The 60,948-nt window shown below is 41.7% G+C and overlaps 1 protein-coding gene across 2 annotated transcripts; it reads right to left on the reverse strand.

The window, feature by feature from the left end:
* Positions 1–19,088: 19,088 nt before the first annotated feature.
* ELMOD1 (ELMO domain containing 1) lies at positions 19,089–42,993 on the reverse strand. 2 transcript variants are annotated; one of them, XM_074149067.1, is made up of 11 exons: positions 42,977–42,993; positions 35,600–35,745; positions 35,415–35,443; positions 34,098–34,195; positions 29,666–29,795; positions 26,405–26,538; positions 25,152–25,220; positions 24,861–24,884; positions 22,317–22,367; positions 20,651–20,784; positions 19,089–19,261 (listed from the first exon to the last, which is right to left on the reverse strand). In XM_074149067.1, the coding sequence occupies exons 1-11, from the start codon at positions 42,991–42,993 to the stop codon at positions 19,089–19,091; spliced, it is 1,005 nt and encodes a 334-aa protein (XP_074005168.1). The 2 variants fall into 2 exon arrangements, with proteins under 2 accessions (XP_074005168.1, XP_074005176.1); XM_074149075.1 differs by lacking the exon at positions 24,861–24,884.
* Between the last annotated feature and the right edge of the window lie 17,955 nt (positions 42,994–60,948).

Raw genomic sequence — 60,948 nt, forward strand, 5'->3', positions numbered from 1 at the left:
TGTGCTATCACTTGTTAAGTGTGCGTGTTGCTTAAAGATTGCTAATAAATGACCCCTTGCCCTGTGTCACTTGTGCTGTCCGTCCCGGTTTGCAGCCACCCCCGCTGCAGCTGGTGCCACTCATCCTCCCAGTCAAGCCATCACCACTCCAGTGCAATGATAAAAATCACCTCCTGTTTACTTTTGGCTGCGGCTGAGCAAACCACCTTCCAGCATTTCCAGGGATGGCAAATTTTCTGTGAGAAAACCAAGACGTTGAAATGAACTTTTGCCAGCGATGGACACAGCCTTTCTCTGCAGCCCACCTTGCACCAGATGCTGCTATATTTTCACTAATTTACACGGTCAGTTTGTGTTCGTAAGCTTGGCTGAGACATGCAGCAGTGGCTGGAGAAGGACACGGAAAAATCTATTTTTAAATACGGTGAATACTTGATAATTCAGTATGAAAGATTCTCGTCTTTCACCGGCTGTGACTCCCTACCCCAGCTGAACATGGTGTCTTCATCCAGCATTATCACGCCTTCCCTGTGGCTTAAAAATAGATTTTCAGAGTCTCTTGTGCATCACGGCTTTCACAGGGGACATCACCACCCTGCACCGGTCCCACCTGGCAGGGCTGAGGCTTTTCTGCCAGTCCCAGAGCACTCGGCCATTGCCCAGGGAGAGCAACGTCATGAGCAAATCGACACATTTGGGCCCATCTCAGGCTGGCAAGGGAAAAAGCAGAGGTGTGGGCTTCACTGTCTGCTCAGAAGTGGTTCAGCAACAGCTCAAGGTGAGCCTAGCAATTTTCAGATGGGAAGAGAAACTGTCCTGGAGAGTCAGGCCGTCCACAACTTTTAGCCATCAGTCTTTTTGAGAGCAGAAATGCATCTAACTTTGACAATATGATTAAGGTAAAAGACAACCCAAACAAGTTGCTAGAAGTGAGAATGCCAGTCTAAGCAGTTCTCTTTTCAGACTTTTATAATTTTTAAGCAGATTTTGAATGAGATAAGTTATTTGCTTAAGTCACTTGCCTAAAACTGAAGAAAAAAGCAATTCAACTGTTAGCGCCAGACGCCATGAAGAGCCAGCACCTAGCAGATGCACAGGCACATTAGTGTCAAATACATACATACAGACAAAATTTCCCAGTTTGAGGGACATCAATGTAGATGTCTGGTGTGTCCCTTGAGTCTCAAACTCTCTCCATTATCTTCCTGCTTGCCAAAGAGGCCCTGGAGGAGAGGTGGCACTTCAGTGTTATTTGTTACCAGTGGTTTCCAGCCCTTGGCAATGTTAGGGAGATCAAGAACATCAGAGGACTTCTGGGTTAACAGTGGTTTGTCTTTAGTTTATCAGTAAAATTATTTTAGGCAAGAATTTTATTAAAACTATACTTTAGAGTAAGTAGTTGCTCTAACTCCTCCAGCTTCCCTGGGCAAACTGTTCCAGTGCTTGACCATCCTCACAGTAAAAAAGCTTTTTCTTATGTTTAAATGTAATTCCTGCATTTCAGTTTGTGTCCATTCCTCTTGTCTTGTCGTTGGGCACCACTGAGGAGAGCCTGGCTCTGCCTTCTTCATTCCCTCCCATCAGGTAAGATCACCCTGAGCCTTCTACAGGCTGACCAGTCCCACCTCTTGCAGCCTTTTCACTTATGTCAGATGCTCCAGTCCCTTCATCATGGCCCTTTGCTGGACTCTCTCCAGTATGTCCATGTCTCTCTTGTACTGAGCAGCCCAGCACTGGACACAGCATTCAAGTTGTGTTTCACCAGTGCTGGGCAGAGGGGAAGGATCATCTCCCTCAACCCGCTGGCTCTGCCTGATAAAGTCCAGGAGGCTGTTTGCCTTCTGCCGCAGGGGCCCATTGCTGGCTCATGGTCAGCTTAGTGTCCGTGGTGAGCCCCAGGTCCTCTGCAGAGCTGCTTTCCAGCTGTTTGACCCCAGCCTGTCCGGGTGCCTGGGGTTAGAACCTGACTTTTCTCTCTGTCGAGCTTCATGAGGTTCCTCTTGGCCCATTTGTCCAGCTTGTTGAGCAGGACAACACTCTGGTATATCAGCCACTCCTTTCAGCTCTGGATCTTTACATCTTTCCATACATGCATTTACATACTTTACATCATTTTAGTTAACTCACACCTGTTTTAAGCTGTGCCTTGTGCCCCTTCTTTGTGGTCCTTAACACATTATGAATGATGTACCATGAGAAGTATTTATTTATTATGCAAGCTCTCTTTTATATCTGCAAGCTTTTTTTTTTTAATATAAATGTATATATTTTTACCTATATATGTATGTATATCAACATTTGACCTGTTATAAGTTTTACATGTAGTGTGCACAGGACATGAACGCAGCAGAACACCTGCTCGTGGAGAGGATTGCCAAGGTGACACTAAGTGTTTCCTCTCCCATCCCACCTACCTTGTTACAGGCACTCTGTGTAGGACCTCAGGAACTGGCAACAACAACTAAAGCCATGGTTGCTCATGACTTTGACCTGACCTGAACAAGGCAATTTTCATTCTGGCATCTAAGTATAGATCAATTAGCCTCACTCGGAACCAGAAGTTCAGCAGTGGCCTTTCCGTTCACTTTACTGGGCTTTGGATCAGACCGTAGCTACCTAATTTTAGATGTTCAGATTTCAAAAGTTTGGCTCTAGGCCTGGTAATTCAGAATTGCTAAGCACTCAGCACTTCACTCAACAGAAACTAGAGACACAGGATGTTCAACGTGCTTTGGGGAAAAATCAGACCACTAGTTTGTGTGCCTGGATACCAACCTAGAAACCAGATTTAGGTACCAAGATTTGCAACTTTGGCCAAATATTAGAAAATTGTTCAGAAGGGTTTATCAAAATGCTTCTATCAACCAGAAGAATTTTCAGTTTAAACAGGCTTCTATATTTTTTGCAAAAAGAGTGTTTTTCCTCAAGGAAAACTAAAATTTGTGAAAGGCAAACACCATGCTTGAAAACGAACTGTGTCCATTTTGCTCTTGAATAATGTCATTGCTGCTGTAGGCTGTGTGGCTTGTGCCCTCTTTCTCCTTTATTGCCCAGGTCAGGCAGGTTCTCTGTCCTGTGTGCCATAACCAACCATTCTCGTGACGCATCACCTCCGAGTCAAAAGGTAGGAAACTGCCATGTAACGAGAGATAGAGGAGAATGGAAAAAAAAGTGATTGACACTGAGGAACCACATGTGCTGCATATCTAAGTGGGTTTATTACAAACCAGTTCACTCAAAATTCAGTTTTCTGTGGAATAATTTGCACACTGTGTAAGGTCTGTGTGTGTGTGTGTGTTGAGGGTGTGTATTCTTAGTAGATGACACAGAAAGAAGTGAAGAAAATGGAAAGGCAAACCCCAAGATACTCAATCTTATGAAGACAGCATTCCTGTATATACATATAAGTTTTCTCTGGACCAAACTAGGGAAATGTTAAGCATATATAACTTCCTTGCTAAGCAGCAAGTCCAGCACGGTTCTATTTATATAACTACATTTGGAAATGTCCCAAAGGCAATAGACGCCCTTGCAATTCAAGAAGAACTTTACACGATAATTATCTATATTTTAGTGCTGCAGTGAGCTAGGAGGGATCAAGAAGACTGACAACTGCTGACACCTTGGGATGCCATTGCGGGGGCTCCTAAATCATTCTTCACCTGCACAGCTGAGGTGGTTTGCCCCTTGTGCATAGGGTTTACCCACAGATTAGCATCTCACAGATCTGAGCTGGAAAAGCCTTTGGCGCGTTTCCCAGGGCCGTATACAGCTGGTGCTCAAGCCAATCAACTCTGACCTCTTAGCTTAACAGTTCAGCTGTCAGCTTCTAAAGAGAGATGACAGCATTTTCAAGCAGGCTCCATTATGCTTATCAACTAACGCTAATCTTGGCTCGCTCTGGACCCGATCCATGTGAGAGTACAAAGAAGCGTAAATTAATGCAAAATGAATGGAGACGGTCAGTTTGTGCTGGTGTGTGCACTGTATTGCACTTGCACTTGCCAGTTCATCACTGTAGTGGGTGGATGAGGGAGGTGAGTAATAATTTCGTTTTTGCAGTGGTTGTCAGCTAAATGTACGCCCGTGCTTCCTTTTACTGCAGCTTCTAACAGCAGGGTCCAGAAGGGCGTTTATATGGGGCATGGATCTGCCGTGATCTATTGGCTTTGTATATATATCTCTTCGTGTACCCAGAAGATCAGCCAGAGCCGTTTCTTTCTTCCAGATGACTGTTTTTGCCATGTTTCACAGCTCCCCTCTTGGGAGGCAGGCAGTGACCTTTGTCTTCGGCCTGATGGCCAGAGTGGTAGATGGTCTACTGCAACAATGGCATATCCTGTTCATATCTGCTCTGCGCTGCTGTCCCTGCCCATGTCTATGAAGGCCTGGAATGAGTGTGGCTCAGCTGACCTGAAAATCAAACTGAGGGGGTCAGGATGTTCACAGCGACACAGGTATCTAATAGTTTCTTAGGAGGGACTTTTAATCTCTTGTAGAGATGTGCCCTAGGAGAAGGGCTCCTGGAGAAGATGCTACCCTTGTGCTCATGGAAATCTGCGCATTTCTACACACACTTGGCATAACTTTGGTCTTGCACATTACTGTGACAGACTGGACTAGATGCATCCTCCAAAACATCTAGCGTGAGTGACCCAGTTCCTTAGTCAAAACTATGGAACATGCTGTGCAATAAATAATCTAGAATGGATTTTGCGTGTACCTCTCTTCCCTGCAGTATTCAACCATTCTGCTGTTCAGCTTCTTGTTCACAGACATCTGTTGGCATATCTGAAAGCAGGGACATAATTTTTTTAATACCTGCAGTGCAGTTTCATTGGTGACTGGCAATTTCAGTAGGATTAACCTGAGCCTTTCAACTAGGTTAGAAGAGATCTACTTCTGCGTCCTGCAAGCTGTTTACCCAAAGGACTTCAGTGGAGCTGGGTCTGGTTATATCAGACAAGGATCAGCCCCTTTGCATTTCCCCAGCTCTGATCTGCTCTCTGCAAAAGTCTGTTCCAGCATCCCCTGGAAGTGATACGCCAGAAATAGTTATAGATCTTTCACTCAAACCCAGTTTTCAATAGAATAATTTCCTTATAAGAAATATTACATCCTATATTTATTAAACTATGTTAACTGACACTTTAATGAATGTAAGAATTGGAAACAGTAAACTTCACATTTTAAATCCATGGCTGTATTTTAAACTATACCTTTGAGTTGCTAGGTTCTAAAATTTATTTGGCTATGAAAAAAAAATAATAAAAATTAACTGAGTTTAATATGTTTTTTTGCAACAAATTTAATTTTACAGTCCCGATAGAACTTTAAATCTAGTCTATTTTTCTTGAATTTTTCTTTAAAAACAGTTTAAAACTAAGTGAACTCAGAAAATAATAAACATCGAAAACACTAAGCCTTAGGTGTGTTTTTTTTTTCAGCCCAGTGTGCTTCCCTACTTACCTATAACTCTGGGTACTTCAGCTGTGTTTTCACTTGTGCATCAGAAAAAAAGTTTAAACTGAAAATATTCAATAAGATACAGTCAACTCCCTGTCACAATGAGGCCAAATACAGTCTTCTGTGAGAATAATAAGTGGGAACTCCTACATGTCATACCACAGTCACGCTCCAGCTGCAGTCTGAGGCTGTACTCACCTGGGCACAGAAAGTTCCGAAAACTCCCTCACGGGGTTGGGGAAAGCTTGTCTGCATAAAGAGCCAGCCCCACAGCTACAGCTCTCATCTTCTAGGTGCAAAATCATATCATACTGTGTCTGCTGATAAAGAACAGGATGGAAGTCAACGAAATTCAGATGGGAAACACAGCAAACAGCAGTTTCAATAAATAAAGGGCTATTTAGCCAGAATCAGACCAAGTCCAAAGATAACCATAGTTTCCCCCCACACCCCCAGAAATCTTTCAATTGTAAAATGAAGTAGAGTAGACTGGAACATCTGTTTTTTAATCAGAACTGGCCTATAAGAGAGGTGGTGACTGGGTAACAACTAGCAGGACATGGTGACAAGGCAAGTATCAGATATCAATGAGGAGGGGGCAGCATAGATTAAAGAGAGTTTTAGAAAAATAAACTAACTGTTCCAAAAAATAATATAGTACCCCACTAGCCTGACATTTGAAAAATAGGAAAAATGCCATTAGGACTAAATTGTCTGCTGGAATATCATAGAATTATAGACTACCAGGTTGAAAGGGACCTCGAGGATCATATGGTCCAGCCTTTCATGGCAAAAGCAGAGTCTAGACAAGATGGCCCAGCACCATGTCCAGTTGAATCTTAAAAGTGTTCAGTACTGAGGAATCCACCACTTCCATGGGGAGATTATTCCAGTGGCTGATTGTTCTCATTGTGAAAAATTTTCTTCTTGTATCCAATCGGAATCTCCCCAGGAGCAACTTGTACCCATTATCTCTCATCTTTTCTGTGTGTTTCCTTGTAAAAAGAGAGTCTCCACCTTCTTTGTAGCCACCCTTTAAACACTGGAACATGGTGATAAGGTCTCCCTAAGCCTTCTTTTCTCAAGGCTGAACAAAGCCAGTTCTCTCAATGTTTCCTCATGGCAGGCTTCCCAGTCTTTGATCATCTTCGTGGCCCTTATCTGGACCCTCTCCAGCCTGTCCACGAAGCCAGAATGACATGTGACATGCTACAGGACACCAGCGAGGCTGTAAGGCAGAAAGCACAGTGGTCATGGAAAACTCCAGTTACTCACTGCCTCCACAAAGTAGGAAAATGTCACACTGTGCTCCAACTCATGCTTCATTTTTTAACAACGTAAATTTTTGTTTCTAGGGCAGTCAGACATCACAGTAGGAGAAGTCATGCAACCATGAACAGCACGTAGGACCAGGATCAAAATGTTACTTTTGAAAAATGTTGGTGTGATAGTGACCACAATGTGCATGAGTGGAACACATTTTTGGGAATGGGAAGGCCAGAGGAAGAATCAGCAAAGCACAAGAAGCTATTATAAATAGAATACTAACATTCAAAACACAGAAAATGCATCCAAATTGGAAACATTGAAAAGAACACAGAAAAAATAATTAAAAAATTATAAGGAGGGCAAGAAAAAAAAAAAGTTGACTAATGAACCAGGCCGGATGCATTAAAAGCTAATAATAGAACACATCAGAAACGGAAAACCTGCCATGGAGACTGCAGGGTCTGCAGATGATAGACGCAGAACAGGAGTGCTCAGAGAATATATTTGGTGCAGAAAAGCTATATTACCTGCGGCAGTGCTCACTGTGGAAGGACTTCGGAGGGTTTCCACACTGGAACTTTTATCTGCAGGTGATGAGTTGGAGAAATGGTCCCAGCTGAAGGGCCAGAAGTCAACAGAATGAACAGTGACATATTAGCAGGGTCAGACGATGTTCACCCAGTTATTTTAAAGGAGCTCAGATATGAAATTGCCTGCCTAGTTACTGTGGAGTGTAACTTCTCGCTCATGTCAGACTGGTACCAGAGGAACAGAAGGTGGCAGATGCAATATCAGTTTTTGAGAGGTCTGCAGAGGACAGCTGGGAAGTTACAGACCATGATGTTTCATTTCCATATCGGAAAAAAAAACCCCAAACCACAGAAAAGCAAATGGATAGAATTCATAAGCATATAAATAGAAGAAAATCAGCAAGGCTTCTGCAAAGGGAAATCCTGCTTTTGGTATCTATTACAACTCTCAAAGAATCAGTGAATATGTCAGTAAAAGTGAGCTGTTCAATACCCTTAAAAAAGCCCTAATCTGTCATGGGATAGGATGGGAAATTCTCCCCTTAACTGGCTGAAAGACAGAAAGAAAGTGGCAGTGAACAGTGAAATTGCATAATAAAAGGAAGTCCGTAAGAGACTGCATTGTTTAACATACTCCCTGGAAAAGCAGGAGGATTGCAATATTTTCTGGTGGTACAAATGTCACAGATGAAGAGTTGTAGAGTGTCATCTCAATGCCAAATGATAAGTGATAAAATGGTAGAGGACATTAAAGGGTGACAAATGTGAAGTAGGACACACAGGGAGAAAAATCACTTCAACACACAAAGTAATGATCACAGCAGACACTGGCGCACAGGAAAACTCTGGGAATCACTGCAGAGAGTTCCCTGAACACATCGGCTCCACGGTCAGTGTTGTAAAAACTGCAGAGAGTGGCAGCAAAATGATAAAACACATTGTGACAACTTTGACTTGAGAAGAAATTAAACAGACTAAATCTCTTTAACTTGAAAGAAAAAGACTGAAGAAAGGATACGAGTAGTAACAACTGAGGGCCATGGACCCACCGTTTACACTTTCTCAGTCCATCAAATAAATAGCAAACATAATAGGGACATATAGAACAAAGAAAGGCATTTCACAGAGCAAAATTGAACTGTAAAACTCAGAAGTACAAGATGTTCTGAAAGAGAACAGGACAGATATGTTTAAAAATGTTTAGACAAATCTGTGGAAGGAAAATAACCCATTAAGACCTGTAAAATATGAGGATAGACTTACTGGCTCCGTAGGAAGCTTAACCCACAGATTGCTAAAACTCTGAAGAGTTATTTAAGAATGGGTTCAAATATCCATTAGAAACAGCTTAGAACAGAACTGTCCTAGCTCGGAAAGGGATACTATCTCTTGGGGAGCTGCCACGAAAGCAAACAACAAAGGCTACCCTTCTTTCAATGCTTGAGAGGTCACAGCCTGCCCAGCCCAGCTCAATGAAGAGGACATTTTACACCAGAGATGAATGCTAGTAGAAAGTTGCTGCAATTTGCTTATGGGAACTAAAACCAAGTATGTAAATAGGCCAAATCTGCTCTTTTTTGATGGAATTTAGAAAGTGTTTAGGTGAGTGAGAGCATTCTTTCCCAGCATGGAACATGCTTGCCTCAGGAAAGACAGGTGCTACAGAAATTTTGTGTACTCCCAACCGCTGCAACCTCTTTGGCCTCTCTCAGGCCTTGGGGTGCAGGATCTGTGGCAGCCTTTCTCTAAGGTGAGGGCATTCACAACAGCTGACTCCTGTCCAGGCAACGCGACATGGTATCATAGAACGGAATCACAGAATATCTCAAGTTGGAAGGCACCCATAAGGATCATTGAGTCCAACTCCCTGCTCCTCACAGGACTACCTAGAACTAACCAGATGACTAAGAACATCATCCAGATGCTCCTCGAACTCTGACAGGCAGACTGAGTGAAAATCTCCCAATACAGTTCCAACTCCTGAACGGGCATAGCCTCAATGGATTGCCAAACTCTGATTGCCACCAGAATCTTAAGTATTATTAACCTAATTTGATTAACAGAGTTTTCTTGGAGACAGTTAAGAAGTATCCCTACTGCTATTGTTCCAGAAGCCAACTAACAGCAAGGGGCTGAAACCTGGGGGTAGAAGCATGAATATCAGGGAGCTCGCAGTTAGTTCATTGTGGTTTAGGCTGGGCTGGCTACTAAATGAATGACAGATGGTCTCTTTTAACCTCTCTCCCAAAGAGAAGGGAAAGAGAATAAGGAAGAGAGACTTATGGGTTGAAAAGAAACTAAACTACTCTAATAAAATATTAATAATAAAAAATAAAGATAATAATATTAATAAGAAAATAATGAAATATATACAGTAGATACAAAACCAGTATTGAGCTCCCAAGGATGGTGATCACATCACCAGCAGGCACTGGGAAAGTCCCAGACTGGACTCAGCGATGGACAGAAACTGGATTCTGGGTCTGGGTTCAGGAATGCATGGACCGGGATCAAAGGCAGATGGACAGACAGAGTCCTTCTCGGATGTCGGCCATTGAAGAAAGAAGCTGAGCCCTTTGATCCCTCAACTTTTATACTAAGCATGGGGCAGATGGGATGGAATGCCCTGTTTGTCAGTTTTGGGACACCTGTCCCATCCGCTCCTCCCTGCAAGTGTGACCCCCCCTATAGTCTTCTGCTTCTGACCCTCCAACTTGGTACATAACAAAGTTAGTTGAGCTTGGCTGTCACAGCATTAAGTATAAGCAGGAGCCGCTGTGCCTACCATCCCTTGGTAGCCACTCTAAACATTAGACCTTATCTACGAGAAACGGACACTGTCCGAAAAATTAATTTCAGACAGTTAATTTCACAGAGTTTGAAGAGGGCCAACTGAAAAGTAAGGTTCCTGAAAAGAAAAGAAGTTCTGTCCTCCGCCAGCCGAGGACACGGCGCTACTGTTGGCCGTGGAGCCCCGGTGGCCGCCGCAGCCCCGTCGCCTCCGCGGCCCAGCCCGTCGCTGTCCAGGGTGCTGCAGCCGCGGCGCAGGGGAGAGAGGGGGTGGCCCAAGCCCTCGGGGGTTTGATTTTTCACAAGATCAGAAAGCTCTTGCTTTTCCGCCGGAAGGTTCCTTGGTTATAACTTCGGGAGGTCAACTAGAAGGCTATTAGTGTGATGGTGTTCTTAAAAATATTTGTGGTCATGGTTTTGAGGATGTCTTTTGTGGTGTTTTTTTTCCCTTATGACCTCAAATTCATTGTATGGTCAGATACCAATAATGATGACTAGGTTATGGGGGCCTTGCAAGAAGAAAAGTTTTGAAGGGGGAATGAGACTTTGGTTTGAGCAGGTAAGGATGTAGGTGAAAGAAATATATAAGAAGACAAAATCCAAAGGTGGCGTTGACATGATGGTTAGGTCATTATCGGTAGAAACCGAAAAATGCACCAGGCATTAAACAGAGGAAGCTTCACCCCTTTGCCTGAGGAATCTGACCTTCTGCATTTGAATGTCACTTAACAGTCAGATTTCAAGTGTGGCAGAGTGATGATGTAATAGCTTTAAACAAGACAAGACAACATCTTTTGCGCTTGATATGTATATATCTTCAACCTTCAGCCATGTCAGAGAAGTGGCTGTTACAGTAGTCGGGTCAAGATAGTGAGTGATAGTTACTTGCCAACTATAAAACAATGCATTTCATTGTCAAAGGAAATCCTACTTGTTTTTTGGAGAAGGCTTTCTCATGGCTGAAGCAAGGTAGGAGAGCTTGAGAATTCAGACCTATCCCATGTACTAGCATAATTAAAACCTAGATTATTTTCCATTGCACCTCATTTTCCCCAAATGGGATAAGTGGGTGTTATTTTTCCATCTATTTGGATTTTGTGAAACTGTAATCCTTCTGATGTGCAAAGCATTACTTGTCCTGGGTGGAACATGGCTATTGGGAGTCAGTTGTACAACAGCAGATTGCTGAGATACATTGATATTACGTGGGCTTGTTAACAAAATACTGCTCTCTCTAAAACACAGTATTTTTTTTCTCATTGTGGTGTTTGTTACAGGTAAATTAATATGAAGAAAATCATTTTATTACAACTGCTTTGATCCTAAGAGCAGTGAGCTGAAGTATCCTGGAATTAGCCCCTGGCAGAACACAAGACAGATGTAAAAGTCACCCTGCAGTTCCCAACTGTCTGTGTGTGTTTCAGACTCAGCTTTTTTTTAGACAGGTACATGGTCTTATAAACATTTTTGCTATGTGCTTATCTCCCTCTTTGAAGTTTAGGCATTTGATATTAGAGTTATAATATTAATTACCTTTGATTATATTTAATTATTAATTACTTTTATTATAGTTATTATATAAAATAGATTACCTTTTATTATATTTAATTATATTATTAATTACATTTTCAGTAGCATCACAGATGACCTAACCCAAATGGCACAGGCTGCACTGCCTTCCACGATGCTCTACTCCAAAGGCAATTCTCTCTCTGTGAGGAAGGGGGTCTCTGCCTCCCATCATTCAAATGTCAGGGAGCTGTCATTGCTGTGCCTGAAAAATAATGGAATCGAACTGTGGCATAGAAGTTAATTACCATTATGTATGAGACTCATAGGCAGTGATTACAGACATTCATAATAAATTTAAGAGGATCACAAAAGATACTCTTGCTAAACAGTGATGTTTCACTTGCATTTATAGGTGCAAATTGAAAATGCAGAATAAAGCACTGAGGTGCCAGCATCTCTCTCTATGACTTGCAGTTCAGACAGTTCCAGAACGACTTGAGCTGCTGCAGGTTCCCAAATGGACTGCACAACCTCTCTGTAGCTCTTGGATCTCTACTGGAATTAGAAGCGAGTTTTGTGCTCCAAAAGCACCAGTATTTCTACATGACAAGAAAGTCAAGTCACTGATGGCTTTTCAAGTACTCTCCCAGGATATGAATGCTTAGTCTAGCTTTTAATACAAGGGCACTCATACCACTGATCAAGGAAGATTTTCTGACCCACTCAGTAGGTAGTTGATGTTCACATCTCCTTCAGACTTGCCTTTTTATCCAGCAAATGAAGGAGAGCACCATGCTGGGCTTATAACTCTTTGCTGGGGCTCAGGGTTCCCTATTCTTTGCTGTTGCTGGATTCGTCTCTTCTGGGCAGATTCGGAGCTGGTGTAAATTTTCACAGCTTCACAGTAGACAGGCATGCTAACTGACGCCTGTCTCAGGCATGGACAAAAAATAAAAAAAATCTCTTGTGTGAGACAGAAGAAGTTGATTCACCCTGGAGAGAGCCTGGTGGGAGTTTGAGGGTGCTTTAGGGGTGGAACAACCCCATGCACTAAATTAGTAGCTGAGTTTGAGTAGGTCTGTGCTCCCCATTCATCCACACGCTCATGCCTCTTTCCCACAACCCTCATGGAAGGGGAAAAGCAGTTGGAGGCAGCAACCTTGAGATGGCCAAGCTTAGAGCAACCCTCCTACCCCTGGTGTCACAGCGGCCCCCTGCAAACTGGAATGGTGAAGGATGGAAGGAGGGGGCTCACCAGGCCAGCTGGCACCTGCTTAGACCTTTGCTCCCATCGGTCTTTTTCTGCAATTTTTTGGCCACAGAGCTACGGTGAAATGACACCCACATCCTCTTCAAAACGGTTCTTTGCCAAACGGCCTCAAGTTGCAGCAGGGGAGGTTCAGGTTGGATATTAGGAAGAATTTTTACACTGAAAGGGTTATCAAGCATTGGAATGGGCTGCCCAGGGAAGTGGTTGAGGCACCATCCCTGGAAGTGTTCAAAAGATGGGTTGACATTGTGCTGGGGGACATGGTTTAGTGCTGGGGTTTTTTTGTCAAAGTTAGGTTGATGGTTGGACTAGATGATCTTGAAGGGCCCATCCAACCTAGATGATTCTATGATTCTATAAAAGGGAGAGAAGCTGGAGGAGCGGTCAGGGCAGAGACATGGAAACCCAAGGCAAAGTGTGTCAGTTGGCTTAAATTCAAACAACCAACCCCATGTGAATAGAAAATGGGGAGCAAATGAAGAGGCAGATGATAGCTTAGTCACAACAGCTTAAAGGAGTGAGACCATCCAGAGCCAAATCAGCATCACAAATATCCCTGGCAGAGAGAAGCAGCAAACTGTATCCTCACGCCTTTTGCATCCTGCCCCTTGGCATTCCCCCGGCCGGCATGTTAAACAGGGGCAGCTTCACCAGAGTGAGTGGGCAGGTTTCATAGGCTGGATCAGCCTGGGAGGTCTGTGTCCCCAGCTGCAGAACACATGCCATTCCAATCAGGTGGACTGAGTCTACTGAAAAAGATCAAATTGTTCCCAGGAGTCAGTCTACAACTCGGCAAAACTCACATCTGCCTTTGAGCAGGCAAGGAAGGCTCATGTGCTTGGGTAATGCTTGTTAATTTAATGAATCTGGCCAGCAGGATGCCTTGGTTTGAAAAGGGCAGGTGATAACAGCTAAGGGACTGGGCTGATTTATTGCTTTTGAGGATTTTGGTACTGGTTTTGTTGGGTGTACACACTGCTGCGGTGAGATGGGCACTGCGCGAGTGCTTGCTGGACGGATTAGAAGGAATTCACTCAGGATAGAGCACATCACCAGGGAAAAGTCAGAGCACTCAGCTGTCAGATGCCTTTGACACAGGTGACCATGGCTGTTTTCTCAAATTTGGTCTCTCCTTAGTTTCTGAGACTGTACTGTCCCACCTCCTGCTTTTCTGATCATTACTGACACAAGTCCTATGGAGGTTTCTTTCTGTCCATGGGGGTCTCTGCAGGGTTCTCCCATTGGTCTATTCTTTATTCCTGCTTCAACATTTTCTCCTTGGTTAATCTTGTTTGCAAGCACAATCTTGGCAGTTCTTGCCCTGTCGATGAGTCACAGAGATCTCTCTGCTCCAGACTTTTATCCTGATGTCCAAATTACAGTCCTAAATTGTTTATGATTTCCTAACCCTTCTTCCCAGCTTAAGCCTGATGTGGCTACAAAGCTCTTCCCAGCTGTGTAGAACGCTCCCATCTTGTCTCTAGACCATGACCAGGGTCTCCACTTCTGTCCGTCACCCCTCTTCAGGGCTTTATATGTAGGCTATGTCTACATCTTGATATTGCCTGACTGGTCTCTTTTGACAAGCATAGCCTTTCTTGTTCATCCCTAGAAGTAAAAATTGCCCCCAAAGTTGTTCTTATCTTGACAGGCCCTGGATGATGCTGTGCTGTCATGCTCAAACCCAGTCAGGACCCTGGCACACAGTCCATGCCGAGCTGTCTGTGCCAACTGTACCAGCCCCATGTTTATCACACCAGCATCTCTATGAATCCCCCTTTAACACGCCTCTCTCACCTCAGACTATGTTTTTCTTTCAGGGACATTCCCAGCTGTTATATCCACCAGGGATATGTCTATCCTCATTTCTAGTATGTCACAGTGCTCTGTGGTCCATTGCTTAGGTTTTTCACAGTCATCTCTATGTGCCTTGCTTGCAATTGGGAAAAACTGCCTGCAAACATACAAGAAGCTTCCTTGTGTCCCTTTCTCCATCACCTCTTGTGCTGCTCTGCATCTCTGAGCTGCCAGCTGTGGTAGTAGATGTGGAGCCCATGCTCCCCTCTCCTGCTCACCTCCCTCGTTTGAGGCTGTCGGCTCTTTGGGGCACAGACCACCTTCAGCTATGTGTTTTCACAGTCCTTCAGTGCAGTGGAGCCCAGGTCTAGGAACACGGCAACACAAGCAACAAACCCTCAGCCCTTCCCTGTGTTTCATTTTGATCCAAGCTGCTGTACCCAGTTCTCGCTTGGAGCTTTTAGAGCTAAATCTTTTTTTCTAATTATAGTTCTGTACAGAGAAGAACAGTTTCCTTTACTAGAATAAGTAATGACCTGATTTCTATGTGCGCTGCTCACAGGGAAAGCACAAAGCCAGCCCTGTTCTATTCCTACATGATCTTGTAGGAAGGCTCCTGTCTAACCTTTGGCAAGTCTTATAGAAAACCTGCACTGCCTCAAACGAAGGAAAACAATGAATAATTCATTTTCTTATCTGTTTCAGGATTGTTTTCTGCAAAACATCTATTTTAATAATTCATGTGATTTTTAGCTGCAGATGCAAGTGTACAGAGGAGAGCCATACTTTTTTCTCAGTGTAGCCTGGAGGGCTCATTAATGAAAAATTCCAGCTCACGTTGGACCAAATCCCAAGTGAGGAGTGAGAGGTGAAAATCAGGACGGTTAGGAAGATTCAAAGTAGAATGGTTCTCCGAAAATCAGAGTTTATGAAAGTCATTCACAGAGGAGTCTTCCTATGATGACAAAATGGCCATATGTTGACGATGTCAAGCTTGTCAAGAGCCAACTGGGGGACAGAGGGAGGTATATACAGAGTTCCCATGTTTCCCAACAGTATGTACAGAGTTCCCCTATTTCCCAACAGTACTTGTCAAACACTTAAATTTGGCATTTATAGAATTGTACGCGGTTACTGTTACAGGCTGTAACTGATTCCTACCTCAGGCGGATCCAACCAAGCGGCAGAGCTGCAGGTTGAGGTTTCCTCTAGAGCTCAGGCAGGAACAACTCCAATCTGCAAGACCCCACCAGTGGACAACCCTGCAACGCTGGTTGCCCCTGTGGAAAGGTCAAAAACCTCAGGTCACACTATGACAAAAATGGACAGGTCAGCAAATGAAATGCTAAAAGCTAACTATAGCCCATGAAGGGCGGGATCGGGAAGGAAATGACGATAGGAACTGCAAAAAGGAAAGCGATGTGTGCATTGTGCTACTGCTGAGTCTTTGGGTCAGTAGTGGCAGATCTGGGTCCTTTAACCCGAGCAGCATCACTCTGTTCACATGCCTCCCGCTCCACCAAACAGCACTTATTTCAACTGGGAAGGTGCTTAAAATCCTCCACTTGCAGCAAAGTGCTCCAGCCAGCACCACCAAGCCATCGCTACCCAGCCGTGTCCCACAGGGCACACAGCACAGACCCCACAGCAGGCATGGGTGCTTTTATTGATTGCTCTTCTATTAATGAGGACAACGGATTAATACCCTTTACCCTCTATTATTTGCCTGAGAAAAACACCTGTTAAAAGAAGAAGGTGCCAAAGAGCTTTACAGGCTGGGCAGGCAGCTCTCGGTGCCCGAGCCACGCAGGGCCAGGGATGATGTTTTCCCAGCAGCACACGTTGGGCCGGCTTCGCAGGAGTCCCCGGGAGAGGAGATGTCAGGTGAGGTGCAGCAACCAGGAGGCTGGGGGAAGTCTTTCAAGAGATCTAACCTAGATCTTCTCTACTCTTAATTAAGCCAAAACCTGCACCCTACACCGAGTATAAATATTGATTCTACTTTCTTGAAACAACTTTTTACATGCTTATTTTTTGTTGCTGCATTCATTTCTTCCTCCCTAGAAGCAGCAGTATCCAGTTCCTCACAGTTCAGTTTGGAGATATATCGGTGATTGGGGAAATTCTCATTTTTTTTAAGAAAAGTTTAGGTTTGCATCACGGTAAGAGGCTATTCCTGGGGAAGAAGGCAGGCAGTGCCAGACAGACAGACATCCTCCCCCAGCAACACTCAAAGTTTGGCAGTCACCAGGACCATTCTCTGCCCAAGTTTAACAAGGCTTTTGAGAGCAAAGATGCCCTAGGCCAAAGCTGAAATGCAACTGGGCAGTACGATACGGTCTGTAGGCACCAGCGTGCAGCAGCTCCATGGGAGAAGGAATTTCACACTTAGCTTCATTAAATCCATGCCCCTGCAAGACAGGAAAACAATAACCCAAAGCAGCTAGATTACAGTGACACAACCTGACAAGGAGCCAGATGACATTTTCCAATTTTATTTGAAGTTGACACCCTGAGACAAGGCATAACAACTGAGAGGATCACAGCAGTAGGAAGGTAGCAGGGACCTTTGTGTCCCCCTTCCCCACCAACTCCATGAAAAATAAACCAGCACAGCCTAAGAAATTGCAAAAAGGTATTTAAGTCAGAGTGGGGCAGGGAAAGCAAGCAAGAGACAGAGGTTTTAAAAAACTAAATCTGTTGATAGAAACTTATTTTAGAAGCTTCAAGAGTGACGCCAAGAAGTCCTTGATTATAAATAACCACTTCCCAAGAAATCAATGGTAGTGAGTTAATCATGCATAGTTTTTATTCCTTGTATTTTCATGCAAAATATGCAAAAGTTAATATTTTCAGTTCTGTATTTCCAAATTCATTAGAGGAGACTAATCATCACAACACCCATAGAGTTTCGCTGATTAACTCAGCAATGAGTGCAAATTTCCAGCCCTGCAGAGAAGTCCTGATCCCCACCTCACACTTGATCAAAGAAAGGAGAGGGCCTAAATCCAAAAAGAAGTTTCCCAAGAAAGGCAACCGCTCCCATTGCTTTATTTTTTACTTATTAAATGATGGCCCAAGCTGTAACCAGAAATGGTATAAAGAACATGATCTGAGGAAGCGCAGACCACACTTCAGACTAGGGAAATACCACAACAAAGCTGGGATGTCCCCTTTTACCTGACCCATTAAAGAAAAATAGCTTTCATCTGTATTACTGCATATCTCAAAAATAAAACCCACAGTGCTTCAGTTTAGAATGACATATCATTTATTCATATAATTCACAAGTAGTTGGACACTACTCAATTTAATCTCCATATGCAAGTGATTTACACAAACATATAATACTAAAATTGATTGCTTAGAAGGTAAAAAATACCATGGGTATGAAATGCCATGGTAGATGCTGTTCAATATACTACACAGTCTTAGTGTCAGACACTTTTACTCATTTATTTCTTTAGAAAAAAGGCAGTTTGCCATTTTTAATTTTTTTTATAAGTAGTCTGGGAAACTCAAGTTTTGCTCTAAACCTTCTAATCAATTATTTCTCCCAGTTCTTAGGAACTGAATTGACAAGCAAAGCAACATTTTCAGTAGTTCAAAAAAAAAAATAAAAAATAGACTTTTACTCCCTGAATTCACCAAGCACGATGTGACCAAATGATGTTGCCTTCCAACATGCGACACAAGATACTAATGGCTGTGTATTCAGAGGAATGTGCAGGAATTTCGACCATGCTTTAGCATGACAGTGTTGGTGACAACAGCCCGATGATACAGTTTTTGGCCCCTGCCAGCATCCAGTAGTTGTGAGTGTGTTTGCACTAGCATCACCCAGATCATTTGGTATTCATGCAGCTGTGGAGTCTGATTGTAATTCTGCATAAACTCTTCTCACTGAAACTTGTATCTCATAACCCTCGTTAATTCTGCATTAAGCATATATGGCTGCACGGAGAAAATTGGACTTTAATGCGTTTGCCTGTATCAGATTAAATTACACACGTTATCTTCTAGACGAGGTCCAAACATATATTTCGCTTGAAATGCCAGTAGTTATCCTAAAACATACCAAGAAGTTAAAAAGCTTTCACAATACAAGATCCAGCTATTTATTCCACATATACAAAAACACAGCTAGAGAAATACAATTCAACTGTCAATGCTGAATTTATGAGGAAAGTCTAAAAAAATAGAAAAACTCTGATACTCAGACATCAATTCAGAATGTAACACTGCATAATGCCGCAATATGAGCACCCATTTAAAATGAGAAATCCCCAACAAGAGAAGCATAAGGGGATCTAGTACGCGTGACAAAAAAAAATAAATAGATGAATACTGCATCAAAAACATGCATACAATCGCCATGGTCATTCAGTATGCGGTCTAAACAGTGATCTAACACAAGAGTGAGACAGTGTTTCCAAACGAAAGTGAGTGAGTAACTACATATTGATTAAACTTTCTGATGCAGCAAAATGAGGGCACAGAGCCATCTCTGGGTTCTGGAGCTGTTTCAAGATTCGCTTGTGAAATTTCTCTCTGACACGGTTGAACTCCATTATGTCCAGCGGGTCCTCTTCAATCCAGAATTTGTGGAATTCATGCATCAAGTAGCCTACAAGATCATAAAAATAAGAAGTAATAAAGATAAACAAGGTATGGAAAGGTCATATCCAAAATTAGAAAAAAATTAACAATTATGATGTGCACGCAGAATCCTGGTCACCAATATCTGACACCTCACAACACTATGCAGGGATAAAACTAAACCCATTTTGGGCAAATACAAAATTTGATGAATACTATCCATTGGCAGAACTTCTCCCAAGAAATCGCTAAGTGTCTTGACATATGGCCACGTGAACTAAAACATTAAACAGGGGAAGGCGCTGCTGATGCTGCTCCACGAGCCTTCTGCTTATATTCAAGTTCTGCCTCAGGTATTTCCTCGTGGAACGCTGCTTACTCTCCACTAAAAAAAGAACACACTGGTAGGTAACTGAACAGTTGCCATCATGTCTTTCTGTATTAACACTTCCAGCAAGGTCATGAACACACAAGGTAAAATTGTGCATGAGGAGGAAGTGTTGTTTTACATTTATGCCTATGATCCTAAAAAGATGAATGATAAGGTGATACACAGAACCACTCGCTTTGGTAAGATACCCCTGTTTCAGGAATAAACTTGATCCCAAACTGGGTTTAATATACAGGCTCTGATTAAGGCCTTTACCATCTCAGTTCTGTGCCATCCTTGGACTTGAAGAGGAACCACTGACAGGAAAAAAATGTTACAGCCAACACTAGGACTTCAATAAACTGGACCCAGCCTCTTGATCCCAACTTCTATAGTAGATGAACCATTGAGGAAACATAATCTTTCATCCCAACACAGCAAGATGTGCAAGTAAGTTTTCTGTATTCCAGAAAGTGAGGGCACATGGAAAACAGTGCATCCTGACTCCCTGTTGGCAGTTTCTTGCTTATACATGGAAAAATATTAGAAGTGTTGCTCCCGCTGTCCAAGGCCGCACAGTAGGTCTGTGCTGTAGAAGGGATGCACTAATACAGGGGAAAGAGCTGGGAAAGCATTATTTTGATGGGGGACAACTCAACTTAAGGGTAGAGAGTAATGCTTGAATGTAGATGCAAATATCTTAAGACAGTTGGATTTATGGGGAAGAAACCTCTAGCAGCTCTTTAAAGTACCTTTAGTTTCTTATTATTATTTAAAACCAGTCTAAGATGATAGGAAGGTCACTTGGTCAGGCCCTTGGAGGTTTTTTTGTTTGGGTTTGTTTCTTTTACCCCTTGGTTTGGTAGAGGCATCCATCACAACTAATCACCGAATCTAAGTATCCGAAAAACGGGGAGAGCAAGACCAGCATGACAGTCTCTGTGCTGGGCCAGCAGGAGATTCTATTTTTTAAGTATAGGTAGTACAAAAGTGACAGCAGGAGTACAAATTATGTATTCCTTCCCTCCCCTCCCCGCCCCGACTTACAGAAGGTCTGCTGAAAGTGAGTTAGCGTTGGTGCTTCTGGAGCAACATTGTAGAAATGGGTCTTCAGAGCTCCACTCACAAGCAAGTTGTATGCGAGGTCTGTTATGTTAATGCCCACGATAGCAAAAGAATACCTGTAAGAAAAAGAAGCAGCAACATTTGTGGAGTTTGTCTTCTTTCAGCACACTATATGAAACACTGATGACACAAACACTGCAGATTGTGTGCTACTGAGGTATGTTAATTCTCTCCCTCGTGAGCTTCCAAGGTGTGGGGGGGTGGAAAATAAGAAAATCATTTCTCTCCTGCTTGCTTTGAACACCCTAATAGCAGTGTTTCCCTGTGAAACATATGGTCACAGCGAAAACGGGAGTTTCATCACTGTGCCAGCATTTTCAGTAGAGCAGCACTGATTCATTCCTACAGAATAAGAACAAGCTCAGGCATCCCTGTGCTCCTGCCCTCGCCTCTGACACAGGGCAAGCACTCCACACCGTGGCTGTGTCTCAGGGTGACCCATCGTCTGGCATTTTAACTCATCTGCCCAACCGGAATTCATTACCCACGGTTAGAAACATCAGGTTGCAACAATCAGTCCTGTAAAGTCCTATAAAGATATTCACCAGGCTAAAAAGCAAATCCAGCTGAGTCACCTCCAATTTCTTCCTAACAAAGAACTAGATACACAGGCCAGAAGACAGGCAAAAACCTAAATCTGAGCATGCTGGAAAAAGAAATAAGAAAATCAGACTCCTGAAGCAAACCCTGTCATATTAAGAGATATCAATAAGGAACACATATTTAGGCACAACAGAATTCCAAAATTGGAAGTTATTTCTTAATTTGTGAGCCTGTTGCGTAAATATCTTGACATTTCTGGGAATGACTGTTTCCCAAGAAAACATAGTATGTCCCACACTGACATTTAGTGATAAAGGCAAACTTGTTTAGTTACACACTGATTATTTTTTTTTCTCCTTTAAACACAGCTGCCTTTTGTAGATTATCCCAGGCATTTTTGCAATTATCTCTATGAAATAGTGACCAAAATACTTTTTTTTTTTTTTTTTTTTTTAAAACTTTTGACATATTTCAGGAGAAAATAAAAAAAAGAATCCAAAAAGTTAACTGCAACATGAGGCCTAATGGCAAGTTTCACAGAAAAATGAAAAACATAGACATTAAAATGTTGTATTATAGGTTTTCAGATACACTCATAAGGAACATCCAGTTCCATACTCATGAATAAAGCAGCTATACCAAGCCCAATGCTTTATGGAATAAAAACCCCTCAATACTATTTCTTTCCTATTATACTTTCCTGAAAGCAGATTAGAACCTGTCTCTGACAATAAGTAGTGAAACTTGATCACATTATGTGTTAAGAAGAATTAAATAGATATTCATCACCACACTATTCATAGCACAGAGAAAAAGCTTCTCCTTGCTACAGCATTTTTCAGTTATTTTTTTCCTAATTCTTACTTCAAACTGTTTTTCCTGTAATCTTTGATCAAAATCAACGTGTGGTTAAGACAATACACATTAGTATATACACTGAAGTGTCCTTTAGGAAGTGACCAGGAAACACCTTTTTCCCCTTGAATATACAGCATGATTGTTAACTGTTGTGTTTGTGGCAGCTTTAAAAAGATTTTTAACTTACCCAATTGCCTTATCAAACTTTTTCTTCTCCCATTCGGCTTTGCTCAACTGGCTGGAGGGGAAAAAAAAAGAAATAATCCAGCTGTTGCCATGCACTGCTAATCGACAAATATTTTCTTTCAGTTTCTTTGATGTTGTAACATTGACTGAACAGGGCATTTTACCTCCACTGAGATGAATAATCACATTTAACCCTGCTTCTGACTGAACAGATTGATATGACGACTTGAAATGAGTAACTGGCTTTATAGCATCACTGATAAACTTCTCTCATCATTACAAAGTATCACCCACATCAACGCTCTCAGTAAAAGCCAGTTATTTTCTATGCTGACCACAAAGATTATCCACCTCAATTAAGTCTGGAGCTACACAAAAAGTTGAAAATATTACATTACTTTTAATTAACCAAAAATGATTTTAGCCTTCTGCGTTCTTGAAGATATACATAAGGCTCATCACTGTAGGCATGGTTCACCTGAGCAGGCAAACATGGAAGATATTCTTCTACTAGAAAAGTTATATGTCCAGCCAAACTGGAAGCCATACAACAGCCAAATACAGTATTTTCTATCATTTGGCACAATAATGCAGAGGTTTTCAAGGACACAGAAGGTCCCTCCCTTAAAACAGAGTTACTTAGGGAACTATTTACTTTTAGATTAAGTTTCTGTTCAGTATTTTCATTTAAAAGAGCTGTCTGACAAAACCAGTCAGCCAACATCCCACTAACCAGCCTTTAACTGTACCTACGTGTATGGAGCAAGTTTAGCAGAAATCACTGCCCACATTTATTATTGGCTACTATTGGCAGGCAAGGAAACAACCCTAACCAGTGGGCTACAACTTCGACATGCCTGTGAGAGTTCTGCATTAGTAAACCAAATCAGAGCTTGCAGGCTTTAGATCCCAAATTATAGACAGCTGTGTGAAAGTGTCTGTCTTGGACTACACTTGAACTACAATAAGTTTATACTACACTGAAGACAATCCCCTGAACTTCACATAAATATAGTATTTAAAAACGGTTGCCGTTAAGTATTAAATGTGCTAATAGGTTCATACCAATCCTGACCTGAGTGTTACCAGGTGGCATGTGTGAGGACAAAACTTCTCTTAAATCACCTGGTGTACAGGAATATACTCATTCTCTAAAATCTTAGCCATCTTTGTAGGCTGTGGCATAACAGCAGTTAAAAAACACCCAAGCAAACATTGAATAATAAAGGTGACACATGTAGGATCTGGACAAGCAATATAGTTCAGCAGAAATAGAAACTACAGTGATCATGATCACATCAGAAACCAGCATGGCTGCTAAGCAACCACACCAGGAAGAGCACCACAAGAACCACCAGCAGCATCTACCTTCTACCAAATGCTCTTTCAAGGGATACTAATTGCACATGCTCACACAGCACTCCAATATGGTCCTTGGTAATTAAACATGTAAATGAAGAACACTAATGGGATTCCTTGCTTTAGAGCCCCAGTACTGAATACTCTGCATCTGGGTACTATAGTTTGGTTTCCCCTGTGAGAGTTCAGTTAAATAAAAACCCTGGCTATTTTCTATAATGCTGCTTAAGCATCATGACAGTCCCAGTTCATCAGCAAACATAATAAAAATTATCCACGGGCAACACAATGTATCAAGGCAAGAATAGAATTGTGAGGGGTGCTTGTAGGAAGAGAACAAATGCCAATATATAAAAGAAATCCCAAATGAACTAAATTTGAGGGCTGACTCTCAGGCTCAACATACATTGATTTATACCCATCCCACCCCTCAACCTTCCAAGTGCTTTTTGTTACAAAATTATCACTGGTCACCCAGTCACAACATACTGAGGAGATCAAAAGCTTCACAGGATTCAGGTGTGGACCTGCTATACGGATACCTAACACTACTGGCAAAAATAAGACGTCTTTTGAGGCCACTGATTACTATGTAACTGGCTACAAGGCATTTCTGCTCCCTTTCAATAAATATAGAACAAATCTCCTATTCACAAATAGTACACACCAGAGAATTTTTGCCACTTGAAGGTACCTGGTCTCTCAGTTTGCCAAGTCAGGACATTGGACTAGCCAGATTAGACCCCTTATTAGTCAAGGCAGCCAGAGTATGTAGCTATAAATCAAGGGGCTCTTCAACTGCGGTAACAAACCCTTGGCCTAGGCTACTTTTGATTATCAAGTCAGTCACAGTTGTGACCACAGTGGCACTGCTTCAACTTTTTTTCCTACAGGTAAAAGTCACCCAAAATTTGCTGGTTAAGCCTGGTGCTAAAGAGGTCTAAAATATAGTGCTTTAGCTACATCAAGCAAGGCTGATTTCATTCTCTCTATATAAGCGTGCTCAGGTATACCCAGTCCTGCACTATCAGCTACATTAGAGTTAACTTTACAGAAAGGAATGTGGATCTCTTGGTGTTCCAACAAAGACTTCCAGTTTATAACAACATGTCAAACTGCAGTATGGTTTGATCTTTATTTACATGTAGGGTCTCATAAAACTAAGAGAAAAGGAAAAAAAAAATACCTTAGTTCCTTCTTAGTGACTTCCCTTCATTATGAAAAGACAAAAAGAAAGGTAAATAAAAATACAAAATCACTTGAAAACATTTAACACTAAGTTTAACTATTTCTAAGATTCAATATATAAGGTTGTCTTTTGGATTTGATCAGTTTTCAGGATCAGCACTTGAAAACAGATAGCATGTGGCAATACCCAAGCATATGCCAAACAAAAAGAAAAATAAAACCAGCCCCCTCCCCAAAACATCAGCCAGCACAGTGCTCTCAAGTTATTTTTTCTCATCTCAAGCATTACCTGTATTTAGGATGAAGAGAATCAGAAAGAACCTGCTGAGCTATCTCAGTGTCCCATTCAGCAAAATACCTGCAGATATATATAAGGTGAATTGTTACAGAAACACAACAAAAAAAAGCATCTTCAATCATACTAAGCTGTCCATACACGCCCTTTTAAAGGTCACTACATGAGTTATGCTGTATGAGTAGCACTTAACATGTTAAATTCATTAAGCTACCACTCAGACCCCCAAAATGAAAGAAAAGCAGCCTCAAATTACAAATGCAATTCTATAAGCACTTGGTGAACGTGCATCACCAGAGTCCTCTTTCTACCCACCCTACAGAAAATCAGTTGTTTATTACTAGAGCATGTTGGCTGCTGAGTTCAAGACAAAGCAATTTAGGCTTCTTGATCTGGCAGATTCATTAAGCAAGATAAGAGTCATCTCAGGAGATTAAGAAATTAAATACATGGTAGGGATTCATCTCCAATGGAAGTTCAAAGACAGAGTCAAGAGTCCAGATTCTCAACTGAGGCTTGCTAGAGAACGACATACAGATGATTTATGTCCTTCAGTCTGTAAAAGCAGAAAAATATTTCTTTTTTCCCCTCATAAGGAGAGATTATTTTACCAAATGTTTCTAAGTTATGTGACTACCTGCAGGGGATACAAGGGCTGGAGGAAACAACAGGCATTGATCGGTTCCCAAAGAACTGACCACAGACATGGTACCAACACCTGGTGTGTGTGAGGCGGAAAGGAATAGTGATGTAAACTCACTGCTTAACTTCAGGTATCGACAGAAATTGAAGTAGTCCAACTACAGAAGTCTACCATCAGCAGCTGCATTTCAAGTGTTTTGCCTAAGAATTCAGGCAAATTCCCAAACAAGAAAGCTGAGCAGTAACATAACCCTCCCACCCACCCCGCTTCCAGAGCATTTTGTTTAAGATCTAGATATCAGTAAAAACATACTTTAAAGTTTCTTTCTTGTGGGCAGAAAGTGTTAACTTACTGTGTCACAGAGAAACTAAAAAAGGGCTTAGTGATCAGTATTACCAAGTTGAATTAGGAATACTCAAAGAAAAGAGAGCCCTTCCAGAAGAGAAACTCCCCCAGAATTGGGCTAGGAAATAATTTATTTCAATTTTTGAAGTCTGTAACACTTTCACAAGTTATTCCCACAGACTTGCTAAAAATCTTTAAGTAATGCTGCTTTTCATGACTTCAGACACACATAAATCCATCTACAGAGGAACATACTTACACCAAGTTATATAAGCCCAGGAGACCCATCCCTCTAAAGTCTGTTTTAGGATCATCACCTTGGAAACCGATTTCACACCACTGCTTCGAAATCCGAGCTTTCAGTGGTGAATTGGGCTTCAAGCATTTCCACAACTAGGAAGATTACAGGTAAAAAATAATTACTTCCACACATTAGTACGGCCTTTTCTTCTTTTTAAACCAAGTTAATTTCTTGTGTAATGTCATGGCATTGCTATTCCAGCAACCCAAACATAAGAGCAAAAGAAATTCCCAGGGGCGAGGAGGGGGAAATCCCAAAGCACTCTTAAATATTGCAGACATTTCAGCCCTACAAAGCACTTGCGACCTTATCTACAGCTGCTATAATGCCTCACACAAGGACTCGTTTTGTTCACGCTTTGTGCGTCAAACTAGTGTCTGCCTCCATAAGCACAGAGACAGGAACAGGCTGGAATTTGGTTGTAAATCACTGACAGAGCAGCAGGCAATCAGCCCTCAGGTCCCTGAGGCTCTGCAGCAATCTTTTCTCCGGCATCTTTTGCAAGTCTCTGGAAGGGTTATAAATCAAGGCTGCTGACTTGGCTACCACAGTGCTGAAAAGCAAATTGAAGAACATAAAAAAAAAATCCACACAAGAATAGCGTGTGCCACCTTCATATTTAACTAAGGGGTGAATCATTCATTGGTCTCACATAAAAAAGGATAAAATGATTTAACAAGCCAGATCCTCAGCTGGAATAAATCCACTTAGCTGCACTGGTCCAGCAACTTTAGTGCCTAAAGATGATGTTGCCAGGCACCTAAAAGCAGCCTAAACTGACATGTCTGACAAATACATACCTTTCCACACACCTCACATGCCAAATCACAAGCTCACCCTTTCCAAAGTGTATTAAGAAGCCAGGTGTTCTCCATAAACCATAAATTTGTGAGTAGGGACTCAAGAAACACACTTAGACAAAGCCTACCCAAGGGAAAGAGCTGCATGCACGTTTCCCAAATAAACAACCCAGAAATTGTATTAATTTTAGCAATTCTATCTGCATTTAAAATGAAGTGCCTTAGGAAGGTTAAAACTTTAATGATTTCACTTTATAATGACTGCATAAAGCATCATTGTTTAAATCATATTTGCTATTTTTCTTGTTCATCCATCAACAGTAAATACAGTATTATTCATTAGTTCAATCACATTAAGTTAATCTTTCTCTCATTCATAAAGCGCCCTCCTGGTAAACATGAATAAATAATAGACATTAGGAACTTGAATTACCCATTGCAGAGATCACTTAGCAGAATACCTTGAAGGAATGAAAACCAACCAGACTATTCTTCCCCAGCGTGGGCTGGAAACCAAATTAAACCCTTGGACATATTTCCATTTGACATGAGAATTTGCTAAAGCAAAATGCCTGCTCTAAACAAGTGCTAATACACAGGTTACACTGGAGGCAGATGGTGAAACTGATACTTGCTTCAACATAACGAAATTTACAGTGTAAACTGCACTGTTTAATCCCCCCTCTGACAAACAGTTTCCATTCTGCTTTTATTCTCATGCAGTTATGCACTTGACATAACTACACATCATTGCTGACATGATTCTCAGAAGTGTCCAAGACCCAGGACCTCACCCTCACAGGCTGGGTGGCTGGGAAGGAGACCACAGCCAGCTCTTTGGTGCTTCTCACCTGTGATCCCATCCTCAGACCCAGCTTGCTCTCTGGGCAGTGTAGATGCCCAACATATTTAGGAATGCTTTCCTGGAGCCAAAGGCCCTTCTTACACCTGCAGTCAAGTATCTGGTATTTTCAGGGACTAACACCGTAGAGGTGGGAGTCCAGGTGCCAGCCTAAGACACAGGCTTCCTCACTGGGTAAAATCTATGTGTTCTTTTAGTTAAAGCCTATTTTACTCCCAGAAATTTGCGCTTTTGGCTGCACAGGGACAGCACTTGAACAGGAAGAACCTATCTGCCTCATCCCACCTGGTGGCTAAAGCAGTGGTTCAGGGGCAACTCTAGATTTTGACTCCTCGTCAGTGAGACTCCCACCTCCCAACAAGGTGTCAACCTTAAAGACAGCTTTCCAGACTCCTACTCCTCCTTGATCATTTGACACATTTTTTAGGGATGCAAATAACTATTTCTAAGTGGTTATATAAGATGCCTATTGAGATTTCGGGAAGTACCTGGAAGCTCAAGTAGGCAAGGTAAAATTTCCAGAAACTCCCACTGTAACTTGTGTAAAGCACTAGACTGCAAGCTGGAGTGTGGAAGACATCATCATGTGTTGTAGAAGTCCCAACCAAAGTCAGATGGGGAAAGAAGCACAGGTAGTGTTTAAGTTTAATATTTTTGTTCAAAACAATTAAAAAAGCCTCCAAATAGATGGTATGTTTTTATAAGACGTCTGAAAAGTCTGTAAGAAGGCATTTTGCTTGTAGATGAGCTCATAATCACTACTCTATTGCCATTTCTCTGAAGCATCTTGCACTAGCTATGGTCAAAAACAGGATCAGAAGAAATACTAGGACTTGCTATTAGACTGTTTTTCACCCCCTTTATTCTCTCCTCAATTCTTTTCTAATATAAGAGGTCTCTAAGATCCCCCTCTGCTTATGGCCTCAAGATTATCTTCCTGAAAAAATTCCCTGCGCCAGTACAAGGTTTTCCTGAAAGCATGAAGTAAGTTAAACCCAATTGGTAGGGTTTTCAACGCTCTGCATGTATTATCTAAAGACTGATTTCATTTTTTTTAATATGAAAACATATTTAGTAAATATAAATGTGTATCATCCTCTCCTGCCCTTCCATCCCATACAATGAGGTATGAGGTTTACCATTGGGATACACAGACAAGGTCTTCAAAAATATAAGAAACTGAAGAAAAAAAGTTTATTCTGGTTAAGAGAAAAAAAAATACCCTTCTCGTGTTGAAGAAAGGTATACTGGAGTAGGACATAGGTTATTTTTCCAGAGCTCATAGCACAGAGCTGTTTTCTGCATAAAGAGCTGGGCATCCACTGCCTAGATACAGCCCAGGCAAGAAATGCGCATTCATTGACCAGGGAGTGAGCTCCTTGCTTGGCAGGTGTTACATCCAGACCAAGGTAATATGCTGTATAGCCTTATCTTAAAACATGTACACAATGGAGGAAGGTGACAATACCTCTCGCCGTTTCAAAGAGGTTTACAAACCAGCCTGCTTGGAGCTGACATGAATAAAGGATGCCCTCTAAGTATCTCTTAAGCACCTACCTTCAGAAGCATTTCTTCATGTTGTGGATTCTCCGAATCATACGGCTCCCTGCGCAGCTTTTCAACCTCTGCAATCAGATTTCTGTACCCCACAATCTGCAGCAGGCATGCCTGGAGAGATACTCCCAACCTGAGGGGGGAGGAAGGAGCAACATAATCCAACTCAATCATACGCAGCCATGAAACAGCACTACCACATACATACCCGTTTAATTCACGAGTAATGCTAATCAACAAACTGATAGTCTAACACTGTAATTGCAATGGGAGAGTTTCCAAGAGATCAATATTACATTAAACAAGGCCTTGTGAAATGCATAGTCTTATCTAGTGCCTTCCTTAGATGAGAACATTTGGGATTTTTTAAGACTTTGAATAGTGAATTTTCACACTGAAATTTCATTATAACTATACACAGCCATGTTGAATGCCTGCAACAAGCACATCACTGGATCTTTCCCCTCATTCAAATGGCAGCTTCTCAAACAGTGCCCTGAGACCAGAGATGTGAACTTAAAATGGGATGAGGGGGAGAGAAAACTCAGCAGAAAGCTAAAAATACTCATTTTGCTTTACTGCCACAAAAGCCAGCATAAAGAAGCCAAAACCCGAATAATATAGTTCAAAGATCTGCCTTGAGGAAGTTTTTTTTTGGTCTCATGTTAAGAAACACCATAATGTCTCTCTTTTCATTATAATGCAGATTTTACATTTCCTGATGCATCACTAAAAAAACCAAACCAAAAACAACACTCCAGGAAAAAAAAAACCAAAACCAAAAACTAAAACAAAAAATAATCCCCAAAACCTCACCAAACATGTGGCCTCCAAGGCTTCAAATTTACAACAGCTTATTCAGTTTTAGGTTAAGATTTTATACTATTAAATACAAGTTATGCAGTACACAACTGCCACGCGCATAAGAATATTTAAATATATATGGGAATAGACCCTTTAATTTTTAATAAAGTCTGAAATTATCTGAATGCCTAGTATAAATTTGGAGGGTACAGCTAAATCTGTACCCTCATTCCTCGTGGAACACAGGCTGCATTGATATTAAGCTGCACAGGGTCCTTATTTGTCTTGTTTGATATACAGAAATATTTTGTTTATTCCATAATACTGTTAAATTTTCTGAGCAGAAGGATTTTCACTGCTTATCTTTTGAGATTAATCTACAGAATCAGAGATGTCATCATTAGGCCATTTCTCTTGCTGCAATTTCATATTATTTGTGGCTATAGCCCTTTCAGAATAACCTATGCAGTGTTTTCCCTCCTTTGCTGTTTGTGTGGGTTTTTTTTTTGTTTGTTTGTTTGTTTTTTTGTGTGTGTGTGGTTTTTTTTTTCCCCCCCACATGCTTCACTTGCTATACCCTACAGTTCTACAGTTTTACAGAAAGGCTGCATTTCAAAGAAAGCTGAAAAGCCTGACAGGACTGCACGTGAATTGCTGTAGTGCATCACTAAAGCACAACCATAATGTTCTTAACTACTCTGCAACCTCAGAGTAGTTTAGAGCAGAACACCACAGGCAGTGGCAAAGCAGAGCCATTTTATATTAAAAGAATAAACACATTTTTAAGTTCCAAGTCGCACCACATATACAAAGCAAGTTACTGTTGAGCTTTAGATGAAGCCAGTCAAATGTTCTGTGCAATGTTATTTGTGGTGGGAGAGTAGAATTAGTTTCCCTGCTCTCCTTTTCATAAAGCTTTCGCTCTCCTCCTTGCCAAACAGAGGATGCGGGTGAGCTGCTGATGCCCCACACCTCCTCCCTGCCACCCTTGTGCTGGCAGTGGCAGTTCTAAGAGCACAGGAGTAACCTGCTTGGGCTTCCACCACCATGGTACTCAGCTCCAGGTGCTCCACAAGATGGAGATGAGATCAAAACTGGGAGTATTTAATAGACTGCTTCCACAGTTAGTGTAGACTACAGGTGTCACCACCTGGTTATTCAACCTACTTGCTCCCACTGCTAAATAAAAGTGATTATTTCAGAGGCATTCATAAAGGGAAATTACTGTGGGCTCCTCCTCCTCTTCAGGTCATGGCAGCCCACAGCCTTTGAGAACAGCTGAGTGCAAACACCCTTGGGATGCTAGTTCAGCTCTGCAAAGATGCTACATTAACAAAAATGACTGCATACAGATTTGCAGAAACACATATAGTATGACACATGTCCTCTTGTCCTTACCCCAGGAGATTTCAAGTCTCTACTTCACAAGGGAAGGGCAGAGCTTCTGAATAAGACAGTCTGGATGCAGGTTTTATTTATGTTCAAGAGTAGGCAAGCCAGTGGATTTTCCTTAATCCTGTCTAAAGAAATAGCTGATCTGCCTCTGCTGAAATTTCTCCAGAAAACTTTAGCATAAAATAAATGGCTCATACGTAACACTTCAGTACAGATGCTTAAAGTTTAGCAGAACTATGATTAATTTAATATAAGGAGCAATTTAGTAGCAGGGTGTGTTTCTATGTATGTGCACATCCATTCCTCACTGTTTTGAAAATATATTTCACCAAATGGGGGTGGGTGGGTGGTATGAGAGACTCAGTCTTGTAAAATGCCAAGTACAAGGGTTCTAGTCCAAAAACAATTAAGCATTTTTTCTGTGCTAAGCATATGAACATCACCTGGATTAAACAAAAAATAGTTCAGGGGGTTTTTGTGGTTTGTTTTTTTTTTCCCTTTGGTTGTTGTTGTTTTGTTTGGATTTTTTTTCCCCTCTGTGTTTTAAATATTAGAACCAGATGACTCAAAGTGTATCTTAAAGTTCAGGTGCCTGATTTAAGCAAGCAGAAATCATTTGCACCTCTGCTCTCTCTCTCTTTTGGAAGATAGTATTTCTTCAGAGGCCAAAGGCAATGGCAAAAGGAGAATCAGATGGTGATCTCCAGCATCACAAAAATACTATTTTAATGAACTCCTTGTTTTCTCTTGGAATTATTCCACCCAGTTACCCAAGGGTCCAACACTGAGAAGTGAGTACTTGGATCAGCCTGATTGCTAACATTGCAGTTACTGATGTCCACGGGCCAGGCTCTGAGCTGGGCACATTTACATCCTGCAGTTTTTTCTCATGTCACCCTCAGTAATTTTGCTGTCACTGATTTTTTTTTTTTTTTCCTGAATTTCAGCAATCAGCATCCTGTGCAACAGAGTGCCAGAGCTGTGACACTCTCCTCAGATGGGCAGCCTCTCAGCATGGCCTCACGTCCACTTGAAGCAGCTGCTTTTTTATCACCTTCCCTTTGAAGTTCATGTGGGCAAGGTCCTGTGAATTGACACCCCTGGAAAAGCTCTGGGCCCACTCCCAGAAGAACTTCAAAGTTCTAGGAGATGAGGCGTTTTCTTTGTTTTGTTTCTCTTATTTTCTTCCCATCATTAATGGTTGGGTCGCCATTTTTCAATCCAGGTGGACAGTGGTCATGTCCACAAGAGTCGCCTCTCAAGTTAGACACCCAGTACGCTCTATTTCCTTTACGATCAGTGAAGCCTCATTTTAAAGCTACCCAATTACTGTCCTTTTCACTGGAGGGTAGGGCTCGGGGGTCATAATTGTAATAAGACCAAAATATTTATATTTTTCCAACTGAGCTTTTGTTTTTTGTTGTTGCAGCAAGACCTTGGGACCACCTTACCTGTTGATGCTGCTGACCGCTTAAAAAAAAGTAGCTATCAATGTATGGATGCCCATTTTAGATTATGTACATCAATTTCGAGTTTGGGAAGAGGAGTGAACCTCAGACTGATCACCTGAATAACACAGCCCTCAACATTTCTCCCAACAATTCCTGACCTACAGCATCTTGCACCTTAAGCTAGGGGCTGAGAGGCAAGGGAATCACAAAAGTGTTATCACTTATCATTAAATTTACAAGTGTGTATTTCAAGAGTTTGTTGTCAATCTCTTCTTACCAGTAAGATCTTGTAGCATTAAAATATATCAGCTCTGTTGTATCATTAAAACTTATGTTTGGATAATTTAAAGCAGTTTTAAAATGTAAACCAGTATACCATTTATATCAGTTACAACAGGATGATTTCTTCCCTACTCAAAAGGCTGCATACAGCCTTGCTAAGAAGCCATCACTGTCATTGCCAGGACCACCTGCTTTAGTGGTGTTTTATTCCTGGAGAAGTGGCCCCCATAAATCAATGCATCAATAATATACTAAGACAGCACGATTCAGGAAGCGGATAGATAAAGAGACTCAGGACTTGCCTATTACAGTCACCATAGAAGATCATTCATTTTTCCATCAGCTTTTTGACAGCAAAGCTTAAGCTGTAGTTTTATACTGAGAGACAGAATTCATCTTCAAATTGTGTGCCATGATAGATATGGAGAACCAGTTCTCCATGGACCTAGGCAATGAAGAAATCAATAATTCCTATTTGTTTTGTAAGGAAACCATGAACTTACTGTGGATTTATATCTGGATTAATCCTTTTCAGCTCCATGATGTCATCTATTGTTTTTTCAATAGCATCAGGGTGAACGCTTACTGAAGTTTGCAGTCGCTAAAAAGAGGTTTTAAACACATATTAATTCTTATGGAAGCCATTACTCAGTAGAAATTAACAGTGATAAATTCGATACCCAAAAACTTTTAAAGAGCTCAGAAGACCCTTTTTAATACATATACACAGACCTTTCCAATCTATTCAACCCTACTGACTAGATTCAGAGCACTAGCTCAAAACTAACTCGAGTTGCTTCCCCATACCCTTGTAGTCAGTCTATTGCATTTCTGCGGCACCTGCCAGTGAAGACAATCTGCACTGAGGCCTTTGATCAAGAAGCAGCGTCAGACGATCTGCCTAATTACACTGGCATTACTACCCTTCATTTTACACTCCCTCTCCCAACACATTGCAGGAACTGGGCAAAATACTTATCCTTTCTCTTGCACATCATGGCACTTTGTAGAGAAAAAAAAAATAAAAAAATCAATGTGCCTTCCAAAAAATGAAGAGGTTGAACTTTCTGGTGCCTTGTCTCAAACCTATACAATTGCTTAAATGCAGGCTTTTAAATAAGATTCCGCCTTTCTGTTTGTGCTAGAAGTGTATTTGGAAGCACTGTGCAGAACTATGAGCTATGTGACATCGTTTTTGCTGATGCTGCGGTAAGTTTTTCAACATCACTGATTCTCATACCAAAGAGAAATGAATGGTTGAATGATGCTATTTAACATATATCAAAATGCTTTATAAGAAGAATTTAGGTTAGTACGACCAGTGCTACAGTGAAAGGAAGAGGTGACAGAGGCTCTTCTCCATGAAATGTATTTAAAAGGAAAGTCATCTCAGCTATCCAAGAATTGCTGCCTTCAGCCTCTTTTATCCCCGCTTTCCAGACAAAAAAAAACCCACAACCCTGATGGGTAAAGTGTGTAAGTGACTGACTGCAGATTACAGAAATTCTAGGACAGGACAAGGAATCAAGCCAAGAAATCCCAAAATTGCAACACATCACCAACGTTGCCTCCACCATGACCTGTTCCCTCTTCATTCCATCAGTGCCACAGCATCCCTGCCCCTGGAGCACAGGGCACTCTCCCTGACTTTGCAATATCACCTGCTACTGTGGACACAAGACCCTCTTCAGTAGAAGATTATATTAATGCAAAATCACATCAGGCCCTAAAGTGATTTTTTTTGTGGTGAGCAAACAGACTGAACAAACCAACTGTACAGGACACAATATAAAAGGTGAACGGTGGTATCTTTCACTCACCTTACTTTTTGAACCTTTCAGTGATGCCTCTGCAAGAGAACAGTATTTGAAAGCATCATGTCAGACAAGCTAAGTTTATATTGGATTCATTTAACATTTTATTTCTTTACAAGAATTAAGTCATACTATTTTTAGCACATGCAGAAATGTATGAAGGCATGCAGAACTAAATATTTTGCAGTTACCTATTTTCATAGTTCTGGCAGCTCCAGGTTTGGTATTGTAACAGATCCTTTGCAATTCACATCGACCTGTTAGTTTCCTGACCACAAATTTCAGGCAGCGCCACAAGCATTTGCAGTAGAAGTACAGGCATACCTGGACAAACATCCTGGCAAAAAAAAAAAAAGAAGTCTGAAATTAAGAGTCTTGAGCAGAGTTTGTTTCAACAAGGTCACCACCCAAACAGAAGGTACTTCCTCACCCAAATTCCTATTGCCTGAGGGTTCCTTTAAAGCAAAAACAGCATTCACACTGCAAATGTTTATGCTGGTAAGTATTAAATCATGCTTTTTAGTCTTACTCAACAACAAGAGAACCATGCACAAAGCACCAGAACTGGAAGCACAAAATAAATCAACTCCAGAGTAATCAAAAGAGTATTTCTAGAAAACTCTTTGCCCCTTAAAATAAAAGGATCTATAGTTCCTATTAATGCTTTGAGGAAACAGGTCTACATGAGAAGGGAGAACATCTCACCCTGTTATCATGGCTGCTGAGGATCTAGGCAGCCACTATACCCTGGCTTAGCTTTGCCCCTGCATCCAGCTGCTCCAAGCAGAGTGGCTGGTTATCCTGACAAACATGAATCAAGACTCATGTCAGGTCCCCAAGACTGGCAATTAAGGAAACCAAAGCTTCCCTCCTTCAGGAGAGAAGGTGTTTAAGAACCTGTCCTGAGGACTGCCAGCTCTTTCCAAGACCAGCTTTTATACAGCACTGATGCTGCTCAATTTCTCGAAGTATAAAACTGAAAGTAACCCCCAAAAGACCTCATTTAGATACTGCATCCAGTTTTGAGCCCCAGCAATACAAGACAGTCTTTGACAAACTGGATGGATTTTAGCAGAAGCCCCCATGATAGTGGGGCTGAAGCACAGGCCCTGCAAGGAGAGGCTGGGAGAGCTGGGCTTGCTCAGCCTGGAGCAGAGATAGCTTTGGGTGGACCAAACAGCAGTCCCCAGTGCCTGTGGGAAGATCACGGAGGAGACAGTGGTGCAAAGCAGGAAGACAAGGAACAACAGTCAAACTGAAACATAAGAGGCTCAGCCTAGATATAAGGAGAAGCTTTTTCCCCCAAGAGGACAATCAGGTAGCGGCACAGGTTGCCCAGAGAGGCTGTGCACTCTCCTTCCTCAGAGATTTTTAAGCCATGAGCAGAAAAATCCCTGAGCAGCCCAGTCTGACCTCAGAGCTGACCTGCTGTGAGCAGGAGGTTGGATCAGAGACCTGCTGAGGTCCCTCCCAGCCTGAACTAACGTGATCCTATGAAAGCCTGAAGAAAGCTGCATACATGAGAAATGCTCTATTTTAAAGTTTGTTAGCATTGCAGCTGCTACCAAAGCCCACATACTGCTACCACAATTACATAACACACCCCAAAAACAGATTTCATGGGCTACAACTAAATTTGACACAACTTAGCTTTCTCGTTTCTGCAGCTATGAAGGCACAGATCCTGTCATGTTACTCCAATGTAATGTTACCTTGAGGCAGGGGGCAGAATCTACCCAGTGTCCTTGGGTTCAGAAGCACATCTCAGAAATGGCAAATTACAAAGACCTGACCGCAGGAACGTTGCCATCTGGACACAGGCCTGGGCAACTGGTGGTCCTGCTAGAGCAGGAGGCGTGGATTAGATGACCTACAGAGGTCCCATCCAACCTCAAGCTTTCTGTGATTATATTCTATGATTATATTATGGGAAAACATCAATAGAGCTTTGCTATGCTAGCTTGCCACTAAATGGTCAGAAATAATTTGGTCCATTATGTTCTAAGCCTGTGTGTATGTGTATTCATCATTAGCCCATTATATCCTCCACATGCTGTTGATGCTTTCAAAGGACAGTCATTTGTCAGGAGACTACGTATTATCCTTTTCAATGGAGTGCAGTAGTTATTCTGAAATAGTGAATTTCAGGAACTCAAATCAGTTATAGCTTTAATAAAGCTTAAAGAGCTCCATCACTTTCTAAAAACATCCTGAAGGGCATGGTGCAGAAGGACATTCAGGGAAGGGAAGATAAGTTAACTCATGTTATTGTCCACACAGGAGTTTAATCTGCTTTATGTTCACTTTAGCTTAATCTCCTTTGAAGGAGGATTAAGCTAAGGGAACTAAAGCCATTTTAGGTCTAAATGGAGAGCATCCACACAAGTATTTAACATGCTTTAAAAGCATCCACTTTATCTTCGCACTTTTTGTTAATTCACTTAACACTCCCAAAAGCCTGCATGCAGGCAACCCCCTTGTCTTTATGCAACAGGAAGCCTCTATTTTAGATACAAAGTGAAACCTAAAGAATGAGGAATAACTCCCACACTGGAATCAAGTTTTTGACAAGCAAAAGACTTTCAGCTGCTGACATTGAAATATTTGGGTCCCCCCCTCCCTGCAAAATGTGCCAGAACACACCGCTGTGAGGAGTTTGTATGTGCTTTACAGCAGGTGATCACCTTCAGTATTAAGAACAAGACCATTTACCAGAAAGCAAGTCCATCATCAGCCACACAGATACTCTTTAAGTTTCCAAGAGTCAGTAGTGTAAGTCAGTTAAAGAGTCAATCTTATATAAAATCAACTAATGCCTCTAACTGCAGCCTTTAATAGTTGCTTGACAAAGTCTGCAGGCTAACATTGGGCATTCTGGTTTTCCACTGGACATTGGATATCAACCTTCACAGATTTGACTAGTCCACCATCCCTGAAGAATCCAAACACAGACTACAGCCATCCCTCAGCCTTCTCAGCACACTCCAGCTCTGTAGTCAGGCTGAAGGTCCAGAGAAATGAATACAAGAAATTAATGCCAAACTGGAAGATGGAGTGCGGTAAAACAAAGTTCTGGGATTTCACCATACATTTGTAGTAGAAATTAGAGTCGCTTTCTTTTTTGGCCTGCTTTGTTTCCAAAAGTTAGGTCTCTGTTAGAGCAACTTACTACACAGAGAGCTCATTTATATGAAAGAAGGAAGGAAAGACTCACTTAACTTCATGTTAACAGCCCATGTAAGGTTTCCTTCTAATGAACAAGATGGCTCCCATAAAACCCACACATCCTTTAAGAAAGTTAATGCCTACACTTAATCGCCTCCAGGCTGAAACATCACAACTCATTTAATTACTCAAAACCTTGTTTGTTTATTACTGTATTGTGTGTTGTGGACAAGTTTGGGGGAGGGAGGGAAGGGCAGGTGTTGGGTCTATTTGAATGATATGTTGCTGCCTTTAGGCTCAATGACAGATTTGCAAATCAAAGGAAAAAACCTCCAAATGGGATAGAGCTGTAGCTATCCATGGTCACAACCACCTTCCCCACTAAAGCTTTGCTTTGGCTGTGGTTTGCACAAAAATTAACCAATAAAAATGCATCTACTAAAAACATCACTACAGCACACAAACACTGCATCTGTGATTCACTAGAATATACTTAGCAGCTATTACTAATAAAGCAAACACTAGTTTTGACTAGGTAGCTTATAGAAGAAAGTTAGCCTTTGTGGATACCTTCAATTTTCTACTACTCATCCATCTCAAGCTTACAACAGTTGAAATCTTCTATTTGTAACATGAATGGCATAAAAAGTAACACAAGTTTGTTTTCAAAGGATTGTTCTTTATAAAAGGGAATTCTTGCTTGCAGAAGTCCTGTAATAAAAGCATACTAATGATTAAATAAGACAAGTTTTATGCTATCTGCTACACACCAGTTCATGTAAGCAAAGAGGAGACACTGGCAGCTATAAACCAAAACAGCCTATCATGAACAAGAACCCACACAGAGGTGTAGCATGAGCCATGTGTCTGACTACAGCACAGTGACATTAACTTCTGGTTTGTTTTAGAGTTCAGTTCCAAACCTCCTCTCTACTCTTCTCTGGTTTTGTGTTCAGGTTTTTTTTTTTCCTGCTTACCTTTGCAGGTTTTCTCCACACAGAAAATAGTGTCTTTCAACAGTAGTTTGTGTAGTCATGTACAACAATACTTCAGATCCTGAAATGAGCTTTAAGAACTAAAGTATTATGGAAATGAAGGTGTGCCTCAGAAACTTGCACTCTACTCTTCCCCCTCCTAATACAAGCTCCTTCTCCTCTTGTATTACATTCAGCTGTACAGACCTACAGGTTTGTGCTTACACGTCCAAAGTGCATTACAAGAGTTCACATGAACATTTATTCAGATAAAACAAAGAAAAAACTGCATAATAAGATGCTGATGCACACAGGCCCAATCAACAGGCAGTTCCCTTGCCAAGGATGCTGTATGACTGGAAACACATGCAGCCATCCTCCCATGAGAAGTCAGGGTTACACATTCCCAGTCATTGATGGGAATCACTTGGACATCAGAAGCTACCTGTTGGCTCCTGAGCAATACCAACACAACCCAGCATAGTTCCCCCAACTTAGCTCACAGAAAGGGTCACTGAAATCCAAGATCACTGCTACAGAAAAAAAAAATAAAAAAAATATGTATTTTTCACTTGGGTTCCAAGAAAAACAAGACAAATACTTCAGGTAAAATGAAAACTTCAACTAGATGAATGAATAACTATGATTACAATAACAATGAAAACTAGATACCCAATGGTAGTTACCAGAGTTAAAATGGCGGAAAGCAAGCAAGTAAAAACCAACACCACCACTCCCCCCAGAAAAACCACTAGTTTAAGAGAATGACATAAAAGTCACTGAATCTATTTACACATCATTTTCTTTCCTGTGTGTCCTGTTTTAGGTCTTACGAATAGGAAAGACTCTTACACAACTATTTTTCCTGAAGGACGTACTCGGCTTAGAGAAGAAAGCATTACACATCAATATCTCCTTCCTGAGAATTCCGATTACAGCTTGAGAAGTCAAGGACACACAAGTTAGTTAAGGATGACGAGCTGTCCAAATAAGCAAATGATGCTACCCTGTTAGGAGCTAATTAACTTGACTGTCTTTGGTTTATTTGTATAACTTACAATCTTTTTACAAGGTCAACCAAGATGTACCAATCGCTGTTTCCGCCACAGGCAAACCTGCTATTAGCTCCTTTAAAACACAAGAATTTTTTTTCCACTCTGTGCCTTTGCATACTTGACAACTGAAATCCACCTTATCTCTCCATTTAGACATGAAAGCAAGTCACCGTGGCAACTAAGGAAGACATAAGAGTAGCTTTTAACAGCAGCTTTCCACACTTTCCCTGCTCTTGGTTTTTGCTGACTTGATTTTCATTTTATCTGATGTGACTCCAGTCAGACAGAACTTATGCTTAAAATCTGCTAGTGCTTACAGACTGTTTTGCAGTAGATCAAGAGAAGGTGTCAGGTTTCTAGGTTTTATTGAAAAAACCTAAGCGTCTACTACAGTTGGTTCTCCAAGTTGTTATTATTTCAGATGTTTAAGATAAGTTACAGTCAAAGTGGAAGTGTCACCAACAGACTCCTCAAAACCCCTTTACAAAAAAAGAAAGCACTGAAAGATTAAATATCTCCCTAAGACACAGTTTTATTATTTTGTAAGTAATATTTAGACTTTAGGAATAATTCATATCAGAGCACGCTGAGAAAGAAAAGAAATGTAGAACAACCTAAAACCTATTTTCATTTAGACATCACCTTGGATTAGAGATATGAACATAAGAGTCCTGTAGTTTACTGGCCAACAGCACTCCCCTAAATTTAGGGATTTAGAGTTACTCCAAGGACTTTCTATTTAAAAAAAAAAAAGCTTCTCATTTCACTGGAAAGCAGCACCTGTTGAAAGCATGTAGATGAAAAGCCAAATTCTGTTACATCAAGGATTTCTCAGTTTATATTCTTATTCTCAGATTATTTCTCAGATTATATTCTTATTAAAGACCTAGACATCAAAATACGTGCCATTTGTGTAAGCACAGCCCCTTTCTTTGCTATTCAGATGTGCAACACAGTCCTGGAAAAGGCAGGATTCGAGAAAGTAATTCAGATTGAGAAGTGAGACTGCACAAGCAACCAATTCAATTTAGGACTTCTTTTGAAGTTTTGCAATCGTTCAAATGCTGGAGAACTTCAGTTTATTAAAAGTAGTCTTACTACACGGCACAACATGTATCTTCTCATATCTTTTTATTGTCTCACTCAATGGCTGAACTTTGTGTTATAAATGTACTATGAGACACATTTTTCAAGTTTTGTAAGGGAGGGGGGAAAACCACTGCAGGGATGTTAGCCAGGCTAGTTGTGAACCATCAGGTCACTGGACCATTATCAATGGATTTGGTGGCAGACTTGGGACTATCCAGGATCTGGGCCACAAAGCTGCAGGGACCAATCCTTTCCCTCCTGGCTGGAGCTTATCAGGGTGGTGAGCACACTAACACTTAACATAATGGCTCATTAAATCTTAGCTGTCTTTTGTGGGTGTTAGCAAATACTTTTAACCTGTGTGTATCCTGCTTACAGAGTACTTTTGCAGCTGGCTCAAGATACTAGGAGAAATTGACCCAAACACTCCACAGAAATGCTTAAACCAAGGTTGGTTTGGCAGCAAAATCATTGCGGATTATCATCCTAGAGGTAATGGTGCTGATATCCACAGTGTATAGGATTCTTTGCTATAAACAGTCTAAAAAGAGAGAAAAATATAGTGACAGATGCTCTATACAGAAGCATATGTTTCAGCCCTCTTGAAAAGGTTTTTCCCATCCAGACAGAGTATAATTTCTTTGGTTCATACACAAATTAAGCTCTTGATCTGTTAGTTTCTAGGAGTGCTCAACTCTCTTCACTGACTACAGAACAAAGACAACATGGTCTTTCTGCACCTACAGCTGGTGTCTGAAAATCCCCCATTCTACTCCTGGTTTATAGAGGAATAACTGCACGTCATATGTAAGAGCAAGTAATAGACATTTCTCCCCATATTGAGTACAGTCGGCTTCAAAAACATTTGCACATCTTCACCAAACATTTCCCCCTTCTCAGCTTTCACAAATAACACTCAAAAAATTCAGAGAGCAGACAAGAGCGGGGAAGAAAAAAAACCAAAAACCACCCAACATTTTTCAAGCACCGTTCTATGTTATTGTTTCTCCTGTTCTCCCCTGACATATCAGGCACTACTGATACATCACTAATCCAATCCCATAAGACAGCTCCCACATTCTTTGCTTCTATAAAGAACTGGAAAGGAAATTTTAATTTAAAAGAGCTTTAATTAAATAGTGAAATCTAGGTGAACAGAAAGCAATCTATTATAAACTAGTTTACACCTTCTGTACTACAGGTAACAGCTAAAACACTTCACCTCACTGCAGCATAGAAGTAACTGGAATAATTTAACACTTTTGAAAAAATATAGAACAGTTACCTCAAGAAGTGTTTCATGGTGACGGTTTTGTTTGTGTTGCTGGAGCTGTAATCTATTGATCACTGATGAACTCTTCTTTGCAGGTGATATCAGTGCTGTAGAAATAGAATTGAGATGTATTTACTATCAGGAAAAAAAAACAAGTTATACTTCAGTTTTCTAAATTGCTCTCGAATCAAACATCTATGAAAATACATGAGAAAGATAATAAGAAATCTCATGTCAGTAAAAACATAACAAAGAAGCATAATTTGTTCACACTCTTCAGCCTGAGCACATACTTCGACCAGGCTATACTATCCATGCTATCCAGTAAAAAATTCCACTAAGAGTACAGAATTAAGTGAGAAAGATTGAAGAAAAATCGAGACTATTTCAAACACCTCTTGTGTTCTTCAAACACGTCTCGTTCACAGCAGCTTCCAAGTGGCCTTTTCAAGAGGCCAGCAGGCCAGCTCGCTCTGCTATTAAAAGTCCTCTCTTCCCCAGAATTTGCAACAGCGCTTGGACACCTTGGGTAAAAGTAGCATGTACGCAAAGAGCTGCTATCGGGTCCTGATTTAATTCACTATAGGAGATGTCAGGTAATGAACTTACCTGGTGACCAACTTCATTTTTACACCTCATATGTATCATTTAATAGATACAGTTGACCAGGTTGCTCATCTGTTCTGACATCTGGTGTCCTATGGTTAATTTTTATTATGATTACTATTTAGTTCCAGTAAAGGAGAGGAACAGGAAGAATTTGGGAAGAAACATCATAAATATAGCCCTACCCATGTACTGCAGACTCTCCCCACCCATCACCTCTTTACTTCAGGTTTCTAAATAGAGTATTTGCATCACATACAAGTGATGTCTACCAATATCTGAATGGAGCCTACAGGAGAGCTAGAGAAGGACTCTTTGTCAGGAGATGTAGTGACAGGACAAGGGGTAATGGTTTTAAATCGGAAGAGAGGAGATTTAGATTAGATACCAGGAAGAAATTCTTTACTGTGAGGGTGGTGAGACACTGGAACAGGTTGCCCAGGGAGGTGGTGGATGCCCCATCCCTGGAGGTGTTTAAGGCCAGGCTGGATGGGGCTTTGAGCAACCTGGTCTAGTGGAGGTGTCCCTGCCCATGGCAGGGGGTTGGAACTCAATGATCTTTGAGGTCCCTTCCAACTCTAACCATTCTATGATATTCAATAATATACAGACTTCTCAGATTACTGTCTTTCATATGCTGTAAAAGGCAATAAGACATCTTTACTTGCTGCCAGAAAACAGAGTGCTGTTACACACGTCTGCTATTGGGACAGCTTCATCCAAGACTTAAAGGGAACAAGACCACACTTGCAATCTCTGTACCAGTACAAACCACACACAAAGGCCTGAATGAAAGCTTCACTATTAAGTAATTGTTTAGAGTCCATTTTTCATCAGGACTGCCTGCAGCATGCTGAAAGATAATTGAAGGCCTTCAAAAATCTGGCCTCTTTTGTCACAAAGCTATAAACCTATAGAACCTCAAATATATTTTCTTCTGCAGGACCTACCAGCACTGATAGGATAAAAATCTTCTTATCCTACCTTGTTCTCATTATTTCCCTTTTGTTAACTTACATTATGCTGTTGCCTGCTGACAGGAACAGAACCAGCACTTAAGTTCAGAAAAATGCAGCTATCTGGTTGAATTACATCACATACAACTTGCTAAAAATATATAAACCCTGAACTGCTAAAGCTTCATTCATTTATATTGTTTTTGACTGGCTGAATCATGTTGCTGTCCCCTGAATACAGCTGTAATTGGTGCTGGCTGCAGTGACACCCACTTGCAAGGGCAGATCAAACTCCGGTTCATTAACGAACACAGTAGGCAGGCTCCTAACACTTCCTGCTACAGCTTTTGATAGGTCTTCAGCAACAGCATGCACACAGAGCACAGGAGATCAGCAAAAACTGGAGGGGATGTAACCTGCTTCCCTTCTCCAGTCTAATAATTTGCTGTTTAAAAGATACAGTTTGTGAAAGCTTCTCACAGCTAAGTCTCAGCTTTTTAGCATCAACTTGAACAAAGTAAGCTTCACCACAATATCTGACCCATAAGGGCAGCAGTGTAAGGAACACGCCAGAAGTGCCAGGAGCTCTCAAATCAACCCCCTCTAAAAGAGTGTGCTGACCTCAGCCTCTGCGGTCAGCTCCTTCTTGATTCTGATCAACGTCCTTGCTGAAAAGGATGCTGCTTCTTTACTACTGCTTTAAAGGGAAGAGAAGTTCCATTTGGCTGAAGTCCAAAATTGGCTCATCCAAGTGTGGCATGGTAGGAGCTTCAAGACACTCTCCCTTCAAGAACTGTTACCAGCTACAGCCAATTATAAATTTGTTTTGAATGCTCATTAAAAATGAGATTGTTTCAAAAACTTTAAGAAGTCAACAATGATGTTCATAAACTCCTGCTCTAACCCAGAAAGCTAAACTCAAAGGAAGGTTGTTGGTTGCAAAGAAAAAGCATAACTGACAACAAGTACGGCAAGCAGTTAAGACCGCCAATTTTGGATCTCTTTAAAAGCCTACTCCTGGAATTACAAAAATAATTCTCCTTGTTCTCTCCCTTTTAAATTAAAAGGGGGCAGGGGGTAAGTCACCAGAAAGAAACTTTATAGCTGAAGTCCCAATGCCACAGAAGTCAACATCAAAGCCCTCCAGCTTGGAGAAGAACAATTTACCCTGCAGGCTTCAACAGCTAGTCCCCTACAGCACAGGCCCAGCCAATAAATAGGTCCATTGAAAGGCTATGGCCTTAAAAGTTTCCTCCACTGGAGCACAAAGCAAATTCCACCTGACTCTACCAAGAAGGTTTTCAAGACCTAGAGGCAAGACTTCCAGTACAAACTAAAGTACAGACAGTCTATACTGCTTGGTTCATGAGGTAAAAATTTTACCTCAATGTCTGGCAGCCAGGCTTTGTAAATGCTGTCATCTGCTAAGTACAGGGATAGAAATTAATGTCACACTCTGTGATTCTTGCAATGATTCACTTGTGTGGATGTGGTTTGGGCTGGGTTGGCCACTGCGTGGTTCTGTTTTACCTCAAACAAGGACAGTGGACACACACATACACATGGCATTAAGCTACTGACATCCAGGCTAGACCAGAAAATCAGAAAGTAAGAATTTACAGTCATCTTCAAACAAGTAGGATGGTAGGGCAGTATTCCTCATTTCCATATACCTCCATAAGTGGTCCTCTAGAGGAGTTCAGTAAAGATTTTCTGTGAAAAAAAACAGTGTTTAAACTCTTTAAAAAGATTGTTACCACAATTCACAGCTGAGTAAGTTCAACTATTTATAAGCCTTTAGTGCCACAAAACCTAATAAGACAGGTCAAGAGGAGGGCCACAAAAATGATCCGAGGGCTGGAGCACCTCACCTGTGAGGAGAGGTGAAGGGTTGGGGTTGTTCAGCCTGGAGAAGAGAAGACTCCGGGAAGACCTTGTTGTAGCCTGTAAGTACTTAAAGGGGGCTTACAAGAAAGGTGGGGACAAGCCTTTTCAGAGGGGCCTGTTGTGACAGGACAAGGGGTAATGGTTTTACACTAAAAGAGGTCAGATTTAGACTAGATATAGAATGAAGAAATCTTTCGTGATGAGGGTGGTGAAACACTGGAACATTTAGCCCAGAGAGGTGATAGATGCTCCATCCCTAGAAACATTCAAGGTCAGGTTGGACAGGGCTGTGAGACACCTGATCTAGTTGAAGACATCCCCGCTCACTGCGGGAGAGTTGGACTAGAGGTCCAACTTTAAAGGTGCCTTCCAACCCAAACTATTCTATGATGCCAATTTTTGCCAACCTCTTTTCCTCTGAAAACATAATAGATCTATGTGGAAAAAAAAAAAAGGAATAAAATCCCATACAAAATAAACTAGTACTCTATTTTACTTCCAATAAAGTTGTTACAGCATCTCAGTCAACAAGATGAGCAGCTATAGCTTTGGAAGACATTTACATCACTTCAGCGTTTGCCCAAAAAGTTTCAGGTCAATTGCCATTAGGGTGCGTTTGTTGTCAAGGAGAGGGACTTGACTTACAGCCTCCTGTCTTCTTAAGGAAAGATTTTCCTCAGCAAGTTGGATGTCTGCAGATCAGGAAGGTTTTCAAGGTCCACTTGTGGGAAAAGAAGACACATATGAGAAAAAGATTTCTACAAGTTACAGATAATCAAGGTAATGAATGTTTGTGAGCTTGTGGAAAGAAAGAGCACAACAATTATACAACTAAGTTGAGAAGCCAACAGCAGTTATGGATTTGGGGAGACACACAAGTGTCTGAAGACAACTTTGGGAACTTTTGAAATACCACTTTTGTCAGAAAGTGCCAGACTTGCAGCAGGATACCCAGAACCAGCAGGCACCCAGTGGGGAGCAACCTGTTGGCCTCAGCACCCACCCACCACTCTGAGATCCTGAGTTTGCACTTTTACATGGTTTCATTCACGTGAACTTGCAGCTGCGTTTCTCTGCAGCTTAAAAAAAATATTCCAGCTTTAAGCTATGCACACATTTTCTCACTGAGGGACCTGCAAGATATTTCCCCTCTTCTCCTTTTGTAGGCAGCTTTTCAGCCTTTTCTGATTTCAAGTCATGCAGCTAGACTAAGCCTAAAGATGAGTGGGTTTGACTTTGTTAGCTATCCTTCATTAATTCTGTACAAGTAGCTTACACCAACAATACAGATCCACCATTGAAAACCTCTTGGCCCAGTGTTTAAAGTTTGCCCTTTGGCATGAAAAGACTCATGTTCTAAGGCTCTAGATTGAGGATGGAGCAAGGACACACTCTGGATCTCCCATATGCTCGAGCTTCTCGCTTTGCAGGATTTTATCCCATGCCACACCACTTACACAAATCAAGGTTCTCCTTCCTCCAGCAACCCACCCACATACCCATTCACTGCCAATTGTTCCATCCAGTTTATCTTAAAACAGACAGGAGTTTTCCCTCCCAAAACTAGCTGCAGCTTTTCTTGGAAGAGAAGCAGTACTACTACAGTCACACTATTGTAGTATCTATTGCAAGATCCATCTCAAAATATAAATGAAGTTTTCCTTAAATAAATATTAGCTGTTTGAATTCTTGTGAGTCTATGATCTTTCAAGTAGCATGGCAAAACATGCATCAATCTGAAAGGTTAACAGTTGCCAGAGGCTGAAAGAAGTCAAGAGTAAGCCTTAAAAGTCACCTCTTTATATGAAGCTGAAGGTTTAGTTTGTGTGTCTTTAAGAAAGCTGTAGATACAGTTGAGGGAAAAAGTTGTGTTAATATAAATCAGCATATTTACAGAGTAAAATATAAAGGAAAGGTAGTTTTCCTGACAGTGTTTGTCTTTCAAGCTAATGACTCACCTGGCATATTGCAAACATTTTTAGATAGTTTATATTCTAAATATAAAGAAAGAATAGCTGTGCTGAAGAGACAAATCATCAGAACCATTAAACAAAGTCCTACATTCAGCCTGCTCATCTTATGTGGATCATTAGATTACAGTTCATCCAAACTTCCCTCCTCACAAAAAACAAAAAAGACATATGTTTGAAGTAGAAGGCAATAATTGCATCAGTCATCTTGAGTGCAGAGGAAAAAAATAAAAATAATTTATTTATTTTTAGGTTTAGTTGTTAACGCTTTCAAAGCGGGTTCTTCCGAGCTGAGCTGAATGCCACCAACTACCATCATGATGTTGATTTCAGGTTGCAACTTTTCTTTCCAGTAGCATTCCAGGTTGCCACCTATCTCTTATTCACCTCAAAAGCCTACATGTATTTATTTGTGAGGGACAACAATCTTGAGCCTTATGTCACCAGAAGTGCTTTGCTACTCTATAATTTTTTTTTTTCTGATGGGAATGTTAATGCTTCCCTATCCTGAACACCAATCTGTGATAACTAGAATTAGAAAGGGGAAGAATAGATGATACACGTTATGAAATATCCCTTGAGGTCCTGGTGGATAGCAAGCTGCCCACAAGCCAGCAGTACGCCAAGACAGACAACAGCCCTGAGAAGTCTGACCTCAGATCTGACCCTGCTGTGAGCAGGAGGTTGGGCTGGAGACCCTCTGAAGTCCGTTCCAACCTTTGATTCTTTGCTTCCCCCACAGCTGCTCTTATGAGGAGGTCTCAGATATACCCTGAGCTACAGCCAAGTACTCTATAAAACAGACAAGGTGCCCAAGTCCTTGCTATTTCATTAGTTTAGGAGCTACCAGTTTCTCTCCAAAATCCTTTATAAATCACAGTGTTTCCCGTGAAACAAGGTTAGTTTAAGGATGGAATAAGATTACTCCCTCTACCTCATCTTTCCCCACTGCTCCCACTGAAAAGCCTCCACCACTCAGTCTGACCATAAACTAGTCATTATAAGGCACCTACAATTCAAGAATAAGTGTCTACAAGAGTCCGGCCAGTATCAATATAACACACAAAACGCCTACATTAAAATAAAATCCCAATGACTGTAGGACCCCAGTTTGGTCAAGCCATACTAATTCTCAGCAAGTATTGTTTATCATGCCATCCCATGGAATAGACCATGGATCTTGCATTCATACACCTTCCAACTTGCATTCACACCCAAGGTGGAATAAGAGTAAGAACAGTAAGGATCTTTGACCACCTTAATTGCAGCATAGTCATTCATAGGTCTTTGAACATTATAGCAGGAACAGTGTGTAGACCTCTCCAACTGAGAACACATCCTGGGAGACTGCTCTACTGCCAAAAAGGCTCCCTGGAACAGGTTGCCTCAAACCCCAGTTCCATGGAGTTCAAAAGCCCTTTGTGTTGGCTCAGAAGTGGCTCTGCCTGACACCAACAGATAAAGTTATCTGCAGGACCCACCTCAAAGATCAACAGTGGATGCCTGTTTTGTATGAGCTCAGTTTCCTCATCTCAGTACAGAAAGGTATTTTCATTTCTGTGTGCCAAAGACGAGGCTGCACTCAACTTCAAGCGTTCTTTAGAAGGAAGTCTTAGAACAAAATGTCAGAGTTGATTGATGAAGCTAATAAGCAAGACTTGACTTCAGTCACACTGTCACAGGTAATAAGATTTTTTCCTCTCCTAATCTCCATCACACATTGACATTTTATGTTTCTGTATTTCACTAGGAGAATGAGCGAAAGGCTAGACATGAAGTCAAAATTCACTGCATTTTAGTCCTATCTAGAAGAGCCTGGGAGCATGAGCACATACAACACAATTGTATGAAAGAATTGAATTGAATACAAAGAAAGACCCCTGAATAAAAGCTTAAGATCACAGCAAAGCTGGGGGGAGAACACAAAAGACCCTTCTCCCAAGCTACAGAACAGTGCTTTGAAAATCTTTAATTCTGTAGTCCTAACTTAACACTTCAGTCCTTTGCTGCCTTTTTAAAGTGGTAAATAGCATCGCAGATATAAGACAGAAACAAGGAAGCATCAAGAGCACCTGTAAAAGACAGTCACATAGGACTGACTGCATTTCAAATCTCACATGGCAAGTTACCTCTAACACCATACAGTTCAGCCTACACACTGCAATTCTTCAGTAGATTTTTGCCCAGTGATAAACCACAGTTTGATGAAGATATCATCAACCCAAAGCTCAGCACTACAGAAGCATCTCCACAGTTCATTGTTGATCTCTGCCCTTGAAAAGAAAAGTGTTGTGGTTCTGTACTCAGCTTTTTAAAGCAAACTGAGTCCCAAAAATTCAAAGGAGATTTACCTGCATACAGACATATTTTGCATGCAGAACTATGGCAATAATGTACTTTTACCAATTACTATTCGCTCTGCTCTATTACATTGTTGAAAGATGTTGAGGATAAAATTTTATGAAGTCACTTCAGGTCACCAGTGAAAACTTCAGTGGGTACATTCTATGTCTAGTAATAAATATGAAGTTAAAAAAGCAGAGGAAGCTCTCCACACCCCAGAGTACCGTAAACTTCTAGAAATGTAATCAGATGCTTAACTTCAAGAAGAATTTAAGTATTCAAGTATTGTCTCCATTTATAACGTTTCAATCCTTAACAAGCTTACTTCACTTATTGCGGAATGTGTACTTCATCCAGAATAGGCCCAAGTAAATGATCTATCATCTAAAAATAAAGTCTCATGCTTGAAAACAGCCCTCAACAACTTCCCCCTAACCTCTTCATGCGTTATAAAAAGGCATCATTTTTAGCCACTTCTCATGGACTTTCACTTGGCCACAGATGAGTTCACCCAGGAGAACAGCATCATCATCTGGGCGAGTTGTTTGTGCCTACATGGTTTGCAGTGCAATGTTTCTGGCCTACTTGCTTGGTTTCCAGACACATCGTACAACAGCTTGTACTGCAAGGAAGTCTGTTCTAAATAAAACATCACACTTTGTAGCAACATTCTTTCAAGTTTTGAATAAAACCTACAGGACTGGATGCATAAAATCCAAAGATGCTCCTTGGCTAGCTCCCAGACTAATTACTGCAGAAGCTCCGTGGAAAGAAACCCAAAGTGACTATTGCCAAAAGTGAGACTGATGCTTGTTTGCCTTCCCTTCTTGGTTTCCACCTCATTGCCTAGATGAGAGGATGGTACAAAGTAAAAGGCAAAGATGAACTATTCACTTGCTACCAAAATTAACTGAAGTCCAGATTTGCCTTAGAACCCTACCAGTTGCCAACACGCACTAGTTTATGGGGAAGAAACCTCATCCTATCAATGGGTCACATGCAGATCTGCAACGTCAAAAGAATTACACCAGAGATGCTTGTTCTATCCTTTCTCCTACCTTTCCGACACCTGTTGTATTTGCTTGGACCAGGTACAGTTAGTTAATTCAGCCATTAAATCAATACAACCTCACACAAGGCATCAGCTTGAAAACATGTAGAGCTAAGGACTTTGATATTTATTTTGCTAACTAACTGACAAAGAAGGAAAAAAAACATAAAAATACAAGGATGCCAGATGTGCAGGACAAAGGCCAGACACATCACTGTAGCTTTCAGGCTACAGGAGCATAAAGCAATTGATTTACCCAGGAACTAGGTGAAGGTCAGACACAATTCATACTGATCTAATAGAAAATTGTTCCATGTGGTGCCCAGTCTTCCCATCACAGCATCCAGATTACTTCAGCGTGCAAGCAACAACTTTTCCATGGAGCTCCGAGACAGACACACAAAAGTAGGGTACATAAGAGTTTCTGCATGTCATAGAATCGTAGAATCGTCTAGGTTGGAAGGGACCTTTAAGATCATCTAGTCCAACCATCAACCTAACTCTGTCAAAAAAAAAGTCCTGCTGTAATTTTACAGCAGCACTGTTCCCTGAGACAGAGTTCAGGAATAATGATCCCTCAAGCATTAAGCCAGTTAGACGATGTCATGAAGCACCACAATTGTGAAACTGAGCACCCTGCAGCAAGTGTTATGCACTAGCTGTTACCAGCCTGAGGTCCTGCAATCTGCAGAGGGACCACAATAAATGAGTAACACACACAATCTGCAACCAAGAGGACTAAAAATCCCACTGCAGTTTTTTTTTGCCAAACTTCATGGCCTACTATTTAATCTCCTATTTGCTGCTCAGTGAGATGTTCTGCATCTCAAGGGGCAGGAAACCAGGACACCTCCAAGTATGTGACCTTGCTGGAAGTTCTGGTTAAGTGCTTGCTGCCCAGAATGACATCTGCAGGGTAGATTGCTCTGATTTTACTAGTGTCTGGGGTGAGAAGAAATGGAAGAAAGAATCTCTTTGCCCGTAGAAATCAAAGTTTTCTTAAGTTGTTGCAATAAATATTGCAAACACCATGCTTTGGTTTAAACAGGTTTAAGGCCTTCTTTAGAGAAAAATTTTGAATAGTAATATGGTCTAAAAAAAAAAAAAAAAAAAGCCACAACCCCTCTTTAGGGGCATCTTCCCAAGTCTGTTTTACAGGGCTTTGTACCAGCAGCTACCAGTTGACTCTTCAACTTGAAAATTCACAAGTACCTCATCAAATTCTAGTTTCCACTAACAAGGATTGTGAACAACTGTAAAAGTGACTGTATTTAGACTCACTTCACTCTTCTGTTGCTGCTTGGAGTTAGCTTAAGCTACAAAGTCAAGCATCTGTACGTAGTGGAAAAAGAAAGCTAGGATGGAGTTTGGTATCAGGGACAGTCACAGCAAGGAGAGATACAGTAACACAAACACTCCTCTAACACGACAAAGCAAAAGGAAAAGGTGATGAAGATCTGCAAAATGGAAACAACAGTTTGAAAGTCAATAAAGTTATATGAGCTGGTAAGCAAAACTGATGAAACACGCTTGCAGGCATGGCCCAGGAACCATCCTTCTGTGGTAGTTGCAGAAAGCATCCTTTCTCAACCGAGTCAGTGGCAATGGAAGTGCGACCTGCCGTGGTGCTCTCCTTCCCTCTGCCACGTCCTGTGCAGTCCTACTGGGCGCTTGCTTTCTTTTAGGTGTTCACTCTCAGATAGAAAAGGATGCTGAAAGAGATTTGATAGCAGAAGATTGAAAAGGGTGGAGAAGACAATGATGGGAAGAGACACCAAGACCACTGGAAATTGTTCCTGCAACACCATTACCAAGGGGGGAAGAAGAACACAAACTAGGACAGGATGATTGGCAGCACTGCCACAACACACTTATTCTTAACACAATGTGATGCTGAAAGTCTTCTTCCCTCAGCATCTGTTTCTACTTAGAATAATGGGGCATACATTTTTTATAGTCCTCCTTTTTACCTCATAAACATGAAGTGATAGTTAGACAAACTTAAAAAGAAAGTAAATAAAGCAAGTTTTCTCAACACTTGCAGCAGATACACCCATAATAATTCAGTTATATGAACTTATCCTTGAGATGGTAACCTGTATGATACAGCACAACACACAGACCGAAATTTTCTCTTGATTCAGTGGGTTGGTTGTTTTCAGGGCTTTTTTTTGTTTGTTTTTGGTTGGTTGGTTTTTTGGACTGGATGATGACCACAATCTCATCTTTCATGCTTAGATCTAGTCCCAAATTACTTGGTTTTCATGTGACATTAACTGGACATTCAAAATGCACAAGAGCAAGAGCACTCCCCCTTGCTTATGCTGTGCCACTCAACTTCCCCTCTAGCAGAAAAATATCCCTCAGTTTCCAGTGATCCCTACAATGCAATAAGGGGGGCTAGGAAGAAAAGCCACACCAGCTAAAACTGCCTGTAGTATAAAAACCAGAACTAATGCTGCAACATTTTTCCCTTTCAAAGGGAAACCTCAGTCCAGCAGTTCTTGAGCATGTCATTCACATATAGGTACCAAAAGACTCCAAAGATGTCTTATAAAAACAACAAGCCCTGACCCGAACACTTGTACTGTATGCAGTCAGAACAAACAAGGTTGAAAGAAGAACACGACTATCTCAGATCCTTGGAGATCTCACTGTTGTCCCCCACCAAATAGTTCAGGCAGATCGCATGGCCTTTTCTTAATTTGTGCCCAGGATATGTCCTGTTTCCCCTATCTTCCTCTGGGAGCACCATCTCCCCTCTCTCTTCCTCACTCCTCTCCCTTCCTCAAATGGTTCAGCAAGAACTCTTCTTTTCCTCCTTCAATCCATCTGTTCTCCTCAGGCTGCCTTAACACTGACAGCGTGAAGGCCTAGCAAGCCCAAATTAAGAAAACCCACATTGATCTTAGTGTTTCAGAGGCACAACCTGTTTGATGGCATGCATCCAAGCCAATGTTGATATGGATGTGGCTTTGTGAAAGCAGAGTGGGAGAGGGAATAAGAGACTTGCTCTTATAACTGCCTACCAGAGCTATGGAAGAGGACTACAGTTTCCACCACCACAGGACTGCTTTGTACTAAGGTGCCCAGTTCCTATCACCTGCATGCTCACCTGGTTGTGCAAGTATCAAAACAGTAACAAATTGTTTATAGAATTGTTTGGGTTCAAAGGGACCTTTAAAGGTCATCTAGTCCAATCCCTGTTGCTACACCATTGGCAAGTCTCAATACCTGAAGCATCCTGGAGGACAATGAAAGGTAGGGATTTACTTTTGTTTTTAAATATATAAGACTACTACTAAAAAAAAAACAACCAACCAACAAAACAAACAAAAAAAAAAAAATCAGTGGCAAAATTTCTGTTCCTTATCAGTGCAACCTGGAACTGGCCAGAGGAGCCCTTGCTCAATATACTGATCCCAGTAACATCACAATTTTGGAGTCCTATGAAACTTATCAGTTCACTTTTGGCAGACTCAGACATAGGCACACAACATTGGCTTCTGTGGCAGATGGTATATCCACCAAGAAGTAACTCTTACGTTTGTGAAATTGATAGCCAGTTGTACACAGTCCTAAATAAGCATTCTTTACAGAAACAGCCTTTCTTCCTTATGCACCTTCAAAAGACATCAGTTAACGGTGAGTGGATTAGCAGCATGACACATGACAGGACCTCATCTAACTAATTTTCTTGGTCGTGTCCCTTAATTTGTCTGCCTGAGCATCCTTCCCTGGAGAAGGAACATACATACTTACTACAGAGGCTACAGCTACATCAGTGCATAGCACAGACCAATAGAGATGGCTCTGCTGAGGTAAAAAATGGTGCCAAGCATTTGAAATTGAAGCTACATACATGGGGGGAAGGCTGTTTTGTTCTTAAACAAAACACGCAATACGGATGCTGGAGTAGCCCCTGGTCCCCGGGACTGAGTGCCAGGTTGCAGCTGGTGTGGTCCCTGCCATTTCTCAGGTGCTCCAAGACTAGTCCACAAAGTGAGCTGAAGAACAAAAAGGCAGGGACAGCTGGGACATTTGCTTCAAAAACACACTCTCTGCCTCAGCTAAAACATTAGCTTGGACATGTATATTAAGACTAAAAATGCCTGTGAAGTAACTATAAGTACAATACCACCAGAGATGGGAGAGCTCACAGGTATGTGTGGTTTCCTATAGACATGGTCAAGAGGACTACAGTATCCTGTGCCTCTTAAATCTGCACTAACAAGTTGCAATTTCACCTGCTCAATCTGCTGATAGTTTTCAATTCCAGTCTTTGCACCTCCCGTATTTCTCCTATCCTGTAGGCTCCTCTGTACCTCTGTAACAGTAGCTGGCTGAACCATAACAGATTGCTCAGCCTGAGGCTCTGCAGACCGATTAGAACATGTTAAAAACACCACACCCACCACTTGGGTCCACTCAGGTACTATACCTACTGTATGTGCTGGAAATTATCTTCTTGAAGAGCCTCTAAGCTGTAATAGAAAGCTGAGAAGTGTTTGCTCACATTTTGCAGGGGAGTGGGACATAGGACTCCAGACAAACTGCCAGAAGGGTTTGAAGCTAACAAACTTGGTGTAGAGGTCTTCATTTGTAAAGTGGATGAGAGCTGCCCAATTGATTACAGCTAACAGGTACTCTTAAGAAACCAATATCTTTCACACAAGACTCAGTAATTGACTGGGAATACTCCCAGAGCAGGACTCCTGGTTTAGTTTCATCAGGAGAATTCAGGTCTCTTGCAGCAAGACTGCTCAGAGACCTGAACCAGCACGAGGCAACTGGAGAAGGTCTCCAGAAGATGTGTCAGACACTCCAGCTGGATGTGAGCCAAATTGGTAACGAAAACATATCCAGAATTTGTTTCAAGGCAAAGTCAGACAGGTCAGTTTACCACTAAAATGCCTTGAAAAGGAGGAGTACTCACGCAGTCCCATGTATCACCGAGAAGTGACTCAGGGAGCTGCTCCTGCAGCTTTTGCTGTCAGACTTCTTTCCAGCGCCTGCCAGGAACAAGCAGTGTTTCCACCTTGGGCTCAGGCTTGGCAAATCCCGTGGTGCAGCACAGCTCAGTGCTCAAGCTCGCATTATGTGGATGCTGAGGATGCAAAGCCCAAACCATAGCCTCAGTCCTGCACTATCACAACCATTTTCTTCATCTCTTTACATCAGTCTCATTTTTCGTTTTATTTTTCCTTAGTATATCCTTCTTTCCTGGTTGGAATCTTACCACCCGACTTCCTCCCCAGTATTCCAGCAAACCCTACCCTCTGTAAAGGGCTGGAGTTTACTCTTCTTGCCTCCTTCCTAAAGCTTGCATTCAAGGATGGTAACATATTTCATGCAGTCTTTTGGCCTACATCACAGAGCAAAAGATTTCAAATGAATGTCAAATAAAACAAGCTTTCCAATCAAGAAGGCTGAGTAGATGTTCATAACAAAAATTAAAAAAAAAAAAAAGTCACATGAGCTAGAGGACATTAAATCCAACAAGACTCAATCTCCAGGCAGCCCATGCTTGCTCTTCTTGCAATTTCGTGCTAACACATCAAACGACCCCTTGGGAAAAATAAGGCTTGCCTGGCTCTGTATACCACTTACGCCCTGTCTGTACAGCTAAGCAGAGTTTTTGTTAACATTGGTTACAGCTGATCATACCCTAACTGTAAGTACAAGTTCTCTGGACAGCTTTAAAATACAAGAGGCTTTAAATACTAGCAGCATTCTGGAGCGCTACACACACTAGCATTTGTGCAACAGCATTTTCTCTGCTTCCATCACTGCAAGCAACAGCAAGACTCTGTTTGCGCAGGGGAGATGATAGATAACAAAATAACCACCTAATGCAACACATCCCTCAAGGTTCCCTGCTTAAGTATAGCTTAGCTCAAGGGGCTGTTAATTCCCCAGCAAGAGTGACAAAGATGTTTGATCAGAGGAAATTCTTGGGTTCACAAATGTCAGTGCAGCTAATGTGATGCTGTCCCATGGCTAATAAAGCCCTGTCTCAAGAGCCAAGCAGACGAAGGATTCATAGGCACTTTGGTTACATGCGTGGCCCTAGCAGGTTTGTACACGGAACATGAGTTTGTACAGAGCATGTATTACCTTGTATCAAATAATCAGCAGGAAAGTTAATGAATTATTATTCTGTTACAGGATTTTTCCATTGTTTATGGCTTTCCTGGAAGTATTTTTTGCTAATTTTCCGTCTAGAGTGATACATACAGCATCTGATGCTGTCACATGATTTCACCCTGAAAATCATAGGTTTCCCATCTCTGAGCATCTATTAGGCTTGGTGACAAGTCAATTGCTACAGCAATGTGGTTTTGCACTAGTTTTAGCTGAAATTCTGCTTAAAATGATATGCAAATTATGAGAATTGAAAAAGTCAAAAGATATGTCTAGATGTAATTCCACTTGTTCGCTTTGGAAATGCCATGGTCCGCATTTTTTAACTAAGTCAGAGAAAAACAGGCTCTCCTTAGAATTAGCAAGTCTTTTTTGTACTCACACTTGGCTAAAAATGCTAAATAGACATAAGTATGCAACACCTACCAAATTACTGCACATAAGTCATTTGCTGTTCTCATCTTAAGGAGACGAGATGTTCTTGTCACAAACACACTCAACTGCTTCAACTATTCAAGGCTCTACCAGTAAAAAATAACCTTCCTTAAAAACGCATAACAAAATGTTTGAAACATAAGGCAAACCGTAAGCTTGCTATAGTGCAAAGGGATGATGCAGGAGTTAAGAGATGCCATTTCTTCTATTCTACTTCATTTTAGGATAAAATTTTAGGGGCAAAAGAGAGAAGAATGAAAACCTGGATTTATAAAGCATGCAAGCCACAAAATAAATTTCTTTCAGTTTCTAAAATGGCTCCTTTGTTTCAAACGCCTTTGTCACAAAAACCAGCTTGTTGTGATCTGACTGTTGAGTTGACTGAATTGGGACAAAGGTGTTGTTCTTCCTTCTTCTCTCTTCCCCCCCCCCCCGCCCTTCTCCCATTCTGACATATACTCTAGCTACTTTCCTTTTAGCCATTTGCCTGGAAATGGTAAGAAAAGCAGAAGCGGCGAGGACAAAGAGAAACATAAAAGACTACAGACATCAATTCTAGAGTTAACTCAGGAGCAAGTGTAACTTCAGTACACAATGACCATGCGAGGCGGAGGGGGGGTGGGGTGCGGCGAGGGGGGGATGAAGGGGAAGCAGGAAAGAAGAGAGTGGCATGAATAAAAAATAAATTAAAAAAAAAAAATCATCCTTATCATGTCCACATGTCGCTGTAACTGAAGTCCACGGCCCTGAGGGCTGCCGCCGCACCTCGGTGACGGGGCAAGCCAGGCCGGCGGCCCCCTGCGCGGTGCGGGCTGCCGGGCAGGGCGCGGAGCTCACTGCGGAGCCGCAGAGCCCTGCGCCCGGCTGCCGCCCAGCGCCCGCCTCCTTCAGCCGCCCCTTCGCGAAACACGGAGGTTGGCGTAAAAGAGTAAAATTGAAAAAAAAAAAAAAAAAAAAGATTAAATCGAAAAAACCCCAACAACCCAGCAACCAAATACGCAGAACACCCAGAGCCCCCGCAGTTTCCTTACGCCGCAAGGTCTTCCCGCAACCAAAGGGGCAAAACTTCGCTCCCACCGCCGGGCGGAGGATGAGGCGGGGGACGGGGACAGCGATGCGATGCCCGGAGCCGCCTCCCGTCGCTAGGCGACCCGCGAGGCCGCCGGCGGAGCCCGCCGCCACCGTGCACTCACCGCTCCGCGCCGCTACATCCCCGTCGTCCCGGGCCGTCCCTCTCCGGCGGGCGGGTGCGGTGCAGCCGCCGCGATCTGGGTCACCCGGCGAAGGTGAGGAGGAGGAGGAGGAAGGCGGGTGGCGGTGCCGCCTACCGGCGAACGCGGGGGGAGGCTGCGGCGGGGATCAAGCCCGCCCCGCGGGGAGGGGAAGGGGCCGGGGCCGGCGGGCAACCGGCGTAGGATGCACCTCTCTACATCGGCATCCCCACACGAGACCGCAGCTTTACTACCTCATCTCTTATTTGCTTCATCTTCTGCACACTGAGGTAAGCTTTCAAGCTTAATTCCATGCAGCAATGCAATTAGAAGAGTAGCTCTTTCTCCTGAGTTACAGCAGTATTTCTAATTACTATATCCCAATGATTTCCAACACACAGATCCTTTCTCTCAGTTACAGAATCACAGAATGTTTTAGGTTGGAAGGGACCTTAAAAGTCATCTAGTTCCAACCCCCTGCCATGGGCAGGGACACCTCCACTAGACCAGGTTGCTCAAAGCCCCATCCAGCCTGGCCTTGAACACTTCCAGGGATGGGGCATCCACAACTTCCCTGGGCAACCTGTTCCAGTGTCTCACCACCCTCACTGAAAAATTTCTTCCTGAGCCTGTGTCAGGGACTGCTCTGTCACTAGGCTGGAGGGGCTACCACAAGTCACAGCATCTCCAAACAAAATAAACCCACTACTGGGGAACTTTTCAGGGGCTTGAGGAGCAGAGTCATGCTTCACAAAATAAGCCTGGGAACGGAGCTTTGTGAGACAATTAATTCGTAATTTTACAAGATGAGCCAGATCCATGCTACAGAAGTAGCCTTACCTTCCTAGATGCCATACTCATGTCCACAACTGCAGAGAAATGTGAGATGCAAGGTGGAAAGGTTCATTGACTTTAGTCCCTTACTGTTATGGCAAATTTAGGACCAACATGTTTGAAGTTTCCAGATGGCCTCCTGCCTGTTCTCTGGAATCGAGCCACAATACAGAGCTATACTGTAGTCATGTAGTGCCATTTCAGACTTGCCTGGATTTTCACAAGCCCCTTGTTATCAAATTGCAGTTAGATATACCCATTCACTCAGTATTTTAGGATGGAAGTTACCCAGATTACTATGCCTCCTACACTCAGCATCATTGTTCTCATGGAAAGTTGAGGCAACACAGTATTTTAAAGCTAACAGGGACCTGGATTAAAAAGATCTTTTGATTACAAGCAGTTAGAGAACATTTTGCTATGCTGCACTTCCTTTCTAGTAGCAAAATCATTTTTAATTTACAGCAAGTGAAAGAAACTGTGCATTACAGCGGAAATATAGCCTGTATTTAGAAATGGCAGTGAAACACAGATTAAGAAAAATAGA

The sequence above is a fragment of the Numenius arquata genome, chromosome 1 (genome assembly GCF_964106895.1).
Source record: "Numenius arquata chromosome 1, bNumArq3.hap1.1, whole genome shotgun sequence".
Classification (NCBI taxonomy): Eukaryota; Metazoa; Chordata; class Aves; order Charadriiformes; family Scolopacidae; genus Numenius; species Numenius arquata.

What these genes read in the sequence shown, in the direction of transcription:
- ELMOD1 (XM_074149067.1), bottom strand. An exon ending in TGAAAGGTTCAAAAAGTAAG is followed by an intron (nt 34,196 to 35,414) that starts GTGAGTGAAAGA and finishes ACCTCTTTTTAG; the next exon opens with CGACTGCAAACTTCAGTAAG. An exon ending in CTGGGCTTATATAACTTGGT is followed by an intron (nt 25,221 to 26,404) that starts GTAAGTATGTTC and finishes ATATATCTGCAG; the next exon opens with GTATTTTGCTGAATGGGACA.